Source organism: Phoca vitulina, unplaced genomic scaffold (assembly GCF_004348235.1).
Source record: "Phoca vitulina isolate PV1807 unplaced genomic scaffold, GSC_HSeal_1.0 scaffold90, whole genome shotgun sequence".
In the NCBI taxonomy this organism is placed as follows: domain Eukaryota; kingdom Metazoa; phylum Chordata; class Mammalia; order Carnivora; family Phocidae; genus Phoca; species Phoca vitulina.
The window spans coordinates 1899882-1971432 of NW_022589793.1; the positions used below are offsets into that span (position 1 = coordinate 1899882).

At 46.9% G+C, this 71551-nt stretch overlaps 2 protein-coding genes across 2 annotated transcripts in view; one reads left to right on the top strand and one right to left on the bottom strand.

The window, feature by feature from the left end:
* Window positions 1–3654, bottom strand: part of USP31 (ubiquitin specific peptidase 31) — a 65357-nt gene extending 61703 nt beyond the window's left edge. The window contains exon 1 of the mRNA XM_032396216.1: window positions 3007–3654. Coding sequence (XP_032252107.1) covers window positions 3007–3654 — 648 coding nt within the window. The remainder of the gene's footprint in view (window positions 1–3006) is intronic.
* Window positions 3655–24678: 21024 nt separating this feature from the next.
* Window positions 24679–50291, top strand: SCNN1G (sodium channel epithelial 1 subunit gamma). The gene is made up of 13 exons (XM_032396289.1): window positions 24679–24763; window positions 28369–28716; window positions 30466–30775; window positions 32277–32467; window positions 33434–33537; window positions 36695–36858; window positions 44263–44361; window positions 45964–46081; window positions 46604–46682; window positions 46768–46825; window positions 47017–47078; window positions 48783–48858; window positions 49143–50291. The coding sequence occupies exons 2-13, from the start codon at window positions 28391–28393 to the stop codon at window positions 49503–49505; spliced, it is 1950 nt and encodes a 649-aa protein (XP_032252180.1). The 5' UTR covers window positions 24679–24763; window positions 28369–28390; the 3' UTR covers window positions 49506–50291.
* Window positions 50292–71551: the final 21260 nt, after the last annotated feature.

Genomic DNA, 71551 nt, shown 5'->3' on the forward strand with positions numbered 1-71551 from the left:
CAAAATCAAAGTGCCTCACCTTTGGCAGGCTGCCTCTGAGGCAAATCCCTCCTTTAGGAAGGGAAACCCAAACACCCACCTTCCAGCCTCCATGGCAGCCAGAGGTGGCCAACTGACATGGTTGTAAGTCAATGAGATGTCAGCAGAAGCCTGCTGAGGGGACGCTTCTGGAAAAACTTTTATTTTCCCAGTGACTTCCTGCCTTGACAAACATTAAGGATAAAAAGCCAAAGACATAATAGGGACAAAATAGCCAAGAACAACAGAGCGGAAACACAGAAATGGTCTGAGTCCCTGTTGGGCCCTTCAAGCCACTGTACCACATTAGAACATGTACCTCCAGACTTACTGTTTGAGCCGATTCAAAATCTTTATTGCTTAATACATCATCATTAGGGCTTCCTCTTTCTTGTGCTGAATGCATTCCTAACTGATGGAGTAAACCCTCAATAAATGGGAAGTGAATGAATGAATGAATGCAATGTGAAATCTACTAGATGTTCAGAAGGTTATATGTTTTATTTATTTATTTTTTTTAAGATTTTATTTATTTATTTGACAGAGAGAGACACAGCGAGAGAGGGAACACAAGCAAGGGGGAGTGGGAGAGAAGCAGGCTTCCCACAGAGCAGGGAGCCTGATGCGGGGCTCGATCCTAGGCCCCTGGGATTATGATCTGAGCGGAAGGCAGGCGCCTAACGACTGAGCCACCCAGGTGCCCCTAGAAGATTATATGTTTTAAAATAAGACCTCGAAGAATCTGTTCAACTTTGCCAAAGCATGCTTATAAATCAGCCTCTGCGTTTCTAGAATTATTGACCCATTTCTGTTCACAGCTTGTTAATGGATTAAAAAAAAAACAAAAAACCTTTTAAAATGCAATGGAAATGTTCACATACAAAAATGCTGTAGAAATTGATTTTTACATTTTGGAAAGAGTAGAAAACCAAACTTGAAACACTGGGCTCTGACCTTGAAAAGTTTGCATTGCTGTGGCTGATAGGCAACTATAAGCAAAGAGAAAAAAAGAGAAGGAAAAAGACTTACAGTAGCTGGCTGGTTGCCATTCTCTCCTACTTTCTTATTTTGACATCTCTGACATGGATCTCATTTTTTTCCAGTCCCTATCCCAGTCCAGTATTTCCATTCAAATTTCCAAGATCAAACAGCAATCACTTTTTGTTTTTGAGAAAAACAGAACATTAATAAATATAAATAAAATGTATTAAAAGGGGACAGGTGCACTTGGGCAGTATTATTCCTCAGAAAGGTGGGTCCTCAACCAAGTGCTGAATCCTCAGATTATCATTTTGCATTTTACTAAAATCATTTATTTTTACTTAAATAAATTTTAAAAGAAACTTTACAGCACCAATGGAAAGCCAGTATCATTTGCCACAAATAGAAGACAAATGTAAAAACAAAGACAATGAAAACACAACCTTATTAAATCCTAGCTACTGTTACCTGCCGAGGCCTCTAAACTTAAAGCTTGTTCTGTTAAAAAAAAGAAAAAGAAAGGTGGGGGAGTGAGCATGAAGGTGTTAAAGTCAGGCTACCATCAAGCTAAGACCTGTTCTTGGGCATAATCAGGACAGACAGAATGGAAAAGGAATTAACTTTCTACCACGTGATTTCATTCTATTTAACACCATATCCATGTCCCACCCCAAAGTATCCCTCATACAATCTCAAATCATCTTCCCTCTTTTTTGCTCAGAATAAGAGCCCATTTCCCTAGGGCAGCCTAAATGGCCCTACACAATCTGGCCCAGCCCACCACGCGGCTCTCTTCTGAGCTCCAAGGGCACCAGCAGACAGCAAACAAGAACCCAAGGGCCTTATCTAGCCCACTGCCTGTTTCTGTATGGCCTGTGAGCATAAGAACGGTTTGTAGAGATAAATATTTGTAATCAATCTGATGACAGGGAACACTAATTTTGAACTCCAACTCCAATGTTATCCCCTCCAAAAAAAGAATCCCATTCCTCTCATTAGTAGACCTGTATTACAAAGTACTGTACTCATATTTTTATCTTAGTCAATGAGAAATTTGTGGAAATTTGTTTTCTCTTGTTATATAAGTACCTACATAATAGCCTCAATTTCGCATCTTGACCATTTACTATATGGCCCTTTACAGAAAGAGTTTGCGGATCCCAGAGCTACACTGTTCAAGCGCACTAGGCTCTCGCGCTTTCACACTTTCCTTACACCTGGGAAGCAATTCTCCCTGACCTCCTCAAGGCTGGTTCTCCACAGTTACTCAAGTCTCAGTTCAAATGTTACCTCTTCCAAGAGGTCACCCTAACCCTGCCCCCTCCCCCACTTAAAGTAGCCTGCCAACACATCAATCACATCACCAGATTTTACTTTCTTGGAACCACTGATATTACCCTCTTACTTTACTGAAATCTTTAATAATAAAAACAATAACGCAGCAAATACACATGGTACTATGTACGACGGAAGCGATTTACATATCAAGTTGAACGCTTTAAAAGTGCCAACCTGTAAGTCAAAAACGGTCAAAAATGGGTGACCTCATTGGGTTCAACCTAACAGATGAACCTGTTTGCTGCTCACAACCACCTATGACGTAGGTACTAGATGAGAAAACTGTCACAGAGAGTTTCAGTAACCTGCCCGAGGTCACACTGCTAGTAAGTGGCAGAACGAGGATTTGAAGCCAGGCTCAACACTCCCACCCCCAGAATGTAAGTTCCATGAAGGCAGCCGGTCTTTTCATTGCCATAGCCCTCCAGGGCCCATCACAGGGCCAGGTACGTAGTAAGCCCTTAATAAACACACGATGAATGAATGGGTGCGTCTCCCTTACAATCAGTGGCATCGGTCCTAGACTCGGGGCCCACACCTCTTTAGATCCGGGCGCTGGTTAGCCCGCCGCGCCGCCAGGAAAGGAGGAATGCAAGACTTTGGGAGACGGTGCCCCAGGCACGCGGGGTGCAGGGCCCCTCCTGGGGGTGGGGACGCGGCGGGGCTCACCTTGAAGTCGCGGCTGTGCTGCGGGGTGTACTCCAGGGTCCAGAGGGCCCGCACCAGGTGCGCCAGCTGCTCGGTGACCTCGCCCTGGCCCTGCGTGCCGCGGCCCACAGGCTGCTCGGGGTCGGGCGAGGGCTCGGGTCGCCCCGCCCGGTACTGGCCGAGTGCCAGGTACTCGGCGAAGAGCTCGGTGTTGCTGAGACACTGCAGCGTGGCGTTCATGAAGCACGTGTTGCCGTGGTTCCGGAGCCCCGCCACCCCGGGCACCGGTTCGGCGGCGGAGGCGGACGGCGCGGGCGAGGCGGGCGGCGGCGGGCACGGCGGGCACGGCGGCGGCGGCGTGGGCGCGGCGGCCGGCCCGGGTGGGAAGCAGCTGCGGAGGCCGCCGCGGTCCGGGGCGGCGCCCTCGGAGCTAAGGTGCGAGAGCGTGGACAGCGTCTTGAGAACGCGGCTCATGAAGCTGCCCACCGAGCGCGCCGACGAGGGCGAGGCGGGCGCGGCCGGCCCGGGCCCCCCGGGGCCCCCAGCGTCGCCGCCGCCGCCGCCCGCGCGGCCGCTCCGGAACAGCCGCTTGCTGAAGGAGCGCTTCTCCTTCCCGCCCGCCGCCGCCACTGGCGGCGGCCCGGGCCCCGGCGCCGTTACCTTGGACATGGCGGCGGCCGCCGACGCTCATCACCGAGCCCGCCCGCCCGGCCCGCGGCCCCGCCACGGCCGCCGCCGCATCCCGCCGCGCCGCGCCTCACGGGGCTGGGGGGCTCGACGCCCCACACACCTCAGAGCGCCGCCGAGCGAGCTAGTGAGCGAGCGGCTGCCGGCGGGGCGGGCGGGCGCGCGCGCGATCCGCCCAGCTGGGCCGCTCACGTGACGCGCCTCTCGGCGCCGCCCGCCCGGCGCTGAAGCCGTGGCGGCTGCCATGTTGACTGTGGGAATGGAGGTGCCCCTCCAGCCAGACCAGATGACTCGCGGCTCCGGGGCGGTCCCGCTTTGCGAAGTCCGAGAGAGGCCATGTCTGGTGTGGGCACGGTCCTGGCGCGGTGGACAGCGCTGGGCTCATGCCCAGGGATGGACCCCAGGCGTGGGTCTCGGTCTTCTGATCTGAAGGCGGAGGCCTTGGGAAAGTGCGGAGATCAGGTTACCGCCCCTTACCAGACCCTGGGAGAAATAATAGACATGGCCCTGACCAGTCCTGAGCGAGCCAGCCCTGCCAGGCTCCCGAGGGACCCGACTGCCTGCGTGCATACCGGAACGCCATCACAGAGTCTGGCACGTCCTGGCAGGCTTGTCTTCCAGGTGGCACCTTGGGCTTGCAGTGAAACGGTATAATCAGAATTACCTTCCTTTGCAGGCCTACCTTTAAATCCCCGCTGAGCTCTACCATCATTCATTCATTCAACAAATAGTTACTCCTGTATGCCAGGCACTGCTAGGCTCTGGGAATATGACAAAATATGAAATTAACACGGTTTTTGCCTGCCTCTTGCATTTCCCACTCGCGGATGCTGTTAATAGCTGCTATGTTTCAAGAATTGTGCTAAGTATGCAATATTTCCCTTAATTTTCAGTTCAGTGCCTTTGAGATTGGTACAATGTATCCATTTCAAAACCAAGTTTGGTTCAAAGCCCCAAGACTTGATCTCTAAACGAAAGGTCACAGACCCACAAATATCACAGGGACCAAGGAAGGTCATATCAGTGAGTAAAGAATCATGGTGTTTCAATCATCGTATTGACCAATTAATACTTCAAGTGACTTGACTGTTGGGGAGAATATAAGGAATGGTGGGGACCACAGCAAACTGCAAATCAACATCTTTCTAAAGGGGGTGGCTGCCACTCAGCTGATCCAATCGTTCCCATGCAAAAATGAGGGCTCAGATCATCTGACTTTTTAAAGAGAAGTTGGGAATCCTGTTTTTAAATGTTGGTTCAACTAAAAAAAATAGTGCAGGAAAAAAAAGTACATCTTTGGGCTCCCTTGAGCTCAAAATCAACTGGTTTGTGACCTCCTCTCTGTAGATTGTCCTTTGCTGACCTTTAGCCTGAGTCCTGGTTACTGCATAAAGGAGAAATCAGGGAAGGGAGAGCCCTTCGCCTTTTTAAAACATAAACCCCACCTTACACCACATTTCAGAGTAAATGGTTTTTGCCGGAGCCTTCCACCCCGAGTAAACATGGCCTTTTTGGTGACCACCCCCCACCCAGGGTGCTCTGCACTAGCCTCCAAATCACCTACATTCCCACCTCTTAGTCAAAATATCCATTCTTCACTTCATCTTGAGCTCATCCAGACACCAGGAAGAAAGCAATTTGATCATTCATACTTTAGTGTGAATGCAATGGCCCTCAACCTTGGCAGACGTATTTGAGTTTTTTTCAAATATGAAAATCATGGGTGAGGGAAGGACAAAAGAAAGGAATAGCTTTTAATGGAATTTCAAGCACTTTGACAACGCTTTTATCACAATACCCAGCCATTATGTTAAAAGATTGCTTGCTTGCTTGTTTTTAGGTGGTGGGAAGGGTGTTGGGGCTGTGGTCTCCCTAAATGTCAAATGGACTTAGAAGTTAGCCCTCAATTAGTTTTCCCAAGCTGCTTCTTTTTTTTTTTTTTTTTTTTTTTTAGCACTTCTCCATTTTGGACCTAGATGTTCATAGCACCATCCTGCTTGCTCAAAATCCACAAAAGACTACCAGCTCTTAAGGCAGAGACTAGATCTGTTTTGCTGACCATAGATGCCCAGCATTGACCATGTCTCTAATAAATGTTTGGTTGAATGAATAAACTGCTTTAGAAGGAAATTGAACATAGCAAAAGCTTTTCACTCCCCACGTTTTATGCCCAGAGCCCATCTCCAATTTCAGGCACCATTATAAACTGTGTAAGCCACTGCGTTGTGACTGTCCCCCACTTCAAATGCCTGCTCTTTACCCCTTTTGCTTTTCTGCCTGAGGGTTTTCTCCAAAGCCAAAGAACTCTCATCAGAGGGGAGTTTGAATTAACAACTCCTTCTCCCCCAACAGGGGCAACCTTCAACCAGTGGGAAATACCAGCCACTGGATAAACTCCCAGGCCTCTCATCCTTTAGGGAGACAACTCTAAGGTGTACATAATGGGGTTCTTCAGAGAGTCCCCAGAGGAATGCAGGCCCATTTGCCCTCCATAACCAGTTCAATAACGCACCCTCTTCTGGATTTCTCTACTTCCCTGTCTCCCTCTTCCTACCCTACTCCCTCACTCCTGCTTCTGGGATCACCTCCCAAATGTACTACCGGCAACTGGGTCGTTGTCTCAGGCTCTGGTCTAAGGACAACCCAAACTAAGACACTGAGCCACTTTAATTAGGGCTAGGTATTTAACCCAAGAGAGATCCTGATTTGGTCAAGATCAGGTTTTGTCCTAGCTGCTGTAAATAATCTTCGATCTTATCTACCAACAGGACTTGTCCTCGTGACTGTCCTGCTGACTGCTTTCCAGAACATCATTCTTTCCTTGTACTGTCTTACATGGCTGGCACACAAAAGATGCTAACAAATCCTACTTTTTTTAATTTATTAAACTGAAAGTCGAAGACCAGGGGAAGTTTACCACGCTGCTTCTCTTTATACTAGAGCCTTAGCCTGAATATGACCCAATGCCCAGGCCCTCCTTCCAGTCTAAGCGAGGCTCATGGAATCCCAGTTCATCGTGTGCTTCCAAGAAATTAGGGCTGAGCCCATTACCAGATCTGACTTCCTTAGCTTAGCACCACCAGACAGGGGCTCAGGCTCACCCCCATTGAACATTGCCCCCTCCCCTCACCCGGTTTCCACTTCTACCTTTTCCCACCAGCATGTAGCTGAAATCCAAAATGTAGTAGTGTGGTTTAGCTGTAATCCTGAGGGTGGTTTCCACTGAGTCCACTAAAATACAGTCCTCTCTGATCTCGCACTAGAGTTGCCCTCCAGCCCCTGGCACTATGGAAAGTCTTGGTCTTCCCTCCATGCCCTCAAGCAATTTGATCTAGACATGTGGGCCTTTGCTCAAGCTGTTTCCTCTGTGCCAAACTCCTTTCCTTGAGCCTCTTCACTTAGCTAACCTCTCCTTGTCCCTTCTTGGCACCTCTCAGTCATGACGCTAACGTTACCATAGTAGAAGTCAGCTTACAACCTGTCACCTGCCCTGAAGTGTAGGCTTCAATCCAGCAGGGGCTCATCTTATTCATTATTGGATACCTAGTAAGGTAGCCATCATTGTAGCATAGTGATTATTTGGCAGCAATGTATCTAAACAACATGGGACCTCCTTAGTGAGACACATGACCCCCTTCCCAATCTGGCCCCTCCCACCATTCCACATTTATTGGTCCCCACGGAGCCCCAAAGCCAACCTACCCCAGCTTGGCCAGAACAGGGTTGGAAAAGAATTCCTAATTGGAGCGCCTAGATGTCTTTTTTTTAAGACCCACCCCAAACAACATTCTGTAGTAAATCTTCCATCATCCTTCTTTGTACCCACCCTTTACCCTCCCTGCGCCAGGGAAACACAAATTAGAAGGAGCAACGCGGTGAATAATCATCGCAATCCAAACTTGGTTCATCCCTGCGACTATCTCCTTAAACTGACACCTTGGATTAAAGGTTATGCACATTTCATATTTTGACACCTATTGTCAAGCTGACCTGCAGAAAGGCTTTATCCTGCCAACAGTGAAAGGGGGGGGCACACATTTTCCAATCCCAAGACAGTGTTGAGTTTTTCAGGCTTTTTTACACTGGTAAATTCAATGAACAGAAGATGTCATGTTATGGGCTCGTATTTGTAGGAATTAAGTTGAACAACGTGTGCTGTTTCTTTAGCTATCTAGCATCTAAACAGACTTCCTATTTGGAAAGGATCCCGAATTACACAGGACAGCTCAAGCTCCCACAGTGAAAAATGGGCAGGAGCTGGGGAGCAGGTATTTCCCTCCCAACCCCAGGATGCCAGAGCCCAGGAAGGTGACCTAAGCAAGGGCAATCAGATGCTCCCACCTGGGCCTTGGCTCGGGAAGTATTGATGCAAGGTTAGTTGGAGACAACACAGCAAATTAGTGAATCTAGTAGCTCTATATTCAGCAGAGAAGAAGTGGTGGCAGAGCCAGCGATAATGGCAGAGAGGGTCCAGCTGGCTGCTCAAGTGGCAAGTTCTTACTGGTGTCTGCCTCCCTGGGTCTCTGCCCAAGCCTGTTTCTCTGGCTCTTTTTATTGTGGGAGCCAGTCTGATAGGCTTCCTATAAATTCCTTTACTGCTGAAATTAACCCGTGTCAGTTTCTGTTGTTTGCAAGCAAGAAAATGACTAATAATGCCTTTTTTTTTTTTTTTTTTTTTTTTTTTAGCAATTTGTATTTTTACTGGTGTGATTTACCTGCCCACATCATTTGGCCATTTTTTCTTTGATGTGTTCTTTTTATAAATGCCTGCTAATAAAAGCACTTTTTATGTGAATTATATTATTCCTTGGTCTATACCATTTATTCTTTCACCATATTTATAAAGTTTTGATATTAAATAGGAAATTGTAGTTATTTTATATGGTCAGGTTGATTAGTATTTTTTCATAAAGGTTTCTGATTTTTTTGTATAAACATGATTAAGAAAACAGCCTTTCCCCACTCCAAAATCATAAGAGTACTCACTCTGTTTTCATTTAGTTCTATTATAGTTCCTTTTTTTTTTTTCTTTTGCCTTACTTTTAATGTTGGCTCCATCTGGAATTTATTTTCAGGTGAGAAATGAGGTAGGGATCTTGCCTTTTACCCACCTTACATGGCTAGCCAGCTGTCTCAGCGCCATTTAAAGTTATCTAACTTTTTCCCACTGCTTTATAATGTCACTTTTTGTCACATATTAAACGCCACATACATTTAGAGTGCTTAAACATTCTGTTCTATCTCTTTGATGTGTCTCTGTATTCCCTGATAATATAGGTTTAGAATATATTGCAATGTTTGGTAAGACAATACCCCTTAGTATTTGATTGGCTGTTTCCTTTTTCTCTCAGATGAACTTAATCCTTAGGGAGGATTAATTCATATAGGTTAATTTAGGGAAAATTGAAATCATCACAATATTTACCTTCTTATCTGGGAATAAAGTATTTCTTTTAAAAATTACAGAAGGACTTTTTCTTTAAGGTTTTTATTTATTTGAGAGAGAGAAAAAGCGCACACAAGTAGGGGAAGGGGCAGAGGGGCAGAGGGAAAGAAAGCAGCAGACTCCCCACTGAGCAGAGAGCCCGGACCTGGGACTTGATCCCAGGACCCTGGAATCATGACCTGAGCGCCAAGCAGACACTTAACCGACTGAGTCACCCAGGCGCCCCTACATGAGGATTTTTAATGCCTTTCAAAATACAGTTCCCTTCCACAGGTCTGTGTAACATTAATGAGTTTATTCCTCCCTGTTGCTATCATGAATGGGATATTTTTATGCCATTGTATTTTCTGTTGTTTGTCTCTAGGACAAAATTATTTTTGTAACCAGCCACCTTGATATACTTTAGTTCTTTCTTATAATTTTCTGTTGATGCTCTTGGGTTTTTCAGGAACTCCTATCAATGCATGAGATAATAATTTGGACTCTTCCTTTATAATATTTCTACCTCACCATTATTTTTTTCTTGTCTAATTGCCCATCCAGAATTCTGTTAAGTAATATTAATGAGAGTGGGAAAGCCTGCATTGTTCCTGACATTCACAGCAATGCTTCCAGTGCCTCACCATTAAGCATGATGCTTGCTTTTGGTTTGAGATATATATTATTTATTGCATTAAAGTGGTATCCATTTATTCCTCCTTCAGAAAGGGTTATTATCAGAAATGGATCTTGAATTTTATCAAATGCCCTCTGGGCATGAACAGTGATGAGCATATGCTTTTTTAAATTTTTACTTTATTTTCATTTTTATTTCACCTTTGACCTGTATACCCATCATGGGTTTTGGGTAACGAACAACATGAACTGCTTTTAGCTAACTTAAGCAAAAAAGGAGCTTATTGGAAGGGTGGATATGGAGCAGCTCACAGAACTGTCAGAGAAGCTTCAGAATCAGACTTGGGAAATCAAAGAAGAAAGTACACAGCCAGGGACCTGCTCCAGAACATTCTACTTAAGATGGCGCCATCAGTGAAGCTGGACACGCCACTACCACCAAGACCAGCGCCACCATTTGACAGTGGCAGCCCACACTGTTGGACTCTTGGTTCTGCCATAGCCACTCTGAAGAATCTTGAATAATTTCTTGATTGTCCCTGAGCTTTTGCTGTCACTCCTTCAAAATCCTAAGCCCAAAGTGGAAGCACCCAGTTGTTAGGCTAGATCCTAGTTCTGGTCACAAGCTGCTGGGATGTAGGGACAGGACCATATCTCCCTACAGCTTCCATCATGGGAGATGGAGCTGCTTCCCATCTATCTTGAGATTCCCTCTGAAAGGAGGACCATGGAATGCCGGGCAGCCCGAAAGGACAGATGTCCATTGTAACCTCTCCACCTGGTACGCCATATTGATAGAATCAAGTGTATCTCTCTGTCTACTTGCTAACAGTTTCGTAGAGAATTTCACAACTATTTTTATAAGAAAGCCAGCTTGCAGGCTGTGTGTGTGCTCAGTATTCTTGTCAGGTTTCAGTTTTACCAGCTTTTTAAAAACAACTGTGAAGCGTCCCTATTTTCTTTAGGTCTGTAACAATTTACATGATGTGTTTTCAAAGGTTATAAAATTCACCCAATTTACTCTCTAGATCGGGTAGAGCAGGCAGTTCTTTGAAATACTTTTCATCCATTAATTTCATCCATTAATACTGGTCTGTCTAAATTTTCTTTCTCCTCTTGAATTAATTTCAGCCATTTTTATCTCATTAGAAAATCACCCATGTTTTCCAGTTTGCTAGCGAGATCTTACAAAGAATTCGCTTCAGGTTTTATTTTCATTTTTAGCTCAGGGCCATGGATGCAAGTTAAATCTATTCCTCAATTTGTGGCTCTATTGTCATTGGTGTGATGGCCTTCCCTGTTCGCTAGTCATTTCTTCTATCCAAGGGCATTCACTAAGATCCAGGACTGTAGCGGACACTGTGGGGGCCCTACCCAGATCCTGTGGGATCCTTTTGCCTTTTCTGTGGCCCCGTCCCCAGCTGTGTACTTTGCTACAAATGTGACTGTCTTTTGGTGCCTGCTTTTGGGCTATTGCCACCGTCATGTCTGCTCACACAGAAAACTGAAAGTACCTAGGGTTTGTTTTCTGGGGTGGCCCTTAGCCAATGACAGTTGGGTGCCGGAGTACGGAAGCCAGCTTCCCTGCCTCCAGTCAGGACAAATTGTGAGGGGTAATATTTCAGAGCTCCCTGAAGGGTTAGGCTAAAGATACTCTTTCTGAGACCTTGCCCCTCATCCCATCCTTGCTCGACTTCTTCCTTTTCTGTGACCTGCTCCCCTCCCTTCTCAGGAGTTTCTCCTAAGAGCTCTTCCTGAATAAATCGTTTCATGTGAATTGTCATCTCAGGGTCTGGTGCTGGGGAACTGGTCTATGACAAGGATGATTTAACTCATATCCAGCCCTGAAAGACTGGTGTACCATCTACAGAATTGCACTGTAACACCCAGACATTGTCCTAGAGATACAAATGAGATCCTGAGAGATTACAGAAGATGAAGTTAATAATTTGGTTGAGAGGAGGTAGCAAGCACTTCATTTAGAAAGTATTAGTCAATCTGGGTTTTTAAGGTTGAATAGGAGTTGCCCAGGTAGGAAATATAGTGTGGGGTTGTGGTGTGGCAAGAAGAGGTAAAATGGGCAAAAATTTCTAACTACAAATAACATGTGGTTCCTATGCTTTAGGAATTCAAAATATAGTGAGTGAATGTGGGAAGCCAAACAGGTCTCAGAGAAATTGTAACGCAAGGGATAAATAAGGGCTAGAATAAACAGGATGTTGTTGTTCTTGCCTCAGAGAACGAGCTGGGTTTGGAAGAGTGAAAATGAGTTTTCTAGGCAGAGAAGGGAGTAAGGGAACCTGAAGAAGAGAGAACCACATGTGTAAAGATGCAGGGACATGAAAAGGTCTGGATGTCAAGGAGGTTCAAGTTTAAAGTAGCTCCACAGACTCAGAAATACATGATAAGAAAAATATGTCCTTTCCATTCATTTCCTTTTAAAAGAAACTGTCTCAACATGGGGCTAGAATGTTTTGTACATTGCTCCAACACTTGCTAATATCTTTCTTTTTTTTAAAGATTTTTATTTATTTATTTGACACAGAGAGAGAGAGAGTACAAGCAGGACGAGTGGCAGGCAGAGGGAGAAGCAGGCTCCCCGCTGAGCAGAGAGCCCAACACGGGGCTCGATGCCAGAACCCCGGGATCATGACCTGAGCCGAAGGCAGACGCTTAACTGACGGAGCCACCCAGGTGCCCCCTGCTAATATCTTTCTTTCTCTCTCTTCTTAAACACCAATGGAGCAGGCTTGTTCAGAGCCTTCAGCAGGCAACACTATTGGGATAGTTTGTAGCTTACATCCCACATGCTCTTTGAGAACCTTGCCACTCCCCAGTGAGAGGTAGCGTCTATGCCCCCTCCCCTTGGAAACTTGGTGGGCTGTCATGGCTATCTTGGCTAGCAGAATTCCGCAGAAGTGACACTATGTGACTCCCGAGGCTAGATCATAAAACACGATGTGCCTTTCAATTGTCTCTCTCGCTCTCTCTTAGGACGTTCCCCCTTGGGACCCATGCTGTGAGGGAGCCCAGGCCACGCTGAGAGGTCCACATAGAACCAGGCCCAAAGCCCTGAGCCCCAGGCCCTGGCTGAGCTCCAGCTGGCAACCAGCACCAACTTGCCAGCCGTGTGAGTGAGCTATCCTGGAAGTGGGTCAATCCACCCTGTGATGCCCCTACAGCAGGGACAAGCTTTCCCTGCCAAGCCCTGCCCAGACTCATGGGCAAAATAAATTATTGTATTGTTTTAAACCCTTCCCTTGTGGGGTAATTTGTTACTTACAATGGAATAACCAAAAAAGTATCTAGATAGACTTTAATTACATTGTTTTGTTTTCCTCTATTCATTTTTACAATTGTCCTCTATTTATAGCAACACTGATTATCCTCTTGCTACAGTGATATGAAGTTGAATGTGGACTTAGTGACTCACTTCCAAAGAATGAAGTGTGGAAAGGGAAAAAGAGTAATTTTGCAGTGGAGGGACCTAGCAGCCACTAACTTAACCAAGTGATCAAGTTAACATCACCCAGGGATAAGTCAGGTTGATATTAAGTAACCCCTTGTCATAACCAGGGTTCTCCAGAGAAACAGAACTAATAAGACATGTGTGTGTATATACATACATACATATATATAGAGAGAGAGAACCAGAGATGGGGTAGGGCAGAGATTCAGGGGGAAAAAAGGACAGAAAGAGAGATATATTATAAAGAATTGCCTCACATCATTACGGAGGTTGACAATTCCCAAGATTTGCAGTCATCAAGCTGGAAACCTAATAGAACCAATGGTCTACTTCTAGGTCAAAGGCCAGCAGGAAAAGCCAATGCTTCAGTTCAAGTCCAAAAGCAGGAAAACAAAACAAAACACAAAAAAATCCCATGTCCCAGCTCATTCAGTCAGGCAGGAGGAATTCCTTCTTAATTGAGGGAGGGTCAACATTTTTATTCTATTCAGGCCTTCAACCGATTGGATGAGGCCCACCCAAATTGGGGAGAGCAATCTGCTTTACTCAGGCTAACAATTTAAATGTTCCTTTCATCAAAAACACCCAGAATAATGTTTGATCAAATATTTGGGTGCCCCATGACCCTGTCAAGTTGACATATAAAATTAAACATCAAACCCTAGTATATACAATGTGATGAAGAAGGCACTTCACCTCTATGGTATTCTTTACCAAAACCCATAACTCTGGTCAAATCATAAGGAAACACTTCATATAAACCCAAATTTAGGGGTGTTCTACAAAATCACTGACCAGTCCTCTTTGAAAATGCCAAGTTAGGAAAATCAAAGACTGAGAAACTGTCAAAGACCAAAGAAGACTAACAAGATATGATGCCTAAATGTATCAAGGTATCCGGGATTGGATCCTAGAACATGAAAAGAGTTTTCATGGAAAGGCTGATGAAATCCAGGTAAAACCTGGACTTGATCGACACCAAGGCTAATTTCTTAGTTTTAACAATTGTACCATGGTTGCATGAGCTGTCAACCTTGGGGGGCACTGGGTAATTTTATATAGGAACTCTGTACTCTCTTTGCAACTCTCTATACATCTAAAATTATTCCAACATAAAAAAGTGTATTAAAATGCATTTAAGTTAAAAATTGAAAGTAGATTTAAAAAATAAAATTGAACAATCAATGTTTTTTGAAAGGAAGACTTGAGAATGGTAGAGGAAATAAGAATCCCTTTGTGCGAGGGCGCCTGGGTGGCTCAGTTGGTTAAGCGACTGCCTTCGGCTCAGGTCATGATCCTGGAGTCCCGGGATCGAGTCCCGCATCGGGCTCCCTGCTCGGCGGGGAGTCTGCTTCTCCCTCTGACCCTCCCCCCTCTCATGTGCTCTCTCTGTCTCATTCTCTCTCTCTCAAATAAATAAATAAAATCTTTAAAAAAAAAAAAAAAAAAGAATCCCTTTGTGCGAGAGTTCGCATCTGGGCATCTTAAGAAGCAACTGATGCACTTGCTTGGTAGGAGGGGCTCCCACAGGGGCTCTCAGCTTCCAGGTCTCTGAGATCAGGCAGGTCCAAATGGAGGGGGAGTCTGACCCTTACTCACGTGACAGAGATCCTCCTGGGAATTGTAAGACTGTCACAGACAGGAGTCAGGAACAGGGAATGGAGACCCTGGAGGAGTTGTGGATGCCTGAGTGACACCAGAACACCATGGAAAAGAAAAAAATAAAACCTTTAACTTATTTGCCAAAATCCAAGAACTGTGAGATCCATTCCAGTAAACACTCAACAAATATTGGAGTGGGGTGTCTGGGTGGCAGTCGGTTAAGCGTCCGATTCTTGGTATCAGCTAGAGTCGTGATTTCAGGGTCATGGGATCGAGCCCCAAGTGGGCTCTGCGTTCAGCATAGGGTCTGCTTGGGATTCTCTCTCTCCCTCTGCCCCTCCCTCCACTCGTGCACATGCACGCCCTCTCTCTCAAATAAATAAATAAAATCTTTAAAAAATATATTAGAGTGCTCACTATGTGGTAGGCACCTGTTCAAGATTCTGGGGATGCAGCAGTGAAAATACAAAATGTTTTCCATTCCAGAGGGAAAATAAGCAAATAAACAAATATCTTATGTAATCTCAGCTACTGATCATTGCTTTGAATGAAACTAAAACCTAGGAAGGATATGGGGAGTAAGGGGAGAGACTCTTTCACATAGAGCATTGAAAGCCTCTCTGAGGAGGGACATTTGAACAGAGAAGTGAATGAAGCAAGGGGACAAATCTGGGGAAGACCGTTCCAGATGGAAGGAGGAGGTAGTGCAAAAACTCTTTGAGTTGAAGATGAGTTTGGCATGTTCGAAGAAGAGCAGGAGGTCAGGGTGGCTGCAACAAATTGAGCAAAGCAGAAACTGGCCAAAGATGCCATTGAGGAGGAGGGGAAGAGGTCAGATAATGTAGGACGCTGTGGACATGAGGAGGAGGGGAAGAGGTCAGATAATGTAGGACGCTGTGGACATGAGGAGGAGTACTGAAGATTTAAATTTTGCACAAAAATGGAGAAGATGTGATCAGTTATAATTCGATATGATGCAATGGGTGATGAATAATTGTTCAAATGATTCAGAACTCTGGGAATTTGAGGAGAGAGGGATTTCTAGAAAAATGTGCAGATTAAACATATAAATCTTCCTCTGCTCCATACCAAAACATTACTCAGATGAGAGTAAAAGAATAAAACAGATGTAAATCCACAAAAGAGATCAGAAAAAAAGTGAATACAGTTGATGAAAGGTTGTATGAATCAAGGTTCCATCAGAACAGAAACCACTCTGTATTTTGGGTAGGAAGGGGGACGCTGAGGCTTACTCCATCCTTGGAAGGCTGGGGAATGCAGGGCAAGCAAGCCACTATCACCCATCTCAGCCTGCATCACCAAAGTGAGTGAAGCCCAGGAGCAACCTGGAAGCTCTGTGCCTCCCCAAGGACAAGACCAGGGATGGGGCAAGGCAAGTGAGGCAGTTGCCTTAGACACAGACTTTAAGAGAGCACCAAGGCACTATGTATTAGGGTTCTCCGGAGAAACAAACCAATGGAATAGATATATAGAGATATATAGATACATACAGATATGAAAGGAGATTTACTCTAGGAATTGGCTCATGTGGTTATGGAGGCTGAGAAGTCCCACAATCTGCTGTTTGCAAGCTAGACAATCAGGAAAGCTGGTGATATAATTCAGTCCAAAGGCCTCAGAATCACAGGGCCAATGGTGTCACTCCCAGTCTGAGTCTGCAAGACCAAGAACCAAGAGTGCCAATGTCCAGGGCCAGGAGAAGACGAATGTCCTAGCTCAAGTTAAAAAAAAAAAAAATCAAATTCACTCTTCCTCTGCATTGTCACTCTATTCAGGCCCTCAGTGGATTGGATGATGCTCACCTGCATTGGTGAGGGTGATCTTCTTTACTTAGTCTGCCAGTTCAAATCTCTTCCAGAAACACCCTCACAGACACATCCAGAAATAATGTTTTCCCAGCTATCTGGGCATCCCAGAGCCCAGTTGAGTTGACACATAAACAAACTTTCCCAATTCACTTATCCAAATGAAGAACCCATTTTAATGCAATATTTAGAAAAGAAAACTTATGGAAAAAAATCCATGATGAACAAAATGTCAAGTTTTTAAATAAAAACAGACACTGACCCTACCCTTGGACGACCCTGCCTCACTTACCTCACCTAAATCCAAGCCCTGCTCAAGAGCTCTGGGAGGACCCACTGTCTTCTCACCTACCCACAGGATTAAAAGAAATGACCTACAGTAACATGCCTGGAAGCTAATGAGAACTTCAGGCCCAGCTGTTTGCTCCTCTGTCTGCCTACAACTGAAACCAGAAAATAACAATGTCTCTTTTATCTTCCAAATTCTTTATGGGTACCTCATACTAGCAAACACTAAGAAAGAGATTCTTAGAAGTGTAATTCTAGGCTTCCTCCCTGTGATGCCAAGGGGACTATAGAAGAGGGAGGTAAGGCTGGCAAGTTAGTAACAGCTAATCCAGCAGAGAGATGTCAAGAAATTTCAAAAGCTGGAAATCAGGTAAAGATAGAACAGAACTGAAAATATAATATCAAATATTTACAGAGAGGAAGAAAATAACAAGCAAACCAATTTGTAGCATCTTGAATATGTCAGTGTTATGGGCTGGATTTTGTCCCCCCACCAAATTCATAAGTCCTAACCCTCAGTACTTGAGAATGTGACTATATTTGGAGGTAGTCTTTAAAGAGGTGATTCGGGGGCACCTGGGTGGCTCCAGTGGTTAGGCATCCGACTCTTGATTTCTGCTCAGGTCAAGATCTCAGGGTCCTAGGATCCAGCCCAGCGTGTCATGCTCCCTGCTCACCAGGAAGTCTGCTTCAGGATTCTCTCTCTCGCCTTCTACCCCTCCCCCACTCACTCTCTCAAATAAATAAATCTTTAAAAAATAAATAAAGAGGTGATTCAGTTTAAGTGAAGTCACTTACAGTGGACCCTTAATCCAAAAGGCCAGAACCCATGACCCTGAGATCAAGACCTGAGCCGAGACCAAGAGCCAGACGCCCAACCGACTGAGCAACCCAGGTGCCCCAAGATCATCCATTTCATTGGTAGATGAAAAAAACATGTCCATATTATATCAATGAGCACATCACTAACTACTCTACTTCTTATTTTCTAAACCTTTTATTGTGAAAATTTTCAAACATAGAGAAAAGCTGAAAGAATAATAACATTAAACACTCATTCTTCTATTTCTGCCAATGCTAACAGACCTGTCTCATTGGCCCATTCAACTGTCCAGTCTGCAGTTAGCTGGGCATTTCCCCTGCCTGAAACAACCTTGTTCTCCCCAGGCATAGCCTTCTAGAGGCAGGGGAGTCAACCATAACCCAAATTAGAACTGATTGTATTATTTTACTCACTCATTTATTCCTAAAATACATATTGAGCTTCTATTATGTGATAGGCACTGTTCTGTATGCTAGAGATAAAGTAGTAAATAAATCAAGCAAAAATACCTGCTCTTAGGAGCTTACATCCTAATGGAGAAAGACACAAACAAGTAACATACACAGCGTAACTGATGAAAGTTGATGCGGAGAAAAATAAAGCAGGAAAGGGGAACAGAACATTGGAGGTTGCAAATTAAATAGAGTGATCATCAAAGTCTTGCTGGGAAGGCAACTTTTGAGCGAAGATCTGAAGGAGATGAAATAGTGAGCTAGGAAAAAATTAGGAAAAGGAGCGTTCCAGGCAGAAGGAATTACAATGCAAAGATCTTGAGATGGGAACATGCCCGGGAGTGTTTGAGAAATAGCAAGGAGGTTGGCATGGGGCAAGTAAGTGAAGGGCAAGTATAGGATATGAGGGTTAGAATGGTAGCCAGTTTAGCGGCACTCAATCCTGTAGGGCTCCAGGATAGACCACATGACAGGGCATAAAACAACTCCCAATATGTTTAAAGGGTTGAAATGATACATTGTACATTTTCTGACCACAGTTGAAGGAAATCAGAAATCAGTAACAGAAAGAAATGTGGGGAATTCACCAATATGTGGACTTTAAGGAAAATACTCCCAACTAACCAATGGTAAAAGAAGAAACCCCAAGGAAATTAGAAAATATTTTGAAATGAAAAAAAAAAAGCAAGGAAAATACTTTGAGATGAATGAAAATGAAGATTCAACATATCAAAATTTTATGGGATGTAGCTCAAGCAGTTTTTAGAGGGAAATTTCTGAAAATATCCATATTAAGAAAGAAGAGGGGCGGGGCACCTGGGTGGCTCAGATGGTTAAGCGTCTGCCTTCAGCTTATGATCCCAGGGTCCTGGGATCGTGCCCGCATCTGGCTTCCTGCTTGGCGGGGAGCCTGCTTCTCCCTCTCCTTTTACTGCTCCCCCTGCTTGTGCTCTCTCTCTCTCTCCGTCAAATAAATAAATAAAATCTTTAAAAAGAAAAAAGAAAGAAAGGAAGAAGAGAGGTGCCTGGGTAGCTTAGTCGGTTAAGCATCTGAGTCTTGATTTCAGCTCAGGTCTCGATCTCAGGGTCATGAGTTCAAGCCCTGTGTTGGGCTCCAGGCTGGGCGTGGAGCCTACTTAAAAAGAAAAAAAATTTTAAAAATAAAAGAATAAAGAAAGAAGAAAAGTCTCAAGTCGATAACCTAATCATCCACCCTGAGACACAAGAAAAGGAAGAGTAAACTGAATTATGTAGGGCCATATGGGATTTGGCTTCTATAACCTCTGAGTATCTTTTGTATCCTGAGACTTGGAATGATGGTTAATTTTATGTGTCAACTTAACTGGGGTAAGGGAAGCCCATATAGCTGGGAAAACGTTATTTCTGAGTACTTCTGTGAAAGTGTTTCTGGAATAGATTAGCATTTGATTTGGTGGAATGAGTAAAGATCATCCTCATCAATGTGGGTAGGCACCATCTAATCTACTGAAAACCGGAATAGAAGAAAAAGGCAGAGAAAGGGCACATTTTCTTTCTTTTTCTTGAGCTGGGATGTCCATCTTCTCTGCCTGCTTGTTTGAGCTCTCATGCTGTAAACAAGTGTTCTTTTTGCAGCCTATTTAGTGCCCAGTTTTTCACATTTTCATGCCTTTTGTTGGTGATGTTGCTGTTTAAAACAGCATCTGAGCATAGCGTTGACATGCTGCCCAGTATTTGTAAGCACAAAAAAGCTATGATATGCCTTTCAGAGAAAATATATGAGTTAGATAAGTTTCATTTATGCATGAGTTATAGTGCCATTGGCCATGAGTTCAATGTTGATTATTCAATCATGTATATTAAATAAGGTATCTTTATTTTTTAAAATTTAATTTTTTTTTTCTTAGAGAGCACCCAAGCGCATGCAAGTGGGGGGAGGGGCACAGGGAGAGAGAGAATCTTAGGCAGGCTCATGTTCAGTGAGGAGCCCATCATGGGGCTCTATCCCATGACCCTGAGATCATGACCTGAGCTGAAATCAGAGTCAGAGCCACCCAGAAGGCCCTAAATAAGGTATCTTTAAACAGAAACACACATTTTAAAAAGTTATTTATTGATCAGTTGATGAATATGTTATGATCAAAAACTTGCAAGAACCTAACTCTATATTTTGCTTAGGAGTGATAGTTCAATATCTGTTAATTCAATGTTTGTGGCAATTTTATAGAACGTAACTATCACAAGGACAAACATCAAGAATCAACTGGACATTTCTGGTTTTAAAGGCAATCTGACGGTGACATCTCTCACCCATACCAACTGAATAACCTGATTGAAGGAGGTCACTTTCACTATTTCATTCTTATTATATCCATCTCAAAGCTGCAAGTAGTATTTGGGAGAGCAACATCCCAGTGGAGACCTCGTGCATAAAGGAGCACTGCTGTCCGCGGTGCTGATCATACAAAGGCAGCTTCCCGCAAGACTTTTTATCTGGTGGCCAAAATGCTGACTAAACTCTCTCCAGGGGGAAGGTTTTCATTGGCTGGCTTGGGAAGCACGCCCTTCCCTGAACCAAATGTGTCCAGAGAGAGAAATGTTATGATTGGTATTGAGGTTAGAGTTCCTACCAGTATCACAGAGACTAAGGTAGGAATTGATGTTTCCCCAAAAGAAAATGTAGGCTCTGTTGCCAGTAGAAAGTGGAATGGATTCCACATATATAAGATAAACAGATTTCATCAAGAACTCCCCTGTGATAGTCATCTGTGTGCTTTCAACACCCTTCCCCCATTATTATAGGTTATCTGTGTATGTTTCTTGATCTTTAAAGAATCTGATTCTGATGAAAGAATTTTTTTTTTTTACACTAGGAAAATGAGGCTAACTTTTGTCAGAAGAAGGAAGAAAGTGTGGAGTTTCTTTGGAGAAAAAAATTGTCCTAGAAAATGGATGTAACCAAATTTGCATTTCTCTAATATTGCAACAATTAATGTTATCGCCCCTGGCTAAGACTACACACAGAAATATTACCTTGGTCATTGGAAACTAGGGTTTGATTAATAAATAAGAATGACTTTTATTATGCCACCACTCCTCGTTAGCCCAGCAAGTCATAGAAGTCCCGGAATCCTACCATCCTATTACATAGTATACATATGAGCCTGGAGGTTTGAGTACCACTGACTCTACACCTGATTCACATCATGCTGTAGGCTCTGTGGAGGTAATTTGGTGAACTTTGGGCCTTACTGATATAGCTAAAGAGGTCTAGGATCAAGGACAGTCTATTTTCTTATCAGAATTCAAATTCCCTTTTTCCCTTTTAGTAGCACAGGGTTCTCACTGGTGTCATCTAGCATAGAAAAATGTTCCCCAGAAGATTTGTAGATCCTTCATCTGGGACTGGATATGGGATACACTCACTTTAAGAAACAAAAATGGCAGGGCATCTGGGTGGCTCAGTTGGTTGAGCATCTGACTCTTGATTTCAGCTCAGGTCATGATCTTAGGGTCGTGAGATCAAACCCTGTATCAGGCTCTGCACTCAGCGGGGTGAGTGCTTCTCTCTCTCTCCCTTTGCCCCTCCCCCACCCACATGCTCACTCTCTCTCTAAAATAAATAAATAAATCTTAAAAAAGAAAAGAAACAAAATGGCATCACTCCATTCAAGTGAGAAGATAGGACTTTTATCCTCTATATTATTTGGGAGTCTTTTGGCTTCCAGTGAAAGAAATTGAACTCAAAATGTCATAAGCATAATAGCAAATTTATTAGCCCAAATGACTAAAAAGTTTGGGACATAGACCCAGCTTAAGGTAGTTGTGCATCCAGAGACATTTTATCATTAGGGCTGGAACTCTTTCCATCTCTCAGCTCTGTTTTCCTTTGTGTTGGCTTCACTCCCAAGCCCCATGTGATACTCCCCACAGCTCTTGGATCACACAGTCCTTTCTGATAGTAGCCCCCCTGCCAAAAGATAAGTTCTCTTTGCAATCTTCCAGAAAACATCCTGGGTGGGTTTGACTTTCATTTGATTTAATTGGGGCTCAGGCCTATTCCTGAACAAAACACTAAGACCTGAGTGATGTAATAAGCTGATTGGCTAGACCTAGAGCTAGAAGTGGGATCACCCCAACTCAAACCACATGGACTGAGAAAGGTGGATGAATGATTCTCCAAAGGAAACACAGAGGTGTCTCCAGAAAAAGAGGGAATAGATGTTAGTAGAAAAAAAGAGAAAAAAAGAAAACATGACTGCCACACCATTGCTTTTGGCAAAAAGTCTGTGTACTTAGGGGACAGTGTAAGTCTCATTTCATATTGATTTTTCCTAAGTGGCTTGGAAGTGGTACTATTGGCAACAAACGGATGTGTTGGTTCCTTTCTCACTCACTCTCACCACATTCTTAGAGAAATGCCCATCTACCTATAGTGGTGGACCTCTACGGCCATATTTGTTTATGTGTTTCTATCCTGAATGGACCAGGGATGAAAACACCTTACCCAAAGAAGCTAGTTATTGCAAATCTGGTAGCCAGTCAAATTCTTCCTAGGGATCCACTGAGGCTGAGAGGGGTTTTGATTTTGCTTATACTAATTTGAGTTGGTTTCTGTTACTTGAAACCAAATGACTTCACCAAGACTAATTCCAGTCACAGGATTCCAGTAGCACTGAGGAAAGAGCAGCTGATGTTGAATGTAAGTGATTTTAATGTTCTCTGAACTTGGCCCCTGGTGGTTGCATTTCCTAGGTTCTGAGCTTGGAAGCTATCAAGCTATCAAGCTATCAGTGGCTTGCTGCTGAGCCTCTCACTAGTCCCAATAGTCTTGAAATGCAGGGTCTTTCAAGGCTTCTTTTTGAGTGAAGCCGTATCCATTTTCAATCGCCACAGCAATTGCATGACTGGGGTGCCTGGGATCAACTGGGGGGCTGGCTAGGCAATTCTGCTTATCTTAATTGGTCTTGCTATACAGAAAAATAGCATAGAAGCGATCACATGGATAAGAAGTATTGGGAAGGTGGGAAACATTGAGCTTTTAGATAGGGTAGCCAGGGAAGTTCTAACTGATAGAATAGCAATAAAGCAAAGACAAGAAGGAGGCAAGGGGATGATCCACATGATTATCTGGGTGCATTAGTGTGTGTGTGTGTATGTGTGTGTGTGTGTGTGTGTGAAGAGTGGTGCTGGTAGAGCGAACAGCAGTAACAAACCCTGAGGCAGGAGTGTGTCATCATATCCAAGGAACAACACAGGGGCTAAAGAGAAAGAAGCAGAATGCGTCAGAGTGGTGGGAGATGAGGAGAAGTGATAACAGGGGTCAGACACAGAGGACATTGTAGGTGACCATAGGGCTTTGGCTTTTGCTAAGGATGAAGCAAAAAAGCCATTGAATAGATTTAAACAGAGCGACATGATCTGACTTTAATAGCATCCCTTTGGCTAGTATATTGACCATAAGCTGTAGAGGGGCTACTTAGGGGAATATGGCAATGATCCAGGTGGGACACGGTGACAGACCAGCAACAGAGGCATCACCTGGAAAGTTAGAAATGCAGATTCTCAAGCCCCACCCCACACCTATAGAGGTAGAATCTGCATTTTAACATGATCCACAGTGATTGTATGCACATTAAAGTCTGAGAAGTTCTGCGTGAGAACAGAACGCTTCCTTTCTCTGGGCCTGTTTCTTCCCTACTCTAAGGGGCTGGACCGAGGTATCTCTATGGTCCCTTCCAGTTGCAATTTTCTTTTCTCTTCTTTTTTATTTAAGATTTTATTTATTTATTTGAGAGAGAGAGGGAGAGAGAGAGAGAGAAGCAGACTCCCTGATGTGCAGGGAGCCCAATGTGGGGTTCGATTCCAGGACCCTGAGATCATGACCTGAGCCAAAGGCAGATGCTTAACTGACTGAAACACCCAGGCACCCCCCAGTTGCTATTTTCTAAGCCCCTTTCTTACAGCTATCTGTGTGCGTCGCTATGAAAAGCCAGCTGAAGAGACCAAAGGACAAGCGGCCTGGCTGCAAAGCCCCCGCTGCCCACAGCCAGACGCAGGTGGGCACTGAAGCAGCTTCATGATCCAGGTCAGTAGGGAGCCCGGGGTAAGAGGCTGCTGGGATTTCTCCTGGTGCTGGGGTGGAAGGGCGCCCAACTGGACCAGAGTTGAAGGTGTCGGGCAGTAACAGGGCGGCAGGAGGCGCTATGAGGTGCTGGTGGAAGGTGACGCCCAGACCCAGAGGGCGTGCAGGGTGCTGGGTGGCCTCAGGGAGGCAGCAGGCCCTGCGCTGCGCTACGGCAAGGCACAGGGCCGGACGCACCTGGGCGCAGAGCGGCCTCAGGGTGGCAGGGGGCGCTGTGGAGTCGCGGCTGGCACATCCTGGGCCTCCCGGGGAATATACCTGCGCAGGTGGGAGCGGCCCCGAGGGGGCGGGGCTCAAGGGGCGGGGCTCCAGGGGCGGGGCCCAGGACCGGCCCACAAGAGCCGGAGGCCGCGGCGGCTGCGGGATGCTCTCGCTGTACGCGGAGCAGAACAGATCGCACACGGATCGCGCGCACGCGAGCCCCGGACTCTTCGGAACTGAGCGAGGTGAGCCTAGAGCCAGGTCGGGTCGCGCGAGTTTGGGGCTTCCAGGCACCGGAGCAGCCGCGGGGCCGGGTGGCTTCTCCGACACGGTCCGCGCGGTTGGCGGCGGAGCCGGCATCAGCCCGGAGCTGCCTCCCCGGTGGCTGGGATGCTGGGACACCTTCCCAGGTCAATCCGGGTCCAGCCAGCTCTCTGGCGTCCCCCACGCCGTGGCCCGGGACACAGAGCTGGGGCGATAGGCATTTCTGGGCTACTTAGGAACAAGGTCCGGGACTCCCGGGGTCCGGGGCCGCGCCTTGCCTTGTCTCGCCGCCCAGCCCCTGCTCAGCCACCTTTCTTGGCCTTGATGAGACTTGACCGCGATTGTTCCCTTTATCTTCCTGAATGTTTTCTCTGGGGTGACTGTGGTTGCAGAAAGAAGCAAACACTTGAATCGGGTTGGATTCTCTCTGGCGGCTTCAGCAGACTGACTTCTGCCATAGCACAGCGTGCTATCGCTCTGTGCAGGGTAGGCAGGAGCTGCGGAGTCGCGGGGGAGGAGCTCGGGTCCCGCGCCCAGAACCTGACGCTTGGGGTTCCTGCCTGGGGCATGGGAGATAGGCGAGGTCGGGGGTGAGCCAGCGGGGCGCAGTAGAGAATCATGGTCATGAGCGGCCCTGGAATTTGAAAAAAAATCCTTTGAATCTTGCTATCTGTGTGGCTTTGGGCAAGTTATCTAATCACTCTGCACCTCAGTTTCCCCCCTCTGTGAAATGGGCACAGTACTAGTATTTCATATAATTATGAGCATTAAATAGGTAATGTGTAAAAAAGAGCTGCATAGGATGGCTGGGAGTACGAAAGGATCAATAAATAATAGCCGCTGTACTTGCTGTTGTTGCCATTATTATTACTATTTGGGGAGCAGCACAGCTAGTAGCTGAGTGTGGACTCCTAAGTTCAAATCCCAGCTCAGCCACTTTCTAGTGTGACTTTGGACAAACTAAACTTCTCAGGATCTCCATTTCCTTTGTATAATGGGGTAATGAGGATGCCTACCCCAGAAATCTATTGTGGAAATGAACTGAGTTAATACCTGTAAAGTACTTTGAAGAGTGAATGCTTGGCGTCAGCTATGGGTTCTTCCAAAAGGCATCATGTTTAATCAAGCAGCACAAGCTAATAGTAACCACAACTTTGCTTTGTTTTGAAGTTGAAACACCGTTTGTGTGAACATTTATCAGTTTTGTGATGAGCAAGATGGGTTCCCTTCTTTCGCCTGTGGCTTCAGTGACATGGGTGGCTGATCTACTGGGGTCAAGGTCAGTCCTGGAGAATGAGCTGATGGGGCAGAGGGACCCCAGGGGTTGTCTTCAGTGAGGAGAGTTAGAGACAGGAGCACCCAGAATCTGTGATTCTAAACATTCCCAGAGGAGAAAACCTTCCCTGGGTTGCAGTTTTATTTGACAGGAAATTGAACCTGGACCCAGGTTTTAATTTTGTATTTTTAAAAAGATTTTATTTATTTATTTGAGAGAGAGAGAGAGAGCACAAATGGGGGGAAGGACAGAAGGACAAGCAGACTCCCTGCTGAGTGTAGAGCCCAAGGCAGGGCTTGATCCCAGGACCCTGAGATCATGACCTGAGTGGAAGTTAGATGCTTAACCAATTGAGCCACCCAGGCACCCCTGGACCCAGGTTTTTAAAACAAACAAACAAACAAACTTTTTATTTGCTTTGGATTATAGAGAGAGAAGAGATGGGGATGAGAAATATTTTCAATGATAAAATAAGTTACATTCCTCTTGCCAAGAGGCTAACAGCATAATTTTGAGGGTCAAGAAGGCTTTTTCTATCCCAGTAAGGTCATATGCGTCTGGGAGGGAGCGCTGTTGGAGGGAGGTCGCTGCCTCTGGACATCTCCCTTGCCCCCCTCTCCCCCAGCACTCTTATTTCCTTTACATCATAAACCTGAAACCCACTAGCATCATAAACTTGAAAGCCTCCTAGCTTTGCCCCAGTTCCCAAATTTGGACAATATCCCATGGGGTCAAAATGGAGAAGAAGTAACTCCTGAAGTCCAGAATCCTGCCTGAAGAACTTAATGGGGCAAACTAAAGTCCTTGTCCCAGACATAGGCCCTCTGGGGGCATGGGGACCACCCTGTATATCCTATTCCAAATTAAGGTGTACCCTACTTTGCCTCTGTCACCAATGGCAGGCACAGGAGGCAGAGTTTCCATATACCCCCCCCCACTTTACCAGTGCTCACAATGGTTGGGAGGCAGTTACACTGACTATCCAGAGCTTGGAAATTAAATAGCTCAGGATCCCCTCTTTTTCCTTCTTCCTTGAGGGGACAGCACCCAGCACAACACCAGGCCCCTCAAAAGCATATATCATGGTGGAGAAGGCTGCAAGTTTCCAATCCAGTTCCTCTCCTTACAAGCGGTGTGGTCTTGCATGAACTACTCTACTTCTCTGAGCTTGTTGAAACACAAAATGAAATATATGTAGATTATATGTATATATAGAGAAAGAGATTGTATATATTTATGAGACTAATGGGAGTTTATATATTATAACCATGAGATGACTCTCCCTATATATAGACAATATATATAACATATAATACACACATATTAGTTCTTTTTATCCTATATATAGACAATATATATAACATACAATACCCACATATTAGTTCATTTCTAAAAAGAATGTTGTTCCATGTTGTAAAGTTTCTGTATCTGCAATGCATCATGTACGTTGATGAATGTGGTAATTTGCTTTCCAACACTTTCCCCCAAACAAAGCTGTTATTGAATCAAAGTGTATTCCTCTAATTAGTGATATCTTAGAATCAAGAAAATATGGCACAATGCCTGGCAAATATTAAGTGGCCAAGTGTTGTGGGCTATTGTTCAGAAGGTGCTCTAGAAACACCAAAGGCTTGACTGTAAAGAGAAGTTAAACAAAAATGAAACAGAAACTCTACTTGCAGGGAAAGCAGAGGGGAAAATCCTGGAAATCATGGCTGGGAGTGGACTGAACAGGATCTAAGTTGGCTGCCAAGCAATTCTCTTGGCAGGTTGTATTTGTCGGAAGAGATGTGCAGGGCACTTGCTCAGCAAGACACTGAGCTAGGCATGGGGCTTGGGGGGCAAAGGCCTTAGTGAGATAGGAATGCTGCCCTCAAGGGGGCAGGTTGAGGGCAGTGATAAGATGTGGGTGGCCATGCTCTAAATACGGCAGAGCATGGTAAGAGTGGTGCAGAGACCGATGTGCACAGGCTTCTGTTCCAGGCACCCAGGGGAAAGGTTCTTCAAATCTGTCCAGTGATTCACAGGTTAAACCCCACCCAGCCCCCGCACGGCTGGGCCTGGGGCCTGCAAGAGAAGGAGGCTGCCCTTTGGCAGCTGCTATGGCCAAAACCCCAAATACCCTGGAAAAGGGGCCGGGATCTCAGAAAGCAGACTTGTCCAGCCCCCAGAGGGAAAAAGGAAAGATGGCCTCCAAGGGCATGTGGGCTGGTGTTTCCCAGAGTCTGGCCTCCAGGGACCAACCAGCCCTTGCGGGGGGGAGGGGGGGGGAGCTGTGAGCTCACCTGCTTTTCTTCTCCTTCCCTCCAGCGTGCCTGCCCCTCCGAGTCCCATGCTCGCCATGGCTCCTGGAGAGAAGATCAAAGCCAAAATCAAGAAGAATCTGCCCGTGAGGGGGCCCCAGGCGCCTACGATCAAAGAGCTGATGCGCTGGTACTGCCTGAACACCAACACCCACGGCTGTCGCCGCATCGTGGTGTCCCGCGGCCGCCTGCGGCGCCTGCTCTGGATTCTGTTCACGCTCACCGCCGTGGCCCTTATCATCTGGCAGTGTGCGCTCCTCGTGGCCTCCTTCTACACTGTCTCTGTCTCCATCAAAGTCCACTTCCAGAAGCTGGATTTTCCTGCTGTCACCATCTGCAACATCAACCCTTACAAGTAAGAGGCAGGAGCAGGGCTACGGGGTGGGGTCTGCGCCCCCTCCAGAGGCCGCAGCCCCTCTCCAAGGTACCATGCGCCACCCCGCATACACGCTTTTTAGAAATCAGAATTCGTTGCCAACCTTGGTAAACTCCCTCTCCCAGGTTCTAAATCTATACCAAGTTTTCTGTCTAACAGCTGCTCCTGAGAATGGTCTAGCTCAGGATGTGCAGGAGGGGAAGGCGGCAGGGGTCAGTTTCACTTGGAGGTTGGGCCTGGAATGGACTAAACCCGCCCTCCAGCCCAGGCACCTGCGTGCGCACACATGCACACACACGCACACACGCACACACACACACGGACACACACAGTCCAGCTCAGCCATTTCCCCTGAGCCCGGTAAGCTTACACCTCACTCTCCCCAAAATGTGAGCTGGAAGCTGACTCAGAAGTGACACCCAGGTGACTTCCGGAAGCATCTCAGCTGCCCCAAACCCTCATCTGAGTGAACCCAGCCCCACTAATTGAGATCTCCTGGCTCTGGGCAGGATCAACCCTTGGTCCTGCCCTATTGTCTGCCAAGGGGCCTGTTCTAAATGGGTCACTGGAGTCCTGCTCAGGATTATTGAAAACTGATCTGTGAGGCAGGTCAGAATCTGGCAGAATTTGTCTGAGCAGGTGTGGGTGTGGAGAGAAGGGAGGAGCGGGGGAGGAAGAGTATCAAAGGAAACCAACTGGTCAAAATCAAAATCAGGTCTAAGACTTATTCTCCCCCTCAGAGTCTTTCTGTCCCTCCCTCCCTCTCTTCCACCCATCCATAATCAGACAAGTTGTGCTAGAGTCTGGGGCATAGAACTGAATAACCCAACAGTCTTTGTCCTAGTGGAGCTGAGTTGTGGTGGAGGAGTGAAATATTAACAAATATAATTCCACTAATAAAATTAATAGTGAATGTTTTCACACACACACACACAAGATAAACTCATGGAATCTGCAATAATCCCATTTCACAGATGAGAAAACTGAGACACAAAAAGGCTAAAGTAACTGGTCCAAGGTCACAAATCCAGAACCAGGATGGGTAGCTAGACCCCAGGTAGTTTGGCTCTGGAGTTTATACACTCAGTCACCATGCTGTGTTGCCTAGTCACAGAGCAAGGGGTAGAGAGAGAAGAGAGGCGGGCAGTTAGGAGGGAGACCAGGACTACTTGTATAATGAAAATTTGAAGATGATGTTATGCTTCATTCCATCCTGTATCATTCTTCTGTGTTCTTGGGGGTTGTCAAGGTGACAGTTCTACCTCCCCCCTACCCAGCACTGACTCAAGGGGAATCCATGAACAGGGACAAGTGAGCTTGGTGGAGATGGACACTGTCTCCTGGACAGACTTCTAGGTAGCAGGTATTGTCTGCACTGTAATTGTCCTCACCATGGCTGGTTTATGGGAGGCACCTGAGAGTCACCACTCCAGAAATGCTGGTTGGGGCAAACTCACCAACACACCCTGAGAGCAAGCAGATGGTAGTGGCAGAAATGAAGGCATGAGAAGTCATGCAAGGGTCACACGGGAGCCTGTCATCGTTTACTTAAGCCAACAGTCACTTTGGATGGGGCAAATCGTAAAAGGCTTGGTCTCCTCGGCCAAGGAGGCAGGCGAGAAGTGGGCCCAGGGCTGACACCCATTGATGGAGAGCAGAGGGCAGAAGCACCAGTGCTCTGTCAGAGGAGCTTCCCCTTTCCCTGACTCCTCCTTCCCACCTTGGCAGGTACAGTGTGGTGCGGGACCTTCTAGCTGACTTGGAACAGGAGACCAGAGTGGCCTTAAAGACCCTGTATGGCTTTCCAGAGAATACGTCTCGAAAACGCCGAGAGGCAGAGTCCTGGAATTCGGCTTGGGACGGCACGCGGCCTAAATTCCTCAAACTGGTCCCACTGATGGCTTTCAGTCAGGATGAGACCGGTGAGGCCAAGGACTTCCTCACAGGGCGGAAGCGGAAATTCAACGGGCGCATCATTCACAAGGCATCGGATGCAACGCATGTCCACATGTCCAAGGAGGTGGTGGGATTCCAACTGGTGAGATGCACGTCCTCACAGCTGGGGGGCATGGGATGGGCCGGAAATGGTGGGTCCAGGAAGGTTTCTCCTTTGCCACTGTCTCTATGGTCCTGCCCAAAGAAATACACCCAGTTCAGGGTGAATTTTCTGCAAGCAACTAAAACTGACTCAGGCAATATTGAGCAGGAAAAAAAAAATGTCTTAGAAAGGGACCAGTAGCTCAGGGAGGTCACTCAAAGGACAGAAATTAGGCAAGATCCAGGGATCTAGGTGGCAAGAAATGGTGGAAAGTCATTTCACATATAGCTGCTGGATTAAACTTCAAGTAAACTATTTTCATGCTTTTTGCTAATCCATCCATAAGGACGATTCAAATTCCATCTTGGGACTATCTGATTGGCCAAGTTTGGGTCATCTAATGGCTAACAGAGGGTGAGGCATCATGGTGGACAGTCTCATCAGACTGTATCCAACAGGGGAAAGTACATTCTACCAAAGCAAAATTAGGGTGCAGACCCCTGAAGGAATAAAACAGATAATAAAGAGCAGAAATACCCACTGTTCCCTGCAGTACTTGCCTTTGTGAGGTGCCTGACTTTTCATCTCTCCTTCTTGGTCCCATCTGAGGGGCTCTGAAGAAGCAGCCATTTACCAAAATCAAATTCCATTAGTATCCTGGGCAAAGTCAATCAATCACCCTATCTCTCCATGCCCCAGACTCCTCGGTAGGATGAGACACCTGGTGGGATGAGATCACCTCTTCTATACCTTATACCTGGCTTGCCAATTGTGAGACCTCAGAGCACCAGTTACAAATCCTGAAAAAACGGCCCTTTCTCCTAATCACTGAAACTTTTCAAAGTCTTCCTGGGTATTTTCATGAGATACGCACTCCGTAATCCTTGAGAGCAAAATCAATCCTTCAATGTCTGTCCGTTTGAGAGTTTCCAAACTCTGTGTGATGAGAACATCTGAAACATACTACAGTCTCCCTATAAGGCTTTCATTATAATATATTTAAATGCTGGTCCTCCCAACTACTCTCTGAGGTTGGGAAGGATGGCATTTTAGCCGACATTTGGTAGGTGAAATAATGGAGCCATAACGCCTTGCCCAAGATCCTGCAGAGAAATCATCTTGGAGTCTGGGCAAGCATCCAGAGTTCTAGACTGCTGACCTAATAGGAAATGGCTAGAGGTGTCTGGGAAGTCAGTAGCAATAATCAACCATAGCCTGGATATCTGGAGATGCTAAAGAAACTGGTTTTTCTTCTTATCTGGTAAGCAGTCGCAGGGAGTCGTGACAGTGAGACTCTGTCCTCCTCTCAGCCCCATGTTGGTCCTGGAGGCTGATCTTTCTCAGCCCCTGGAAGTAAGAGGAAGCTCATCCTTGCTTCTGGGTGTCCCTCCTGTTCCCCCTGAGCGTCTGGTCTAGAGTCCCAGTTCCTTATCCTCACCGTCCTTTGGAAGGCCAGTGCTAGTGCCAGTGGCCTCAGCCTACTGTCTCCTCTTATCCACAGTGTTCAAATGACACGTCCCACTGTGCCCTCTACACCTTCAGCTCGGGGGTCAATGCCATCCAGGAGTGGTACACGCTGCACTACATGAATATCATGGCACAGGTCCCTCTGGAGAAGAAAATCAACATGAGCTACTCTGCTGAGGAGCTGCTGGTTACCTGCCTCTTTGATGGGGTGTCCTGCGATGCCAGGTCAGGAGAGGAGTCTGCTCCCTTAGCTCTGAGCCCCTTGCCTGCACCTACAGCTCAGCTTGGGAGGGCTTGGGAGCAAAAGATGCTCTTCTCTGACGCTGCCCTTGGGAAAACAGCTTACATGGGAGCTAGGCTCTAGAGTCAGTGAGGAAGATCGAGATGGCACAGAGTCAAAATATCCTTGAACTCATTAAGTTACTCATAAAAACAGAGTGGTTGATGGTATATGTATAACCTTGGATGCTACCATCCTACACACCAATGATTAAGAACCACTAACCTAGCACAGAGGAAGAAACAAAGGAAAGAAGGGAAGGTGGGAAAGAGAGAGGAAGAATGGTCTGTGTACAGATGGGTGAGCTCTCAGACCTTTCTGCCTTTAAGTTAACACTCAGACCCCTGGTGGTGACTGAGCAGTGATGGGACATCTTAGAGTGTTCCTGTCTATCCAAAAAGCTTACTTCATTCTATTTAAACATTAACCCTTTTTATATGTAAGTAGATATATTGGTCCTTATGAAGCTGAGTGATTGGAATCATGTCCACTTGAGGGTTGGGTTCTAAAGCCAGTGTAAGGACACATGTGTTGTGGTTCCTTCTCTGGAGATCATTTCCTGGTATTGGAATGGAAAAAAATGTCAAGTGTTGGCTGAGAAATTCACAAGCAGAGGAATCTGGGGGCAGACATATGGCACAAGGAGTGCCACATCAGGATGGAGACAAAGATGGGAGGATTAAGAGGGGGAACAAAGCAGAGAATAGTCCTACATCAATGTGTGTATCTGCCTGGGTGAGGGGCTTTGTTTATGGCTTATCAGACTGAAGGTGGAGAAAGTAAGTCATGTCTATTATCCATTGTCCAGAAAAGAGAGTTGGCCCGATAAGCCTGGCCCATCCAGCCTTCAGCTCAGATGCACAAGGGGAGTTCCCACCAAAGCTCCTTCTGATCCGTATTCTTCCTCATAGAAACTTCACGCTTTTCCACCATCCAATGTATGGGAATTGCTACACGTTCAACAACAGAGAGAACGAGACTATCCTCAGCACGTCCATGGGGGGCAGCGAATATGGTAAGGAAATCCGCACCAACAGTGAGCACGCTGGCAGCAGGACAGTTGGGGTGCCTGAGCCTTCCAGAAAGGCGGGCTCTCTCCATCTAGCCAGAAACCAGGGACACCACGTCCCCTTTTGCTGCAGTGTCTCCATCAGCATCTGTGCAGGCTCCTTCTTTTTTGGTGTCTGTTTTCCTTTCTGACATCTCCTCTTTACTTTTGAGAGACAGAAAGAGATCACATCACCGGAGTTTCTTTTCCTGGAAAACCACTCTGGTTTGAGCTTGTAGCTGGAAAGAGTAATGCAGGGCAGGCAGCTTTCAGATGGACTTGAACCCAGATACGCGGAACGGGAGATTAAGGAGGCAAACATACCTTTATCTTGGTTAAGGTAACGCATTCTGGAGCCAAAACCCAGCTCTGCCACTCACCATGTGACCCCGTGCAAGTTACTGCACTTCATCTACAAAGTGGGACTCATAATAATACGTGTGCTCTAAGGTTGTCAAGAGGACTTAATGTATGTATAGTGCTTCGAGTAAGTCCTGGCACACACTGGATTAGTCTGCTCAGGCTGCATAACAAAATAGCCTGAAAAACAGACATTTATGTTCTCTCAGTTCTGGAGGCAAGGGCCCCAGGGTCAAGATGCTGGTGAATTTGGTTTCTGGTGGGACCTCTCTTCCTGGCTTGCAGATGGCTGCCTTCCTGCTCTGTCCTCACCTGGCCTTTCCTCTGTGGCAGGCAGAGAGAGAGAAAGAGAAAGAGAGAGAGCGAGAAAGAGAGCGCTGGTATCTCCTCCTATCCTCATAAGGACATCAGTCCTATGGGATCGGGGCTTGCCTTATGACTTCATTTAACCTTAATTACCTCCCTAAAGGCCCTACCTCCAATACTGTCACATTATGGGGTAGGATTTCAACATATGAGTTTAGAGGGAGGGCAACACAATTCAGTCCTCAACACACATGAAACACATAATCAATGCTGGTTGTGGTTGTCATTCCTACTGTTAGTAGCATTGCCACTACTATCACCAGCACCAGTAATGCCATTACGACCTCCCACCCTGGCACGACCACTGCTCTGCCACGGTGACTTTTGTAGGGCGGCCGGCAACAGACGGGCCTGGCTTACCCACAAGAGGAATCTGTGCGAAGTCCTAAGCAAATGGAACACAATTTGATATACAGATATGCTCCCACAGGGAAAGGCAAGGTCTTGTCGTAGAGGAAAACAGCATGTGGGGGCCAAGCCTTTGCCACTGTGTGGTCTGTATTCTTACCAAGTCTGCAAGAAACCGTAACTCAGGACATGTACTTTGGTGGGAAGAAGTAGTCTGGGAGCTGGGAGCTAAGAGTTGCAGAGTCCTGGCTCTGCTACCGATGCGCTGTGTGACCTTGAGCAAATCACTTGCCTGCTCTGGGCTTCAGTTCCTTTATTTGCAAATGGAAGAAGTCAGAATGAACTCTCAAAGTTTTCTTTTTTCTTTTCTTTCTTTCTTTCTTTTTTTAAGATTTTGTTTATTCATTTGAGGGAGAGAGAGAGAGCACAAGAAAGGGGAGTGGCAGAGGGAGAGGGAGAAGCAGACTCCCTGCTGAGCAGGGAGCCCGACACGGGACTCGATCCCAGGACCCTGAGATCATAACCTGCACCGAAGGCAGATGCTTAACCGACTGAGCCACCCAGGCGACCCTGAACTCTCAGAGTTTTCTTCTTTCAATCCATATAGGCCCTGCTCATTTGCTCAGCCATCCACCAAACATTTATTGAGTACCTGCTGTATGCCAGGTCCTCTTCCAGGCGTCAGAGACACTGCAGTGAACAGATGCCGTCTCTGCTCCCATGGAGCTTGAATTGCAGTGGGGAGAGACAGATGACAAATGAGTGAACAAACACACAAACGTTTTCTGCTTATAAATCCTAATGAGGGGGACGCCCGGGTGGCTCAGTTGGTTGGGCAACTGCCTTCGGCTCGGGTCATGATCCCGGAGTCCTGGGATCGAGTCCCGCGTTGGGCTGCCGGCTCGGCGGGGAGTCTGCTTCTCCCTCTGACCCTCTCCCCTCTCATGCTGTTTCTCTCTCTCTTGCTCTCTAATAAATAAATAAATAAAAAATCTTGAAAAAAAAATCCAATGAGGGCTACGAGTAAAATCAAGTAGTGAAAGGGCAGGGGGTGCTGGGGCCAGGATGGGGGTTTTATTTCAAATAAGGAGGCACCGGTGACAAGAGTTAGGGGTGAGAAGATCCACAGAAGAGCATCCGGGGCACTAGTAAGTACAAAAACCCTGAGAAGGAAATGAATTTGATGTGCTCTAGAAACAGAAAGAAGTCCAGTGTGCCCAGAGCTTCTTGAGAGAGCGGGGAGGGCACAAGGAGGGAAACGGAGGCAGGGCTGCATCCCTGTAGGTGTGACAGCCACAGTCAGGTTTACGGATTTTATTCCATGGAATTCCCACCAAAGGGTTTCCGGCAAGGGAGTGACCTGATCTGATTTCCAATTTTATTTTTTAAAAATTTTTTAAAAGATTTATTTATTTGTCTGAGAGAGAGAGGCAGAGAGGCAGAGGGAGAGGGAGAGTCTTAGGCAGATTCCACGCTGAGCACAGAGCCCGACGCAGGTCTCTATCTCCTGACCCGGGCCGAAACCAAGAGTCAGATGCTCAACCAACTGTGCCACCCAGGTGCCCCTGATTTCCAATTTTCAAAGGTCCCTCTGGCTGGTGGGTGCAGAATATCCTGCAAGGGTAGGAGCTGGAGTGTGGAGAGAAGTTAGACCAGTGATCAGAAACCCCCTTAGTGCTTTTCTATAAGGGTTTAAGCTCTATAAGGGTTTAAGCAGCCATAGCACTGCATGTCCCTTTGGACACTCTGCAGAATGCCCCATCTCAAAGGACCACGTGGAAATGCACGTCTTGGGCAGGGTAGCAGTTCCTTTATAGCTCAGCAGAACTGTGGCGGTAACGCTGTTTTGGGGGACACAGCAGTGAGCAAGTCGGGCACCATCCCTCCACCCCCTCTTCTCCATGAAGCTTCCAGTCTAGCCCTGTCCATCTTTTCCTTTTTGGAAATGCCTGCATCTTGGTTTGGAGCCTCCCAAAGCGGCGGGAGAGGTAGGCTAGCACCAAGGAATGTTTAATGAGCCTTTGACCACAGTAGCCTTTTATCTTCCCAGGGCTGCAGGTCATCTTGTACATAAACGAAGAGGAGTACAACCCATTCCTGGTGTCCTCCAGCGGGGCCAAGGTGATTGTCCATCGGCAGGATGAATACCCCTTCATTGAGGACGTGGGAACAGAGATCGAGCCTGCCATGGCCACCTCCATAGGGATGCACCTGGTAAGAGAATGTGCTGATTTCTGTAGGGGCGGCAAGGAAAACAGATCTTTTTTTCCAAGAATAACCAATAAGGCGTGGCTTTTGGAAAAGTGTATTGGTTTCAAAAGGAAGCATAGTCCTGGATTTGCTAATAGTTCCCACAATGGTCACTCCAGCAGTTCTACTAAAGGCTGTCTTTGTATCTTCTGTATGGATGAATGAGGACACAGGATGACATTTTGGGAAAGAATTGAAGGAACCTTGCTTGTTGCAAAGACAGACACGAGCATTTATGGAACCTGTGCTGGGAGCAAAGCTTCAAACACTAACTATATTTGTTACTAATATAAATAGAGCAGATTAACGCCTTTCTTTCTGGGTCACCTAAACATCTATGAGGCATGTAAACCACTCCTTAATCGCTAATGGGAAGTCACTGGGCCATCGGAGCCCTATTTAGCCAATCATACTTCATCAATTTCACCTCATTCATCAAGAACCTCCTTCTCCCTCAACTCTTTGACTTTCTCTGACCTCACTGGGTGCTAAAAACACTCATACCTGTCAACAGAAGCACATCTGGGCTGCAGACTCCAATCCCTGAGTCTACTATGCCCGATAGGAGCAGAAGGGCAAGGCGAGGGCCATGCCCCAGACACTCCACTACTTAAGCAATCTTCTTGTTTGCAGGACTGAGGTCTTTTTATGCCAGTAACTCTCCACCTTTTGTCTTCATTCCTTGCAAATCTGTCCTCTAGAGCAGTGGTTTCTAAATCTGACTGATCATCTGACTCAGATCCACTGAATCAGAATCTCTTGAGAGATGAGCCCAAGATCTGTGTTTTTACCAAACTCTGATGATTATTCCAAGAGGCAGAAAACCCAGGAACCTCAGCTTTAGAAAGTTGAGTAGTTCAACGTGAGAGGAGAAGCAAAGTGTGTCTTCCTAAGCAAAAGTAAAGCTAGAATGACAAAAGCTTTAGCACAGCCTTAAATGATGGCTTCATATTGGGTTATAAAGTGATATAGTGAGCACTGGGGCTTGTATATCCATTATTTATCCATTCAACAAGTATTTTCTGAGCATCTTTATGTGCTGGACAGTGGGACCATATCAGAGTGTAAGACACTGTCGCTGTCCTGTTGGAGCTTAGAGTCTGGCAGAGAAGATCAATTACAAACAAAAAATTGCACAAATGATTAATTATAATCATCATCAGCACTACCAAGGAGAAATGCAGGATGCACAAGAACCTATCAGGGGGATGGCTGATCTAGGGCTTTTTTTTAATGGGGGAAAATGGGGAGTTCAAGGAGTGCTTTCCTAAGAAAGCAATATTTAAGTTGAGACAGCTGAGATGATGAACTGAGTACACGGTGACATTCCAGAGGAAATCTGTGGCTTCCGTGCCCCCATCAAATGGACAACCCTGGACAAGAGAAACAATTAGGATGGTTGCCTGGAACCTGGGTGCTCTCGGATAGCACGTTCCAACGTGGGAAGTTTGTTTCAACATGAGAAGTGTTGTGTACCAACTTGGACTGTGCAAATACAGATTGCTCCTCCCCCCACAAATAATCCTGAGCCCCAAGCTATGAGACTGTGGCTTGGAAAGACTTTAGGGTACCACTTAAGGATCTGGGTCATTGATTCTTCTATTCACCAGGATTGCAAAACTCCCAAATCGGAATAGTGAACATTTTCACCCAACATTGCCCATGCAGTTTTATCTGCACCCAGAATGAGGACTTGGGATTTGCAGTATATCCTATCCTTTAAGAAATTTTTGTTACCTATCCTTTTGCCCTCTCTTTCCCTTCCGCCTTTCACAGTGTCTGCAGGCTTAGGGGAGAGGATCAAGAGCTTGGAGAAGTGCAAGAACTAAGGAATTCCGCCCTCTGATTTCCTTCTCTGAGCTTAGAAGTACCCACCACTTTGTTAAGCAAATGGTTTCTTTAACAATGGTGGGTTTTCTGCTCTACCGCATTTGAGATGTAGAAAACCAAAGTGACAGAGCTAGGTCCGTCAGCTCTCTTTCTGATTTATGAGCATTTGGAACAACAAAAAGTAATCTTGGGGATTATTAAGAGGTCAACATGGGGTTACTAAGAAGCAGTCCAAACAAACTAGACTTCCTTCCTTTCTTTTTATTTTTTATTTATTTACTTATTTTTCTCAATAGGCATGTTAAGCTGGTAGACACAGTCAGTTAAATTTTTTCCTTCATTCAGTGAGGGACTGTGTGTCCAAAGCACTGGAAATTCAGAGATGAATACAACAAAACACCTATCTTTAAAGATCTTATCTGTAGGACCGCACAGCTTTGTAAAACAGTTCCCAGCTCCGTGGGAACAGAGACATTCAGTCTTGTTACCAGGCTCAGTTCTTAGAACATAGTAGATGCTCAGTAAATAATGCTGGCTGGATAGATGGATGTATGGATGGATGTGCAGATGGCTGGGAAGCTGAAGCCTTCCTAGCTGATAGATTCTTGGAGGACAAGTGTCAGGCAAATAGTTTCCGGAAGGGCTAGTCCAAATAAAGGGCAAAGCAATTACAAAGGGGTCACAGGAAGGATTTTAAGCTGAGTGGTGAAACTTCTTGAGAAATCTCTTTGGCTGAAGTATAGTCAAGATAAAGTAATTAAGATAAAGTAATCAAGATACTGGAGGCGGCAAATTGACAGTAATTCCAGAAAGAAAAGATGAGGCCCTTAGCTGAGGCGATGGCTGTAGGGATGAGCGTAAGTGAATGGATGTGAGAGATACCACAGCATGGAAGCAACAGGGCTTGACAGCCAAGGTCAGTGAGGAAAGACCTCACTAAAAGGGAAGTTAGATCGATATTTAGATTTTGGCTTGGGCAGTGGGGTGGATGGAGGTGCCAGGCTCAGAATTAGGGAATGCAATAGGAGGGATAAGTTTGTGGGGGAAGATGATCACTTCGATTTGGGACATAACCCAAGTTGTTGTGCCTTTGGGAAATCAAGGTGAGAATGTCCAGAAATGCTATGAACCTGGAGCTCAGGAGAAAAACGGAGGTGGGGGTTGGGCTAGGCATCTAGCATAATTCTAGACTTGGAAATAAATGGCATCACCCAAGACCTGAGACAGAATGCAAATGTGTAAGGGCTGAGCAGAAAGAAAATGGAGAAATAGAGGCAGAGAATGAGGAGCAGAAGCCAGAAAGAATTGGTGTCAGATAAATCAAAGAAGAGAGTTTCAAGGAAGGTGTGAACCAAAGTGCCAAATGCTGCTGAGAGGTCAGTCAAGAGAAAGGGCAAAAGGTGTTCTCTGGGTTTGGAAACCAAGAGATCACCGGTGGTTTTTGCCAGACCAGTTTTCAGCGGAAGAATTGGAACAGAAACCAAAGTACAATCAGCTGGATCGTGAATGGGAGATGAGGAGATGGGCAAGGGAGACAACTCACCCAGGGTGATGTGGGGCCAGGTCTTGGAGAGAGGGGAGACTTCACTGTCATTGCAAACCCTACTGTGCATTTTTATCTTAAAACACATGCAGGGTGCCTGGGTGGCTCAGTCGTTAAGCGTCTGCCTTCGGCTCAGGTCATGATCCCAGGGTCCTGGGATTGAGCCCCGCATCGGGCTCCCTGCTCCACGGAAGCCTGCTTCTCCCTCTCCCACTCCCCCTGCTTGTGTTCCCTCTCTCGCTGTGTCTCTCTCTGTCAAATAAATAAATAAAATCTTTAAAAAAAAAAAAAAACATGCATACCTCTTTTCACAAGCATGTGCATAACAGGGACTAAGGACCCAGAGTTGCACTTTGGTTGTGTAATCTCAATGTCTCAGTTACCTCATCTGTGAAATGGGTATGATAATAAAAATGTGACTTTATAGGCTAATGAGAATTCAATGAGTTGATTCATGTGAAGCACTTGGAACAGTGCTTCATATGTAGTAAGTGTTCCAAAAATATTGGCTGTTACTGTACTTTTTATTTTTATTTTTATTTTATTTTATTTTTTTAAAAGATTTTATTTATTTATTTTAGAGAGAGAGAATGAGAGACAGAGAGCAGGAGAGGGGGAGGCAGACTCCCCGCCGAGCAGGGAGCCCGATGCGGGACCCGATCCCGGGACTCCAGGATCATGACCTGAGCCGAAGGCAGTCGCTTAACCAACTGAGCCACCCAGGCGCCCCTGTACTTTTTATTTTTAAGAAAAGAGATGTGAAGGAAAGGAAAAATATGTTTGAAGCTAAAAGAGAGGTTAGGAAAGTTCTTCTTATCCTTGGTGACACTTTCCTCCTTTATGAGACATTGATCTCTTCCATATATATAGAAAAAGTACTAGTTATTTGCCATATGTGTTGTAAATATCTTTCCCAGTTTGTGCATTCCTTTCAGTTTTCTTTATGCTACTGTTTCACATGCAAACATTTCAAATGTTTACATAGTCAAAATCTTTGTTTTCTTCTTTAGTCATTATGCTTATTGAGGATTTTCCTTCCTTGAGATCAGATACTGAGCTGAGCTACCTTCCAGTTATTTTATTATTTCACTTAATACTTTAACTCACTAGAATGTTTTTTCTGCAGGATGTGAGGTAGAGATAGAATTCACTGCTTCCTCCAAAGAGTCAACAGTAGTCCTAACTTCATATATTGCGTAATTATTTTTCTTTTCTCCATTGATTAAAAGTATAAACTTTGCCATATACAAATAAATTTTATAATTTATTATAATATAAAAACAGAACAAAAGCAAAAAGAGAGTTAAACCACCCATAATTCCATCTAGGGCATCATGCTGCTGCCTGAGCTTTTCCCTGGCATAGTTCATACCTTTAAAGAGGTGAGTTGGAGGGGCGCCTGGATGGCTCAGTCAGTTAAGCTCGGTTAAGCTCGGGTCATGATCTCAGGGTCCTGGGACTGACCCTGCATCAGGCTCCCTGCTGAGCGGGGCCTCTGCTCGGCCCTCTGCCACCACCCCCCTCATTCTCTCTTTCTCTCTCTCAAATAAATAAATGAAATCTAAGAAGCTGAGGATTCCTGTGCAAATGTTGGCCTCCCTCAGGATTCTAAGAAGGAAGCAGATAAGATCTGGTTTGATAAAAATGGGCCTTGTTGCCCAGGCATATACTCACATAGACTTAATCACACCTACATATACCCATGCATGCACACACATACACACATCTCACACCCACACGTCTGCACCGACACGAATGCATGCTCACACATATATACAAAACTTGCATCCATTCACATACATATGTACCCATTCGCATTTTTGTATCCCTAAGGGTCAGGGACAGATCAGCAGTTCTGAAAAACTGATGGTGGAGGGGAGAGAGAAAGGGAGGGAGGGAGGGAGAGAAAAAGAGAGCGAGCCAGAGAGGGAGCACTAGAGTGCCCACCCCATCTGCCCTACCTCCCCACCTCCCAATCCCACCCTACCCAAATTGCTTTAGGAAGCAACCTGAATAACCCAGGGGCTCTGAGTTCAGTAAGCATTGTTATAGAGGACTGGGCCATTGAAGACTCAAAAGCATAAAAGTCAAAAGATGATTTCTGGAAGTGGCCCATGGGCTGGTCCTCCAAGTAGAAGGAGCTCCAGCCACCTTTGCCAGCTGCACACAGCTTATCCAAGTAGACAAACCCTGTCACCTGGATGCCAGGGTCCTGTACTCCCTGCCCCCCACCCCCACCCCAGGCAGGTAAAGCCTGCAGCTGCCACACGCTGGGCTCTGCGGACAGCTCAGCAGTACTCAGGGGCTTGAAGGAACATCTGCCCAGGGAGCCTGCAGCTTAGGGGAAGCTTAGAGGGTGGCACTGAGCTGAAGTGCCCTCCAGGGAAGCCACGCTCAGCATCTTTGTACCCCAGTGCCCAGCCAGCCCTGGCATGTTCTAGAGACTCTAAATCTGTTAGCCACCCAGCTATTGGAGGAATGAAGTCAGTCTGTTTATTTTGTACTGACATAGAAAGATGCTCACTCTTTATTGTTAGTGAGAAGGGGAGATTTCAGGGCAAACGGAATGTGTGAGTTCATATTTGCCTGTCTGCTTGTCTGTCTGTCTGTCTATCTGTATATCTGAGATTGGATCTGCTCCTCTCCCAGGAAAGAGAGGAGACCACATGGTTACTTTCCCCTTTGCTTCTGTTGTTTAAATGTTTTAAAATGGGCACTGGCAATTGCCCTTGAGGTCCCTGCAGTTAATTGAGGGCCACTAATGGACAGCAGATGGATTACAATACAAACAGAAGGAGATTACAGCTACTTGAGATGTCTACATTTTCCACCTAGGTCAAACTCCTTGATTCCACCCTCTGTTATCTTTCTGTCTATCTGGCCACTCTTCAGTGGAAAAAAAAGATTTTCTTCCCTCCCACAAATCTGCCATCAATTTCCCCTTTTCTCCCACTCTCAGAAAACAAAAAAACAGACAAAAAACAAAAACAAAAACAAAACAAAACAAACAAGGAACCTGGCTATAAGCTGGTCACAATTTATATTCAATTATCATTGCTTCCTGGGAGACATTATTCTTTTTTTTTTTAATTGGCTTGTCTGGATTGTTTATTTACAGTGACAAATATTAAACTAGAGCCAAACTTAGTAAACCACAATAAAACATTATTTCATAAGGTTTTTGAATGGTGAGTTACGATTCTCTCACCTCCTCTAATCAGGGTATCATTCTACTCCATGGGGCATTCCTTGGCCCTCTCTAAGAAAGTCAATTTTTCCAAGTCAACTTCTGGGACCAGAAGACAAGAGGGTAGGAAATGGGTCCTTCCCTGGGAGGAGAATCCCACGAAGCACACAGCCACTGCTCGTCTTTTTCCCCCCTCCTGTGCCCTCCCAGTGGATTCTCCAATGGCTTACTACCATTTTAAAATCCAAATCCAAATCCAGATTTCTCAGCATGGCATAGGAGGCTGCCATGATTTGGCCTTGACCTCCCTCTCTGGCTTCATCTTTCTCGTGCTGCCTTCCAGCCACCCCGGTCCTACCCGACGTCAGCCTTTGCTGCGGCTTCTGCCCTATTCCCTTCCTCCACTTCTTAGCAAATCCACCTCTTGCCATTCTTTGTGGAGCCAACATGTCCCTTTCTCAAAGGCATCCTCCTCAATCACTCTTGGAAAGACTGCACCCCTCCCCCCAAGTCCTCCAGTCCCTCTTCCCAGTTTCACTGATCACTAGCCATAATTATCCAAAATTATCTCATGCATCTATTTGCCTTTTGGCTGTCTGTCTACCCCACTGGAAAGTAAGCTCCACAAGAGCAGGGAGCTTGTCTCTATTGATCATTGTTGAGTCCACAGTGCCTAGAATAGCACCAGGCACCTAGTAGTTGCTTGAGAAATATTTGCTAAATGAAGGACTAAATGCTCAGCTCCCAGGGGTGCCCCGTCTGGGTCCTGGGGCCGGGTAGGGCTGAATGCATGCTGCTGTGATTACAGACGGAGTCCTTCAAGCTAAGCGAACCCTACAGCCAGTGCACGGAGGACGGGAGCGACGTGCCGATCAGCAATATCTACAAGGCGGCATATTCCCTCCAGGTATGGGCGGGAGGGGGCACTCAGCCCTCGGTTGTGGCCTGGACACAGGAGACAGTTATCTATAGGATGGGGTGTGTCTGGGACCAGGAACTCTGCTGATAATTCCTGGGGTTCATCCAAAGACCTCAAGAACAAACAACGCCAGTTGGTTCCAGTCCTCTTCAATCCGTCTGTAACCAGAGCTGAATTGATTGACTGAGGTTTGCATGGAACACAATGTACAGCCGAGACAGGCCTGCTTCCTAAATAGGTCTTGGCAAGTGAGGGACAGGAGAGAAGCAGTCTGGGAGAGGCGTTGGCCAAGGGGTTGGGAGCCTGGCTTCTGGGCCCCCTCATGGGCCGCGCTCGATGATGTCCTCGGGCAAGTGATGACATCCCCAGCAGTCACAGGGGGTGGTGGGATTGGATCAGGGCCTGCTAACTGGCAGCCCCCAGGCCCCTTCCAGGCTGCACACCTAGTTTTTTTCTGGCCTAGATGGTGTTTAAAAGTCACGGAATTTCATAAGAAAACCCAGATTTCCAGGTTCTCTTGAAAAACAAGATCTGGCAACATCGGGCCCACAGCCCTGCGGTGTAAACAGTGGGTGGAGTTGCCCTGTTCAAGGAGCACATGTTGTCCTTTCCCATAGTCCCCACCAGCCCCGAGTGTATCACCTCTATCACTGGCCCCTGAAAGCATTTGAGTTTGCAACCCTTGAGTGCGATCATCCGTTATGCCTTCTCTTACATTCTGGGAGTCTGCAGTTCCCCTCCTCCTGGGATGCTCAGAGTTAATGAGAATCATCCCAGTAGAATAAAAAAGATCAGGTGTTCCTACGCACTGGGTCCTCTAGCTTACATCGGAGCTGAGCTGAGAGGTGGTAGGGACGCTAAGTGAAAAGAGACAGTCAAAAAATGTCTACTTATAATAGAAATACAATCAAACTGACTTCAAGACCAAAAGGAAAGGTCAGTTCATTGGAAAGATACTCCTGGATAAAATTTAGTGAGAGGCTACCATGGACAAACACCTTACATATAGCAATTCATTTCCTGCTCACAACAACCTCGCGAAGTAGATACTGTTATACTTATTTCAATGGTGAAGAAACCAGAGAAGTTAAGGAACTTGCCTGAGGTCACACAGCTGGGGTGTGGCAAACCTGGGATTTGAACTGGAGTAGCCTGCCTTCAGAGCCCTTGCCATGAGCTTGTGTGCTATAAGCTTTGTGGCTATGGTGGTAGCTTATGATCTCCCAGGATCCCAGGACTGGACCTGAGAACAGAAAAGTGAGGGCCTATGTTTCTCTCTGTTTCTTGGCATCTGCTCCGATGTCCCCCACTCCCCTGGGTCAGCACTCAAGTCATTGAGAAAGGACCGGCCCAGGTCCAGCCCCAGCTCAGCCTGTTCTCCACCCCTCAGTTAATCTGAATTCTCAATCACTTTTCTACCTGGGTCCCTTTGGCACCAGGGCCAACCCTGGCCCAGACCACTGGGGCACATTTATGCGGTCTGCCAAGGCTGTGGGAAGCCGGCCCCCTGGATGCGGGTTGTGTAGGGAGGGAGCTCTCTGGAGTCCACGTGCAAGGAGGTTAAGGGAACCCCTGGGTTTCATCTTTCAGATCTGCCTTCACTCGTGCTTCCAGACAAAGATGGTGGAGAAATGTGGGTGTGCCCAGTATAACCAGCCTCTACCTCCAGCAGCTAACTACTGTAACTACCAGCAGCACCCCAACTGGAGTAAGTGAGACCCGCCCCAGGAGCGGGGTCCGCCCAGCCCCAGCACCAGCCTGCGCTAGCGCCTTTTGTAGGACGGAGGGATTGACGGAGGGATAAGAGGCAGAGTTTTACTCCTGTCCTCAAGCCTGGCTTGAATTCCACTTTCTGATTAAGGACCAAATGCTGAACCCCAGCCTGTGCTGAGAGGTTGGCCGCCTCTCTCAGCTCCAGGAGGCAGGAACCACGGATGGTACCCTTTCACGGAACAGATAACTGAGGCTCAGGATGGTTGAGCAACTTGTCCAAGGTCACCCAGCCAGGGAGTAACAGAGCTAGACTCGAAGCCAGTGCTGCCGACCCCCCAGCGTATGTCCTTAACCTCCACAGTATTCTGTCTCTCAGCATGACAGAGCAGCGTTTGTTTCCAGAGAATAGGAAAGGGGAGGAGAAATCATTACAAGGAGACTCTGGGGGCCCCATGGTGACCCCCCCGAGGGGCACTGTGGCCCCGAAGCTCACACCGCCCTCTGCCTTGTCCCCCAGTGTACTGCTATTATGAGCTGCACCAGGCCTTTGTCCGGGAGGAGCTGGGCTGCCAGGCGGTGTGCCGGGAAGCCTGCAGGTGAGTGGGCCTGGCAGGACGGAACACATAGGGCTGGGCCGGGCCAGGCCTCCCGCACTCACTCTGTGCCCCTCCCCCCCCTTAGCTTTAAGGAGTGGACACTGACCACCAGTCTGGCACAGTGGCCATCCGTGGTTTCCGAGGTAAGTTACCTCGCCCCCTCTTTCGGCTCATATCCTCAGCCCGGAGCCTGATGTCCCACCTGGGTCCTCTGGCTTCGGGGAGAGATGCACAGGGGAGGTCAGGTGGGGGGCGGAGGCTAAGAGGGGAGGCGCATGGGCTGGCCCTGGGCTCTCTAGACATCCCCAGGTCATTCCTTATTTCTCTGTCACAGAAATGGTTGCTGCCCATTCTCACTTGGGACCAAGGCCAGCAAATAAAGAAAAAACTCAACAAGTAAGCAGACCCCCGCCTTGTTTCCTCTTTCTCCACTGGCCCTGCCAAACCCTCTCTTGTTTGTTCACTCATTCCTTTATTCAACAAATATTGATCAAGCTTGTGTCCGGAGCCAGGCCCTGCGCTAGGCCTGGGGCTCTCAAATGTTTTGACCGTAACCCACAGTATGAAAATGGTTTTCCATTGAATATATAAATGAGGTAAAAGTCTCATGGAACAGCACTTCCTTATGATGTACAAAGCACTCAGGCTGATCTTCAGACGCCGCAAGCTGGTATAGGCAAACCAACTGTTCATATCCATTCCGGTGATCACGGCACCGTTCGGAATGATCAGTGCCCATATCAGTTGACAAAGAGTTTGAACATCTCTGTGGCTTCGATGTGATATTTCCTATCCTGTTTTGCTTTGTCAAAGGTACTGGTCATGGCCCAGGAAACTGATGTCGTGGCTTCCTGATGTATCTTGACCTAGTTGGAAAAATACTCCTCTGAGCCATGCAGCTTCTGATCCCATTTAAATTTTCCACATCAAAATTCACTTCCAAGGGAGCTTTAGCAAAAATCAGGCAGGCCAGAGTTCAGGGAGCCCAGGGGATGGAGACGAAGGTGTGAGAGAGGGTGGGGGAATTGCCATGTGACCTCGCATCTCTCTGGGCCCTTCCCATCTCCACGGGGCCCAGCACCCAGGCCAGGCTACCCTCCCACATTTAGTGAATATCCACTAGGGGCCAGGTGCTTGTGTGGTGTTGGGGGTACCACGATGACCGAGCAGACATGATCCCTGCCCCCAAGGGGCTTACGGTCTAGTCATAAAGATAGACTTTGACCAAGAGTTGCAAACTATTAAACCAAGCATTGCAAGCTGGTGACCCCTAGATCAAATCCAGCTCCACAAAAGTAACCCGTTACTTCTGGCTTTCCTTGAAAGATCAGAAGTTCTGGAAATAGCAAACCTCCATTCTTCATAGCACTAAAGAGCTGAGTAGCAGTTGTCCTTTGGAATAAGCATGGGCTTTCCAGTTTGCCATAGTCCTATCAGGAGGCCATTTAGTACAGCGGCTAACAGCATGGGTTGTGAAGCCAGATTCATCCAGGTCTGAATACTGGATCTGCCAATTACAAGCAGTGCATTCGTGGGCAAGTGACTTAACCAACCCGGGTCTTGGTTTCCTCCTCTGTAAAATGGGGACAATGAAAACATAGCTAGCTAGGGTTGTTGTGAGCATCAAACAAGTGACTTTACATAAGCGCTTAACAGTGGGTGGCAACACAGAAAGTGTCCGATAAATGCTGGCTGTTATTATGGTCATTGTCATTTCCTTACACCCAGCCTACCTCGCTTGTGTACATTACCTGCATGTCTCCTGTACATATTTGAGATTGCAATCAAACAATCGCAATGTCAAGGTTTAATGAAGAACAGGGTGCTAGGGGAGTATAGCTGGGTGGACTGACTTAGTCTGGAGAGTAGGAAATGGTTTTGGAGGGAATGATTGGCCTGAACAACCAGGCCCAGGTTGCGGATGTGCTCTAGGGTACAGAAGGAGTCTCAGGGGCCAGGTTCTAGGATCCCCGGGGAGCTCAGGGCCTGGGCCATGCTGTGGGCTGGGCAGGAGGAGACAGTCACGCTGAAGGGTTGGTCGTCTGGTAGAATGCAAAGGCGCCCGACTCACCTTGGCCCTGACTGTTGGAATTTCTGCAGGACAGACTTGGCCAAACTCTTGATATTCTACAAAGACCTGAACCAGAGATCCATCATGGAGAGCCCTGCCAACAGCGTGAGTAGCTTCCTTCTGGTACCTGTCTGGGGTCTGCAAATGTGCCCATTGGCCCAGCCTCCAGGGCAGAGTCAGATGCAGGCGATTCAGTCTGAGCTGGTAGGGCTGCCATGGGCCATTCAGGCCTGGGATCAGCGTAGGCAGAGGAAGAGTGGACTGGAAGCCCTCCAAACCCATTCAGGGCCAGCACTTGCCAGGGGCTCCCTTGGGAATCGGGGGTCCCTGCATGAGACCAACTTGGGAGGAGGGGCCCTCTTCATGGTGTGGCTTGACCTCCCTTGCAGATCGAGATGCTTCTGTCCAACTTCGGTGGCCAGCTGGGCCTGTGGATGAGCTGCTCTGTTGTCTGTGTCATTGAGATCATTGAGGTCTTCTTCATCGACTTCTTCTCTATCATTGCCCGCCATCAGTGGCAGAAGGCCAAGGAGTGGTGGGCCCGGAGGCACGCTCCCCCCGGCCCTCAGGGCCGGGACAACCCAGGCCTCGATGTAGACGATGACCTGCCCACTTTCACCTCCGCGTTGCGCCTGCCTCCAGCCCCAGGGACCCAGGTGCCCGGCACACCGCCTCCCAGATATAATACCTTACGTTTGGAGAGGGCCTTTTCCAACCAGCTCACAGACACCCAGGTACCAGCTGAGTCCTGAGGCAGGGAGGTGAAGGGAGATACAGCTGGGACCCCCAGGCCCGGTCTGAGAACTTAGACCCTGTCACCCTGTCTCCTGCACATGGAGGGGACCCTTGGCACCCCCCTCTGGGATTTTCAGAGACGTTGAGGACAAGTCTGTTTTGACCAACAACATGGGGCCTGGGTGTGTGCAGGGGACCCATTGACCCCTGCCCAGCCACCCTCACAGCCGTCCAGGGTGACAAAGAGCCGGCCGCCCAAACCCCTGGCACATCTGTTCCAGAGAGAGACAGGGGTCGAGGAAATGGTGCCTGGCCAGCCAAAGGCCGGAAGGGAAGCCTGACAGAGCTTTCACCAGATCTTGAGAGAGAAAGACTCCTCCAAAGCCCCAAGCTGGGAGTTTCACCCACTCCTCCGGCCTGGGCTGGGGCCCAAGGATATGACCTGAAGTATCAAGGGCAGATAACCACTGCCTAGTGCCAAAGCCAGGAAGAAGCACCAGCCTCGGAGCTGAGGCTGTGAAGAAACTGTTCTTAGTTTTTGACATTGGGGCAAGGTCTCTCCTCTGTGCCCTCAGGCAGGGAGCTGGCCCGAGGTCCTTGGAATTTGTGTGGGGGTAGAGTGCAGTGGGGGGAGGTCTGGGGATGTGACAGGAGGTCCTCACTCTGGGAGCAGGGGTGGGGCCGTGTTCTGGGCAGCTAAGCCAGTGCCCTGGGCCCCTTACCCAAGCAAAGAAAGGTCTGCAAAAGGGCCTTGCTGGACCTCCCAGCAAGTGGTGGCCCAAGGCACAAAGGATCATCTGATAACTCACCTCAGCCTCTCTTCCTCCCAGGCAGCCACCCCCACCCACGGCCTGCCCCTCCCCAGCAAGCCAACCACCGCAGACAACCGTTTCTGTACTCACACTTTCCAACACGACAATACCTAACATGTATTAAGCACACAGTAGGCATTCAATGTGAGCTCAGCAACAGTGTGCTGGGTGCTGTTCTAAGCACTTACGGAGACGAGCGTTGGGGACAGCAAACTGCAACCCATGGGCCAGATCCTGTTTTTGCTCATGACCTAGGAATGTTTTGTATTTCATTTTTCTCAATGGTGAAAAAGATCAGAAGAAGACTCTTTTGTGACTCATGGAAATTATACAAGATGCCATTTTCAGTGTCCATAAATAAAGTTTTATTGGCACACAGCCATGCCCGTTCATTTACATATTATCTGCACCTGCGTTTGCGCTACAACGGCCGCCATCCCCGTAGTTGCAACAGAGACCCTAGGTTCGCAAAGCCTAACATATGTATTCTCTGGCCCTTTATGGAGAAAAATCTTCCAATCCCTGGATTAAGCAGGTTTGATTATCCCATCGTACAGATGAAGAAACAGGCACAGACAGGCTAAGTTGCTCACCCCAGCTGCCATGGCTAGGAAGTTGCAGAACTGGGATGTGAACCCAGGCAATCTGACCCAGAGCCTGTGCACTCTATCATTCCATTACTTGGCATCCAAGCAGTGTCTGTGCCTTTTGAGGGTGAGGCTCAGGTCAGTCCAGGGGGGAGGAGGGAAAGCTTGGCATCTGGAGATAGGGAAGAGGGATGCCCTTCATCCTTGGGTGCAGAGAGGCCTGCATTTCAGGCCTGCTTCCAGCACAGGGATGCTTGCTAGTGGAGGCAGGAGCCGTGGCCAAAGAGCAGGGGCTGTGGGCCCCTCCCCGGGCCCAGGGACACCTGGTCTAACCTGACTCCAGGCCAGTGGCTGCAACAGCCATCTCTGCCCCTGCAGTGGCTCCACTGGACCTCACTGGGTGGGGCGCTGTGAGCAGGCCCGGCAGCCAGCAGGGAGGAGGTCACCGTGACCGTGACCGTGACCGCAGGCTGGCTGTGGCACCCCTGAGGAGTGGGCTCAGAAGCCAGGGCCAATGCAAGAGAGCATCAGGTTACAGAGGGTGCGAGCCTGGCTCCTGTCCTTACTGGGCTGGGGTGGCAGCAGCCAGCGCGGACAGGAAGTTGTGTCGCCTGCCCGGGCATGGCCGAGAGGAGCTTCCTCCCCCTCCTCGGCACCCCTTGGCAGGAGGGGTGGGGGCTGTGTCCTCCGATTCATGGAACTGACCGGCCTCAGCATGATGTCATGGGCAGGAACACTTCCGGTGAGGCTGGCATTGCTGCTGGCTTTGTCAAAGGTAAGGCCAGGGGCGCCTGGGTGGCTCAGTCATTAAGCGTCTGCCTTCGGCTCAGGTCATGATCCCGGGGTCCTGGGATCGAGCCCCACATCGGGCTCCCTGCTCGGCGGAGAGCCTGCTTCTCCCTCTCCCACTCCCCCTGCTTGTGTTCCTTATCTCTCTCTCTGTCAAATAAATAAATAAAATCTTTAAAAAAAAGTGAGGTCAGGGGCATCTGGAGTCAACAGCCACCTGCCCCGGGGAGCACATGCTCACAGCCTAGGGCTCCAGCCAGCTCCCTCCGGCCTCGCTCCCAACCCCAGCGCTTGCCTGCCTACAATGCCAAGTGCTACCCTCTCTCTTCCTCCACGCATCGTCCCAGGCCGGGCACCAATGTCACCATCTCCATCAAGCCTTCCTATACCCTCCCTTGCCCCAGGAAGTTGGAGCTCCCTCTATTCTAGAATTTTCATCCCCTGATAGAATTTTTATCCATTTGTCTGTCTCTCTCACTAAACAGTGAACACCCTGAGGGCGGAATGTCTTATCTCTTTGTCCTTAGACAGGGACAGGACTGAGTACAGGGATGGCGTTTAGGAAAAGTTTATGGAACTAATTAAAACAGTAACAATCATAATAATGGCTAATATTTGTCGACCACTTGTTTGCCAGGGATTCTGTGAAGCACTTCACACACAGCAAATAGGGAAACTGAGGCACAGAGTTCTCCTCCTGGCCCCACCGCTAGTAACTAATAGGCCCAGGGCTTCCCCCAGAGCTTGTGTGTGTACCCGCCAGGCACACTATCTTTCAGAGGGAATCTTCCTCAGAGGGCAAGTCCACTTGCCCCAGAGGAAGCCCCCGCCAGTCCTCTCTGGCTTCCTTCCCGTCCAGCCTGCTCAGCCGAAGGGCCCTCTCGTGCCAGGACGGACGTGAGGGTGGGGGAGAACCACCTCATTCCCAGACCCTTGCCAAGCAGCCACCGTGGCCACGAGTTCCTGACTCCAAGGGACAATGACTCCATTTGCCGATCACAGGAATATCTGTTCTCGATGGGCCACTGTTCTCAAACTGTCACCTCACTGCTCTTCTGACCTCCCTTCCCGGCCCCTGAGTTCCAGACCCAAGTATGCCACAGCCCACAGGACATCTCCCTAAGGACAGAGACACCTCACACTCAATGACCTGCACCCCAAGGGGAGAGCGGAATGAGACCCCGACCTCTGCTGGGGTTGCAAACTCAAGAGAGACACCCGTGCTGGACAGAAGCATGTTGTCCTCGTCAAGGGTCTGGATTAGGTCACCGTAGGGGAGAAACAGATCAAAAATGGAAGCAGCTGGAGCATGAGAAGGAGCTCGGGCAAAAGATGAGACAGCACGAGCTCCCCTTCCCCAGATGCCCCTGTCTCCCAGCCCTCCTTCCTCCCAGGAGGATGTGTCCAAAGCGCCGGCTGGACCATGGCACTTCCTGCCTCTGGAGTCTCCCCTTCACCTTGGCTACACTTCTCAACCCACGGGACTTAGCCTGCGGTGCCAACTTTAGGTGGCACACATACTTAATGGCCACACCATGTGCTGTCCTCTCTCTTTCTCCACTCATCCTCCCAGACCAGGTACAAATATCATCATCTCTGTAAAGTCTGCCCTGATCCCCTCCCTCAGCCCTGCAAACTGAAGCTTTAAGTATCCTCGACTGACGGAATAGGAAAACCATTCCATTTTCCATTGCACAGACATCAAGTCCCCATTGGGTGCTCTTGGGTCTCTCAGGCTCTCTTGTCTCCTGGAGAGCTGCGTGGGAGCCTGCAGCCCTGACTGTGTTGGCACTGCCCGTGTTTCTGTTCTCTTACCTTCTACTTATTATAAGCAATACTGGTGTCTCTTTCAGTTACTGGTTCAACAAGCGCTTACTCATTCAATAACTGTTTACAGAGCACAGCCTTAGTTTCCGATGGATACTATAACAAACTGCCACAAAGTCAGTGGCTTAAAACCACAGAATTTTGTGCCCTTATGGTTCTGGAAGCCAGAACTTTGAAAAGAGTCTTACAGGGCTATAACCAAGGTGTCAGCAGAGCTTGCGCTCCCACCAGATGCTCTAGGGAAGAACCCGTTTCCTTGCCTTTTCTGGCTTCCCAAACAGCTTTCCTTGGCTCCTGGCCCCTTCCTCCACCTTCAAAGCTGGCGGACTAGCATCTTGCTTCAGTTGTCACATTGACGTCTTTGGATGCACCCAAATCTCCTCTGCCTCCTTTTTATAAGGACACTTGTGATTACATCTGGGGTGCACCCATGTAACCCAGGATAATCTCCCCATCTCCAGATCCTTAACTTAATCCCATCTGCAAAGCCTCCATTCGTGCCCTAGAAGGGAACTTTCACAGATTCTAGAGATCAGGACGTGGATGTTTTGGGGACAAGCACTGATGGATGTTGGGGCTGGGGGTGCACATCTGAGTTGAGCAGACAAAACTCCCTGAGTTCATGGAACCTACACACTCCTGGGTGGAGAGTCAGACACAAAAACGATCAATAAAAGAAGTAAATAGATTACATAGCATATCAGAAAGTGAGAAATGCTATAGAAGAAAGCAAATGTGGGGCAGGATAAGGGGGGACTGGGAATTTACAGGGGGCCATTTGCAGTGTTATTAGTCAGGGGACACCTCCTTGCAAATGCGTCATCTGAACAGCCTGAGGGAGAACAATGTTGCAGGCAGAGGGAAAAGGGTAATAAAAGAGTTTCCTCTTAATTAATTAATTATTTTATTAATTATTATTTTATTTGATATGTATGTACTTATAGAATATATATTTATAAAATTTATATATTTTCTACATTTGTTTCTCTATTATTTATATTATAATTATCTTATTTAATATAATTATTAGTCAGTAAAATATCACTCAGCCTTGAAAAGAAACGAAGAACCAATATTTACTATAATATGGACAAAGCTCAAAACCATGATGCTAAGTGAAAGAAGCCAAAGACAAAAGACAACATACTGTATGCTTCCATTTCTATGAAATATGCCAAATAAGTGCCTGCACAGAGACAAAGTGGATTCATGGTTGCCAGGGTGAGGGGAAAAGGAGAAAGGGCGTGGCTGTTTCATGGGTATAGGGTCTCCTCTGAGGATGACAAAAATGTTTCAAAACTAGATAGAGGTGAACATATGAAATGCCACGGAACTATATCCTTGAAATGGGTTAACTTCATGTTATATGAATTTTGCCTCAATAAAAGAGTCAAAAAATAAATCTACTTAAAGAAAAATGGTGACGTGAAACTATGAAGAAAAAAGCAAGAGGCAATGACCACAGGAGAACCGAAACTTCCAGAGGGCGGGAGTGGAGGTGGTCAGAGGTACCCAGGGCAGGTGAAAAACTGGCTGGCGATGATCTATTTCTCATCTTCAATGGCAGTGCAAACACAGCTCTTTGCTCTCCTCTTTGTTTTTTTTTTTTAAACCAAACATGGTGTTTTATGCACTTCTCTATGGTGCATGACTTTGCTCAATTTCATAAAAATCTCAGAAAAGGGAGAAAAAGATGAGTGGGTAGTAAGATAGGTGTAGTGTGGACATTAACAGCATCTGAAAAGCTACATGGTGTTGCAGGAAATGCCTCGAAGAGTCCAATATCGCTCTGGCTCTGTCTCTTCTCTCCTCCACCGAGGCAGCCCCAGGAGATGGCCGGCCAGGCATCCCTCAGGATGGGCACCCTGGGAAGTTCCCTGGCCACGCCCCAGTTCCCCACGTAGCTGCTGCCACCGCCCAGCCAGCTCGGGAGTCCTTTCAGCTTCTTCTCTCCCAGGGCAGAACCAGCCCAGGGTGGAGAAGGGGTCTGGATCAGCAGGATTCCTGAGACATGTGCTTTAATTGCAGGCTACAGACTGAAGGAGTCTCATTGTGCCCAGCTGGAAACTGGACAGAGCAGGAGGAGAAGGTGAAACAGAGCTGATTGTTCAAATGTTCCCTCACCCTCCTTCAGGAACACTCCTGGAGGAATCTTCCCGGCCACCTGTTCCTGTCTCTCTGGCCGGACCTGCAGGTGTGTGTTTGACAGATGGCTGTGTGACAGCTCTGTTTGTGGACTGACCGCATGTACTCAGGAATCCGGTGGTTGCCGTTTGTTCTTTTTAAGTAACATTATTCGAAATACAAATTTGCATTTGTATTTGTACAAGAGTGATATATGTTGTGTAAGAAACCTTGTCTGCAAGTGCCAAAAACCTAACTCATGTTGGACTGCGAAAAAAGCAATAAATTTCAGCTCCAATAATCAGAAATGCATCTCTAGCTTCAGGGATGGCTGGATCCAGAAACTGAAATGATAAGATCAGAACTCTCACCTTCCACCTCTCCCCTGTGCTGGACTCTGTGTGAACTCCATTCTCAGACACAACCCCTTACACAGCTAATGGATGCTGGAAGCCCCACACGTGTATCCCATCTCTCAGCACCTCCCAAAAGAAAGAGAGCTTCTCTCTTACAACTCTTAAAAAAAAAAGTTATCTCATGGACTCGCATTGGACATACTTGGGTAAGTGTCTTTTCTTGAACCAATCGCTGTAGCCAAAGGGATGAAACACTGTGACTGGTCAGATCTGGGCCTTGTGCTTATTTCTGCACTGGGGGAGCTCCCTTCCCCCCCCCCAAAAAAAAACTACATTGACAGATAGCAGGGTAAGGAGTGATCGCCCACGAGCCACCAGGGTATTGCTATCACAAGAAGGAAGACTGTATGCTGGTTCAGCACAAACAACAGAAACCTGCTACACATTGCAGAAAATTGAAAAATCTCAGAAAAGCACACAGAAGAAAATAAAGACCAGCCATTATACCACATTGACAGGGTGCCTCGATAGACCTTCTGGGTTCTCTTTTCATACAAGAGGGAACTCAGTCAAGCTCAGAGGGTCTCCAAACCAGCAACATGACAGTGATTCAAGCAAGAACGTGAGAAAGAGAAGAAAAGCAAAGGGATCTCTGGTGAGACAGTGGGACTAGTTACCCATGGTTCCCTGCCAACCTCCCACAGGCAGGCAGTCCCCAGGTCCCCACCAACCTCAAAACAAATTTCTGCCTCCTAGAATACCTCCAGTCACCCATCCGTCCATTGTCAATTCATTCGTCCATTTATCTATCCATCCATCCATCCTACCACCTGCTGATCCAATAAGCTCCAAAGTCCAGACTATCTGGTCCTGGGACCTGGTTCAAATCCAGATCCCAACAATACCAGCTGGGTGACTTTGGGCAAGTACACAACCAATCCATGCCTCAGTCTCCTTGTTTGGAAAGAGGGGCTAAGAACAGTTCCTACTGTCTAACAGTATTTTGAGGATAAATGAGATAAGGCAGATACTAAGTGCTTAGCTGAGGGTCTGGCTCACAAAAGATTTCCAGTAGGGTTTGCTAGGCTTGGGTTACTGTTGTTTCCACAACATTAGGTATTTACCATGATCAGACATTCTCCAGGCTGCCTACAGGTAGCTGAATGGGCTAAGGTCGACCAAGCACGGCCAACTACAACTTTTCCTCTTTGCTGCCCTAGGGGCAGGTTCTGGCTACAAAGAACTATGAGGACCACAGGAAAATGTCCTCAGGACTTACTGATAAAAGAAGATGCTATGTCTTTCTTTCTTTTCTTTTCTTTCTTTTTTTAGAGAGAGAGGGAGTGTGCGCATGGAGGTGGGGGGGGGGTCGGTCAGGAGGGGCAAAGGGAGAGGGAGAGAGAACCCCTAGCGGGCTCCATACCCAGCTCAGAGCCTGATACAGGGCTCAATCTCAGGACCCTGAGATCATGACCCAAGCCAAAATCAAGACTTGGATGCTTAACCAACTGAGCCACCAGGGCACCCCAGCAGCTGCTTATCTTTAATTTAAAAAAAAAAAAAAAAAAAAAAAAAACCAGCTCAGCCTTTGTAACTCCTGAAGGTTCTCAAGGCAGTTGTTCAGCCCTGGGATCAGCTATTGTTGACTTAAACTTCCTGGCTTACAGCTGGACACCTGAAAAATCACCGAATTGGACCATTGGACAACCCCATTTTAATGCAGATCTAGGGAGAGGGACAGACAAGTGCCAATCCCCCCTTCATATCCTTGGTGGGCAGTTTATAGAAATGGACAGGTTTACAGAACACCTTGGGAACCTAGAGAGTGTCCTATTCAATTCTTCCCCCTGGGGCAGAGACGTCCAGAGAGAGGGGATGATTTGGGAGGTCACTAGCTGGTTCTCCAGATGGAAAACTGCATTTGGATTTCTGGGCCAAGGCTTGAGATCTTGAGATAATGTCTTAGCCCTCACAAGTGATGGATGCAGCTCAGGAAATAGGGGGATGCTGTGGATGCCCTGAGCCAGCCAGCTTGCTCTGGAGACTTTACACTGAGTCTGAAAAGTGGGGGAAAGAACAGGATCAGGGCTTGGCAAGGGCCCTGAGTCAAGGGTCATCTCATGGCCAGGGGGGCCCCGCCCATAGTCAGGGTCAGGAGTCAATCTGTGGTCAGGATCAGGGTTCAACCCACATTAGGGCCAGGCCCCGTTAGCAACCAGGCTTTGCTCATCAGGCTTTTGGTGGAGGCTGCTGCCTTGCTGGTAGGCATTTCTGGAGGTTCTGGACCCTCTCTGCTACTTCCATGCCTTTCTTTATTGCCCTCCTCCTTTGAGTCTCCAGGCACCTGACTCACCATCATTCATCCTTGTCCACATCACCCGCCCTCACCCAGGGCCCTGTTGCCTTCCTCTGATGATGTCGGGGCCGCTGCCTTGTTTTCTTCTTGCAGTTACGCTTTCTCAGATGTGACAGATACCCCAGCTCACACTGGCTTCAGCAAAGGAGCTGAACATTTGCACTCACTGAAATGAGACGTGCAGAGGCTGGGATGCACCCAGGTCTTCCGTCAGTCATTGGGCTTCCTCCACCCCTCTCCCTCATTGCCCTGATCTCCTTGCCTTTATTCTCAAGACCACTTCTCTCCATAGAGCAGATGGCCTCTGACATCCATTCCCCCCAGCCCCGCAAGCCTACATTGCTTTGACTCATTCACATCTAAAGAAATGAGATTCTCCTTGCCCAGCTTACATAGATCAAACCCACCAAGAGATTCTGAGCGGGCCTGCTGGGGTCACATGCTCAGTTCTGAGCCAATCACTGTGGCCAGAGGATGAAGCGCTCTGACTGGCGGCATCTGGCTCACATACCCATGCCTGATTAGGGTGAGCTCCACTGAAATCACAGGGATCCCCAAAGAATGGTGGCTGAACAGACAAGCATAGATCCTTGCCTTGAGCAACTGGAACTTGAACTAGGAATGACTCACTCAATCAGGAGACCTCCCAACTCCACGAGCACCTCCACTCCGATTGCTTCCATCTCCATTCCTCTATAGCCACCCAAGCCCCAAGACAACACCTTGGATATGAACTTCTCTCCCATCCGTCCACCCTTCCTACTCTGTACTCCCTCCATCACAGCTTCTTGACCCAATCCAAATCTCCAGACCCCTTCAGCCTTCCCGAAACTCATCAGCCCTTCTCCTCACCTTCTTTCCATCCTAGACCCCGTGTTCAAACCTTTCAACCACTGTCATCTTACTCTTTCCAACCTCCCAACCCTGTTCAGTCCAAATAGGCGTTCCTCCTTCAGGCTAGTGAGCTCACCACCGGGGACAGTCATGTAATTGCAGTCCACTGTACATATGGATGGCAATGAGAATTACTTAGCATAACGCTTCTAAAACTTTGATGCACCCGTGGTTCACTAAGGATCACATTTAAAACGCAGCTGCTGATTTCTTAGGTCTGGAGTGAGGTGTGCGCTTCTAAGTGGCTCCTGAAAGCACACTTTGAGCAGAAAGGTTTTAGCAATTCCTTTTTACTTTGGTGTTCCTCTTACTTCCCTCTGGGAAAGAACCTCCCAGGGCACTTGTTAAATGTAAAGATTATCAGGTCTCTCCTCAGGAATTTCTGATTAAGTAGGTATGAATTGAAGGCTTAGGGACTTCATGATTTTAACACATTCCAAGTAACTCTTATCTCCTCGGATGATTGGGAAAGACTGCTGTCTCATGGTCATTTGGGTTGAATGACTCATTTTGGCTTCCATGACTTCTCTATCCTCCACAAGCTCCACACCTTCCTCACACCCCTCACCTTCAGCAGGTGAGCTGGCCCCTACCTCCCAGCGAAAACCCAGGTGCGTTGGCATAAGCCCTTCTGCCAATAAGCTTGAGTTACACCCCCTCTTCTCTTTACTCTTTTCTCTTCAGTCTTGGAGAAAGAGGCACCTTGTCCACCTCAGCTCACCCCACCTGCCTGCCTCAGCCACCTTGCTCTACCCACAGCTCCGCTTCTTGCTTTCGGTGGTTCTCCTGACCCTTTCTCTGCTTGTGAAAATGCTCTTGTCCTAAAACCCCTCTCTGTTCATACCCTCTCTTCCTCCTCCCTTTACCACCAAGCTCTTGGCGGGGGGGGGGGGGGGTGTCACATCTATCTATATCCTACAGTGCTATCATTTAAAAAGTGATATTTTTGTCAGTAAACTTATTTTTTTAACACATTTTAAAGAGAATTTTTATTTCAAAATCATTTTAGATTTATAGGTGAGTCATAAAAATAGTAGAGTTCCCATAACACCCTCCATCCAGCTTCCCCTAATGTTAGTGTCTTACAGAACCATGGCACATTTGTCAAAACGAAGAAATTGACATTGGTACCATGCTATGAGCTAAACTACAAACCGTATCCTATTTCTCCAGTTTTTACACTAGTGTCCAAAACCAGTATATTTTTAGTCAGACAAGGCCTATCATTCCTTTAAAAGTTAGGCAGTACAAATATAAAAAGAGAAAAAGAAAACATGATCACCAAAGTCATCGTCTAGACACAGCTACAGCAATATTATGTTCTTCCCCTGCCACGTTTTATCCACATAAATCTTTTTTAAGATTTTATTTATTTATTTAGAGAGCAAGGAGAGGGGCAAAGGGAGAGGGAGAGAGATCTCAAGCAGACTCCATGCTGAGTGTGGAGTCCGACACGTGGCTTGATCTCATAACCGTGAGATCATCACCTGAGCTGAAATCAGAGTCGGACACTTAACTGACTGAGCCACTCAGGCACCCCAAATCTTTTTTTTTTTAATAAAAATATGCTCACCCTCCCCTTCAATGTACTTTCCCCACTAAATACTATATTATATATGGCCCTCCATGTTAGTAATTATAGCTCCAGATCATAATTTTTGTTTTATTGAAATTTTTCTTTTAACGTTTTGATAGGTAGTTAATTCTCATGGTTCAAAATTCAGAAAGTAGAAAAGAGTATTTAGCAAAAATAAAGATCTCCCATTTCCCACTCACCCAATCCTTTCCTCTCCCAGATCATTACATAGATCCCAAAATGTTGAAGGCTGGAAGCAAATTCTGGGATGAATACAGCATTATTTTACTTAGTCAGTCCTATCTGGCTTGTTACATAGGCTGTTTCCACTGGTTTATATTATAAATGACACTTTGATTTAACAACTCACTTTGCCCAGTTGTCCAATTATTTCCTTAGGATAAATTCCTCGTGGAGTGGCTGGATCAAAAAGCTGACATTTGGGGGGGGGTAAGGGTGGGGAGGTCTTTTGATTTCAAACTGCCTTCTACAAAGATTACACACCATTTCCCTACACCAAGGCCCACTCAGGCTATCAGATGGTCCACAGCAGTGTTGTTTTAATCTGCATTTCTTTTGTAACCAGACAGGCTGGGTTGTGTCTATTGGGTATCTAGGTACAGATAAATTTCTTGGAAGATGACCTCAGATGGCCACTTCCACTTCTTCACTCCCTGGTGACTCTCAAACTCCTTACAGTCTGGGATCCAACCTCATCCCTCCCTCACCAAGATGAGCCAGCAAAGGCCACCACAGAAGCATCCAACCAAATGGGCCCTTCTCATTTAATTTCCCTTTGTCACTGAATAGTATAGACTCAGCCTTCCTCTGAAGAAAAAAACTGTGGTTGTTAGATTGAGCCTGTTTTTTTTTTTAAATCCAACTTTATCTATAGAATTCTACATATCTAATTCAAGTTTTTTTTTTGTTTTTGTTTTGTAAAGATTTTATTTATTTATTTGACAGAGACACAGTGAGAGAGGGAACACAAGCGGGGGATTGGGAGAGGGGGAAGCAGGCCTCCCGTCAAGCAGAGAGCCCGATGTGGGGCTCAATCCCAGGACTCTGGGATCATGACCTGAGCCGAAGGCAGACGCTTAACGACTGAGCCACCCAGGCACCCCTCTAATTCAAGTTTTGACAAACATATGGTCATGCCATCACCACCATGATCATAATATAGAATACTTCCATCACTCCAGAAAGTTCCCTTGTGCTTCTTTCTAGTCTCCCCCATCCCCAATCCCTGGCAACCAAAAATTTGTTTTTTATTACATAGTTTTGCCTTTTCTTAAATTTATATATAGGTGGAATCAAATACTATTTGGGTTTTTGTTTCTGGATTTTTTTTCACTTAGCATAATGCTTTTAAGATTCATCGATGTTATAGTGCATATCAGGAGTTCATTCCTTTTAACGTCGTTGTATGCATATACCACCCTTGTTTATCCATTCCCAGCTTGATGGGCTTTTGGATTGTTTCCAATTTGGGGCTTTTTTTTTTTTTTTTAAGTTTGTTTCTTTTTTTTTAGTAATCTCTACACCCAGCATGGGGCTCAAACCCACCACCCCGAGATCAAGAGCCGAAATCAACAGTCGGGCGCTCAACTGACTGAGCCACCCAGGCACCCCCAAAATTCTTCTTAAAATGCCTGGTTGGGGGCGCCTGGGTGGCTCAGTCAGTTAAGCATCTGCCTTCAGCTCAGGTCATGATCCCTCTCCCTCTGCTGCTGCCCCTGTTGTGCGCACTCACTATCTCTCAAATAAATAAATAAATAAATAAATAAATAAATAAATAAATAAAATCTTAAAAAAAAAAAAAAGAAAGAAAGCCTGGTGGTATCCTATCCAGTTCCTGGTTTTGCTCTTATTTCTCCAGTCTTTCCTTCTTCCCCATCTTCTTTGCTGGCTTCCCTTCCGCCATTTTCCCTCTCCAAGTGGCAGTTCTCCATGGTTTTCTCTTTGCTTCTCTTCTCATTTTACTTCATGCTTCTGGACTATCTTGTTCTTGCTCCATTACAGGAGCCGTCATCCCCTCCTTATTTGCTGTTCTGATTCTATATCTTCATATAATTCTCTGGGAGCTCCAGATCCGCACTTGTGGTTGCCTTCTAGCCATTTCTACATCAACACCCTTCAAACACCTCAAAAATCTCTATGTTCAGGGGCACCTGGGTGCCTCAGTCAGTTGAGCGCCTGCCTCTTGATTTCGGCTCAGGTCAGGATCTCAGGGTCATGGGGTCAGAGTCTGGCTCAGCGCTCAGCGGGGAGTCTGCTTGAGATTCTCTCTCTCCCTCTTCCTCTGCCCCTCTTCACCCCCCTTCCCTACACTCATCTACGCACACTCTCTCCCTCTCTCTCTCTGAAAAAAAACTCTATGTTCAAAACTGAACTTGGTCCCCTCCCCCACCCCCAAATATGTTCATCTTCCCAAAATGTCAGCTGGCAGCACTTCCATCTATCCAGTTAGTCAGGTAATACCACCCGGAAGTCACTCTGCCCCACCCCAACCCCCGATCCATCAGTCACCAAGCCCTAAATGATAGGCAGGCTTCAAAAGACAGTTGCCTCCATGCACTAGACCAGAGCCATAACTTACACTTCTAAACCTGGGGGTACAGGTCTTTATCAGAGGCTCTTTCAAACCTCCTTTGGCCCACATTCCTCTCTACTTGGTCCCAGGATAGCCCTGTCATTTAGCTTTTTCTTTGATATCTGGGTAACACCTTTTATTTTGATGTTTTACTGTGATTAGGTAGAATTGGCGGGTGGTCCAATTTTTACCTTCTCACGGCAGCCTTAGGCCAGGCCTTACCTAGACAGGCAGCACACCAGGGAAAACCCAGTCATTCTGTGCCACAACTCAGCCACAGAGAAGTCTGGGAAGGCCCAGGCCCAGGAAGGGGCCCTTCACTTGCTCCAGGCTGGTGCACACCCAGGGCTCTAACAGATAGCTGAAGCTATACCTCCAGATTGGGGCAAAAGTTTTGCTCCTCCTATCTTCCCCAAATGCACTTCAGATAATAAAAGCAAGCCTAGATAGGAATCGTTAACATTGATAAGACTTTTACTATATGCCAGATGCTAGGGCTGATATGCTACACTCATAATCACCTCGTTTAATCCCCACAGGAGCCTACGAAACCAGTCTTATGCCCATTTTAGAGAAAAGGAAACTGAGGCTCTGAGATCTTAAGTAAGTTTCTTTGACTGCAAAGTCCATAGGTTTAGACACTTCCTACACTCTACAGTAGTGGTTCATGGGTGCAGAACCCCAGCCATGGAAGACTCAGCCACAGACATGCTACTTTCCTTTGGCCTGATGTTTCTTGTACATCAGAGGGTCTGCCCAGATTTCAGCCCCCGAGCACTCCTTGCCACTGTCAGGCAGTTCCCCCTGCAGGCCTCCAGACATCAGGGCACCAGCCCAGGCTAGGAGAGCTCGGTTCTCTTTACCCTAGGAGTTACTTTGCTCCCTGGAGCTCCAGTGAAGCCCCACCCACCAGTGTTCCAACATTCGTGCTGATCACCGGCCGCCATCTTTGGTCTGGTTCCCTGAAGCTGGTCGTTCATTCTTTCAGTGAATATTTACTAAACAATCTGTGATAGGCACTGGGCAGGAGACAAAAACTGCCTAGCACTGTGGCTCATATATACTTGGCTCCCCATAAAATTTTTTTGAATGAATGAATAGGCACCGCCATGCTCTGTAGACGACCGGCTGTAGGGGAAGACAGATCAGTAAACAGAGTTAGGACCCCAGGTGGTGAGTTCTATGACAGGCAGAATATAAGAATTTCTAAGAGCACAGCATAGGGTAGCTACTTGTGAGGACTTCTGGGAACATTTCCTGGAGGAAGCGGGGTTTAAGCTGAGGCCTGAGGCATGGCTTGGTGAGCCAAGTGAAGGAGGATGAGGCAAAGGGAGCATGAGGTTTATTATGAGGAAAAACTCCACCCCACAGATGGAATACAGGGAAGGGTGCCATTCATGGCAGGTCGGAAGCATTCAGGAATTTCTGTAAGATACATGAGCTTCAACCGGATGAAGGGTAAGGACTGTCAAGCCACGATTCATTCCAGGCAATTGAAAAGCCCATTCAAGGAGCAGGTGGAAGGGGCCAAAAGATCCCCATGATCCCTGCTAGCTCTAAGCACGCCAGCTGGGGACAGCAGTGGGTGCAGTCTCTGAGGATGATGGGGGAAGGGGAACAGAATTTGATTCTGCTAACATGTCCAGCAATGCCCAAGAGATGTGCTAGAATAAACAGGGTGACCCCCGTACATGGCCCACAGTAAGGCCAGCTGGGCTTATTTAAGAAGTTGTCATTGTTGCAGCTAAATCTGAAGATAAAAGAGGCCACTTGGCACAAAAGTGAAATCCGCAGGGCATCTGTCCTGGGCTGAAGCTTCCTCCCTATCTCCACAGGTTGCTGACGCTTTACCAGGGCAAAGTAAAGCTACAGTAAATATAAACTTTTCCCTCCTCTCTTTGTCTAGGCCCAAAATATTCAAACAGACCGTGAACCCATCTTGACACCCAGTGTCGAACAAACATAGGCCTCCTATAAGAATGAGCAAAGAGGGGATCATGACTGCCCATCTATAGAGATCAAGCAGGTCAAAAGGAGGCTGATATGAGGGATTAGAGCAAATGTCCCAGGATAAGTCATTCGGATGGCCCAGAGGACAAAATGGAAGGGAGAAAACTTGCTAATTTGTAGTCTTAAGATTAGAAGCTGTTAAATCTCTCAACAAATTTTTTGTTAAAGTAGGCTCCGGGGCTTGAACTCACGACCCTGATATCAAGACCTAAGCTGAGGATCAAGAGTCAGATGCTTAACCAACTGAGTCACCCAGGCACCCCTCAAATAATTCTTTTTTTTTTTTTTTTTTTTTTTTTTTTTTTTTATAAAAGATTTTATTTATTTATTTGAGAGAGAGAGAATGAGAGACAGAGAGCATGAGAGGGGTTAGGGTCAGAGGGAGAAGCAGACCCCCTGCCGAGCAGGGAGCCCGATGCGGGACTCGATCCCGGGACTCCAGGATCATGACCTGAGCCGAAGGCAGTCGCTTAACCAACTGAGCCACCCAGGCGCCCTCAAATAATTCTTAATAAGAAAATAACCTTAGGGCATAAAACTGTTCTGGAGATGAAAAATATACCTATTGAGTTTTAAAAGGACCTAGAGGTAGTTAACAGAAGATTGGACGTTGCACAAAATCAAGTCAATGAATCTGAAGAACAGAGTCTAAAACTCAGAGAGAAAAAAAATGAAGGAAAAACAAAAGATAAGCAGATAGGAGAAGAGATTCAAGAAACAAATGTGCATATAATTAAATCCCCAGAAGAACAGAACAGAGGAAAAAGATTCAAGGGAGTAAAAGAAATTGTCACTGAATAGGGGAAATATTTGAATCCAGGGAGTAAAATGATTCCATGACTATTAATTAAAATTAGTGAAAAAATTAATGAAAAGTTTCCAAAATCTATATATTTAAAAAATTTTTTGTGAAATTTTAAAAATTTCAAACATACAGAGAAATTCCTACAAGATCCGAGGCAGAAAAAATAAGTTACATATGAGTAAGTTTGTTAGCAGACGTCTAAGATTTAGACACTATAGTAATGTTAGAGAAACATGCAAGATTTTTAGTAGATAAGATTGTGATCCATTTATATACTCATGAAACAGAAAAAAAAAATCTGGGGGCACCTGGGTGGCTTCAAGCCTCCAATTCTTGGTTTTAGCTCAGGTCATGATCCTGGGGTCCTGGGATCGAGCCCTATGTCAGGCTCCACGCTCAGTGCGGGAGTCTGCTGAGGTTTCTCTCTCCCTCTCCTTCTGCCCATCCCCTCACTCACTCTCTCTTTCTCTTTCTCTCAAATAAATAAATAAACCTAAAAAGAAAAAAAAATCTGGCATGCAAGAGTTCAGAAAAAATACCACCTATATATATCTTTCCAAAACATATTTCATAACGAATTTCTCCTGCCCGAGAAACAATACCAAATGAAACTCCCAGGAACAGGAATGGCAACAAACAAGCACGTTAGGAAAAGATAGATAAGCAATGTGGATCTAAGAAAAGGTCAGGGAATTTTAACACTACAGATCATAATTCAAAACCTTTGTTATCTATTGCCACGTAATAAATTACCCTAAAACTTAGTGACTTAGCAGCATTTGAACTGGTAGATGGCCCTTTCCAAATACGAGGGGACATCATCCAATCTACCAAGGGCCAGAACAGAACAAGACAGCAGAGGAAGGAGAATCCACTCTCTCTGCCAGACTCTCTGTTGATCTGGAACATTGGACATTGATCTTCTGGGCTTGGACTGGGACTGACACCATGTGATATATATATATATATCAGAGAGAGAGAGAGAGAGAGAGCACACATGAGCGGGGGGGGGGAGGGGCAGAGGCAGAGGGAGAAGCAGAATCCCCACTGAGCAGGGAGCCTGATGTGGGGCTCAATCCCAGGACCCCGAGATCATGACCTGAGCCAAAGGCAGACACTTAACCGACTGAGCCATCCAGGTGCCCAGTAACTTATTCCTAATGAATAGAATGTGGCAGAAGTGATGGCATATGACCCCCAAAATTAAATGATAAAAGACATTGCTGCTTCTGCCTTATACTTTTGTGGATGGCTTGATCTGGGGGCTAGTCAGCCGCTACGTTGTAAGGAGACTGAAGCAGCCCCGTGGAAAGGTCCACGTGGGGAGGAACTCAGGCCCCTCACAAGCAATCGGCATGAAGGTGACAATCATATGAATAAACCACCCCAGAAATGGATCCTCCAGCCCCAACCAAGTCTTCAGATGACTGCAGCTGACATCTTTAACTTCAAGAGAAACCCCGCCCTGGAACCTCCCACTTAAAGTCATGATTCACACAAACTAGGAATATGATAAATGTTTGTGGTGGTTTAAAGCCACTGAGTTTGGGGCTAATTTGTCACATGACAATAGCTAGCTAATACTCTTATCATCCTGCAACATGCTTTTTTCCCCCTCAATATTGTTTTTTTTTTTTTCAGCACTAGCCATATGGATGCATATAGTTCAGGTGAGTTATCTGGACAGCCACCACCACATCTTAATCAGCCCTTCTCCTGCTGCTGGGTATCTAGGTTGTTTCCAGATTTTTTGCCATTATGAACCATGCCTCAGTGAACACACCTGGACATGCTTCCTTGTGCACGTGTGGAAAAGCTTGTTAGGCAACAGGCACTAAACTTTTTCTGGAGAGTGCTCATCTGTTCTCCAAAGTCTATATCCCCAGTCTCCGACTCGCAGTGTGTGAGACCTCCATTTCCCCCCACATCGCTGATAGCACTGATACCATCAGGCTTTTGAACTTGGCTTTGCCACTCTGAAGAGGGAAAAGAATCTCCTTGGTTGAATTTGCATTTCCCTCATAAGCCGTGAGCATGCCCGCTCAGAGCCTCACGCTATCTGCCCACCCTCTCCCAGCATTTGGGGAGAACACCGGGGACCAGAGTCCTCACCAATGCTGGGCATAGAGCTCATCAAATCACTCTCAGGGACCTGCGGCTCCCGAAGGATTTCCCAGGAGCCTCTGTTTCCTGGGCAAAGGCTCTTCTTTGTCACTGGCCTGATGGAATACCTAGAAATGCCTCAGTCAACCAGTCGTTTCCAGGAAAGATGCGGGCTTCCGACGGCGCTCTGGACTCACCAGAGTCCATTGCCAATGGCAAGGGGCAGCAGCTGGCCAGGCACCGAGCCAGAGTAGAGAGTCTTCCACAAAAAAACACCCAATGATTCTGCCCTCTGGAGGGTGGCCCAGTAGTGCAAAGGGGACCAGGGAGGGAAGAAGGGCAAGCATCAGGCACCTGCCAGGGCCCACATGCCCCTGCTTATACCCTGAGGACCTGGCCAATGGGAACAGAGGAACAGGGACCGGGCCTCAGATTTCCCTCAGAGCTGGGCTGTTCTCATGGGGCTCCAGAACCCTGTCTGCCCTCAGCCTGGGTCACACTACACTAGCTGCCCAAGATGGCCCCACCACTGTGCTAGTTCTTTCCACAGCTTCAGGAACACTGTCCAGCATCTGCAGGAGGATACACTCTTTACCAGCATAAGGCCATCTGCAAGCACCTTCACAATTTCACATCCACACGCCACTGCACAATTATTTACCATCCACGGACGATTTCCAATTTAAACACATTAGTTGTAAAAGGAAGCTTTATATCCTTACCCAGCATCCGTTGCCAAAAAGAAAAGGCAACTGTAGAATATCACAAGAATAAACAATGTTAGTAAGCTCTATTAAACACTGTCATCTGCTCTCTTTGTTACCAAAGAGGCTGGCAAAACCAGAGAAATGTTACAGACCCACTGGCACCAAAGTGACATCTTATCTCGGTGACTCAATATTGTTTGATGTCTCCAAGCCACTCTGTGAAAGAGACTGGTAGCTTCTCATCAAAATTTATTTCTATCTTCTACAGCAATAGAATGGCTGTCCTAGCCCCTCTTGTGGTTTAGGGTGGTCTGGGCTTTTCTGAGCAGAATGTGAGCGGATGCCACTTTCTACCGAAGATTTCTGAGCCTGTAGGTGCCTCTTTCTTGCTCCTTCCTCCTTCCAGCTCACCGGGCTGGCGAAATCACATGTGGAAGTCACTGCTCTGAAGGACCGAGTGGAAGAGTTGCCCCCACCCCTGCACGGCCATCAAACACAATCAACCGAGCAAGAAATGCATTTTTACTTCATTGGCGTCTCTACATCAATGGGTCTGTTTGTTAGCCATTTAGCCTGCTACAATACCAAAACCTACAACCTTTGCTCCCAATGATACTCATTCCACAAAGGGAAGCAATATATTACAATGATAAAGCATGTGGTATTGGATGGGGTGCCTGGGTGGCTTAGTCGGTTAAGCGTCCGACTCTTGACCTCAGCTCAGGTCTTGATCTCAGGGTTGTGAGTTCAAGCCCCACGTTGGGCATGGAGCCTATTTTAAAAAGAACAACAACAACAACAAAAGAGTGTGGCATTGGATGTAGGTCACATCTGGGTTTAAAAGCTGCCCTGCTTCTTACAGATGTGTGAACTCAGCATGGTCAACTAGCCTCACCGAGCCTTACCCTGTAAAATGGAATTAACAGGGATGCCTGGGTGGCTCAGTCGGTTAACTGTCCGCCTTCGGCTCAGGTGATGATCCCAGGGTCCTGAGATCAAGTCCCACGTCATGCTCCTTGCTCAGCGGGGAGCCTGCTTCTCCCTCTGCCTGCCACTCCACCTGCTTGTGCTCTCTCTCCCTGACAAATAAATAAAATCTTTACAATAAACAAATAAATAAATAAATAAATAAATAAATAAAATGGATCTAACGATCATGTCTATTACAGAAAAATTTTGTAAGAATTAAGTGAGAAAGTGTCTCATGTATTTTATTTCTTCAGCATACCTTCGTTCTGTTCTGTTTGTTTTACATTTTAAGGTTTCTGGGTGTGTCTTCTAATGGATGAATACATTTAGTAAGGTAATATTTTCCTTTTCCTTTTTGTCCCCCCTTCTTTTCCTAGAAAGCAGTTGTTACATAAACGGTGTGGGTGGCATCTTGGAAGCAAGGAAATATGGTAAATGAAGGTCCCAATAAGTGTCCAATAAAGAATAGCTATTGTTTTTTATTATTACAGCTCCAGTACACAGGGCTTTCAGAGTGATTCATTCAACCATTAACCCAGAGGTTGCAGAGGCCTGTTCGCCAAATCTGGCCCAAGAGCGTGTTTTGATTGGCCCATTTCATTTGAAAAAATTGCTGAACCGTGAAAACCGAAAGTTTCATAGAGCAAACTGGATTTCTGAATTCTTTTTTTAAAAAAATCTGGAAAACCTGACTTCACTGGGCCAAATTCTGGAATGCATTAATCAGCTAGAACTCCAGGCACCTGCCCCCTCTAGAAGCCAGTTCCCCACAATCCCCACCACTTCTTACTGTGATAACTGGCCATCCCGTTTATTTAGATACCCTGCTTGGCTCCTGCTGGCATTCGGCTGGGGGGGCCCCTGCGATAAATAGCAATTATTGAGTGACCGACATCTGTTCTTTCGCCAGCTTGGTTGACTTCGGGCAGGGGCAGCTTTGGTAGGCTGGATACCTGCATCAGTGCAGTAGACCTGAAGAGTCCGGGTACAGTGGGTAGAGCCTTCCATTGTTAGGGGAGACCATGAAGAGGACCTGTTTTCTTAATCTCACACCTGGTATGGCGGTCATTTTTTAAAAATCTTAGTTTTCAGGGTGCCTGGGAAGCTCAGTTGGTTAAGCGTCTGACTCTTGATTTTGGTTCAGGTCATGATCTCAGGGTGGTGAGATCGAGCCCCATGATGGGCTCTGCGCTGGGTATGGAACCTGCTTAAGATTCTCTCTCTGCACCTCCTCCCCGCAAAAGAAATTAAAAATAAAAATTAAAAAAAAAAAACCTTACTTTTCTTCATTGAAGTATAACCTACACACAGAAAAAGAAAAGCATGCATAACTATGCAACACGACAAATTGTCACCGACAGAACACAACTGTATGGAGCAGCACCCAGCGCAAGAAAGAGAACGCCACCAGTACCCACCAGAAGTCTGCCTTTCTGTCCCCTTTCAGTCACTAACACCTCCCTCCTCCCCGCCCTTTCCCCACCAAGAGTAACTACTACCTTGACTTTTAAAGGCATAGACTAGTTTCTATCTGGTTTCTTTCTTTAAAGGCATA

Bases quoted from the DNA above. Each gene is read 5' to 3' on its own strand.
- SCNN1G (XM_032396289.1), top strand. From the start codon at position 28,391: ATGCTCGCCATGGCTCCTGGAGAGAAGATCAAAGCCAAAATCAAGAAG. The intron at 46,683-46,767 runs GTGAGTGGGCCT...CCCCCCCCTTAG, and splicing joins GTGTGCCGGGAAGCCTGCAG to CTTTAAGGAGTGGACACTGA. The intron at 47,079-48,782 runs GTAAGCAGACCC...GAATTTCTGCAG, and splicing joins ATAAAGAAAAAACTCAACAA to GACAGACTTGGCCAAACTCT.